Genomic DNA, 72089 nt, shown 5'->3' with positions numbered 1-72089 from the left:
ACTCTCATATCTCCCCCATTCCTCATCCTCTTTCTTAGGATTGTTTCAAGAAATTGAACATTTGTTTCAAATCTTATACTCGAGAAAACCACCGTTTGCGGCGGAGGTTCACAGAGAATTGGCCGGAGGCACATCGGCTTGGTGATGAAGTTGGTTGACATTATTCTTTGTTTGTACCTATGCACGTAGTACCTGAATCCAATTAATAATTGAAACATGTTCATTTTAAATTTTTTCTTACGAGAAAATAATATATTAAATTATTTTATATTTTTTTTTACAAAAATAACAAAAATAATTTCCGGATGGTCTAGTACAGCACAATAAAGTCCACTTAAGACCGTCAGAATCCCCTTGTTTAAGATTATGGGCGACATATTCCATGCAAGCCCATTTAATTATTAGGCTGACAATTCCATTTTCAGACCAAATTTAATTAGTCTGTCTTAACTCTTAATCCTTTTTAGGTCATTTAATATTATTGGGCTGACATAAAACCCATTTAAAAAGTTAACGAGTCAGGTCCAATTAAATAATGCTGGGCTGAAATATGATTCAGTTTAAACGGGATGACAATTCCATTTTAGGCCCATTTAATATAATTGAGTTTGAAATAAAATTCAATTTAAAATGTTGACATGCCTATAATTTTAGATGGGTGGTAGAAAGAAAATGACATTATATTAATTTATTGACTGAAAAAAGAAAAAAATAGTATAAGGAGGTAGATTAGAAAGAAATTTTTTATTATTTTTTCAGTAATTAAATTACATCCTTCTTTCTTCTAAATTTCCTACCCCAATCATATTACATGCCCATTTAAAAAATTAAAAAACTAAATCACTCCATAAAGTCCAATTGAAATGTTTACAGAACATATATTCTATAGGTGGCCCATTTAATTTATATTCTTTAGGCGGCCCATTTAATTACTATAATAGCCCATTCTAACCTAGACTAAAATTTAAAATATTCAAATTTAAAGTTCGAATACTTGCCCATTATCAGAAATTATTAGCTGAAAATTTAATTTGAAATTATTAACGGGCCTTTTGTAATTCACTTAATATTATTAATCATTTTTCTCAAAATATTTTTTTATTATAATCAAATATCCAATTTTCAAGAATACCATTTAGATAAATTAGGAACTTCTTGATTATAATATTTCTTCAATTCTTCAAGTGTCACCGAGTTAATTTTCATTTTCAATCAAGAAACCATACAAAACTTTAAAATATAAGAAGAATAAGCCTTGAACTTTACAAAATAACAAATTAACCCATGAACTTAACTGAAAAGAACTAATTAACCAAACATCAATTAACTTTTAAATTCATCAAAAATGTATATTTATTTGTCAAAAATCATAATTTTAAAAAGAATCTAGATATGATAATTCATAAAATAAATTTTATTTTCAAATATGAAATGAGACTATTGATTAGAACCACTAATAGCCATGCATTGTACTTACCATAGGTCAGCAAAACCCGGTTTGGCTGGTACCAAAGGAGTAATTTTTTTTTGATTGTATAGGATGGATAGATATAATTGTAATACCTTTATCAAATAAAATTGTTTTGTAATCGTTTTTTTTTATGATTTGAATAATGGTTAGATATTGAATATAAATTAAATTTATGTTGATTACGGTTTTAAAATATTTTATCAAATTATATAAAAAGAATTTCTATATAACATATATTTTAATATATTAAAAATTTATATTATTATACAAAAAATAAATAAATTAAAACTCTTATAAAATAATATTGATGATATATATTATATTTGTATCTATCTTATATTAGTTTATATTATTAAGACAAAGGGAAAATGTGATATTTATGATATTATTCTAAATTAGCAAAATTTTCATGTAATGCACACGGATAAAAATAAAAACAAAATAAATTAAAAAAATATAATAATATATATTCAATGTTTAAATTTTTTAATAAATCACGAATAATATATTAAAATAAAAAATATAACGTTATCATTTTACATTTTATTCACTTCGGTAAAACAACTTATTTTTTCACATATTTTTTTCCGAATGAATCTCTCATCTAGTGACGTTACACTTCAACTTTGTTAATCAAACATTTGATTCATATTTTTTAATAATTAGCATCATGACCTCACACTTTGGTCAATCAAATAATTGATTCATATTTGTTTAACCACTTTCAAATGATATCGGTCTATTATCCCTCAGCAAATCATATCTCAATCACACTTGGTAAAAGATTGTACTTGTTTTGTTAGGTTGCAAATTTTAAACATACAAATAACATTTTTAATTTTATTTTTAACCGTTTTAAGTTTATGGGCGGGTCAACCCACAATCTTATCCAAGTATCCATTTACCCTCACATATATATTCAAATTAACCACAGCTCTCGACCTAGTAATCCGGAAACTTTAAAAATTAAGCATCATTATATATATAGATTAGTTAGTTAAAAATTTGAACTTTTATTGTTAAAATGTCTCGCGTTCATCAAATTTGGTGTTGAATCTTAAATATAAAGTGTTAGGATCGGGATCGCCGATAGGGATCGGGGTCCAGCTAAGGGTGACCGCTTACACACAACACACATAACAATTGGAACTAATCCGGTTAAGGACTAGAACCGCTCTTAACACTACACAGATTGTCACAGACAGGGGCGGAGCCAAGTGCAAGCTGGCCCGGGCTACAGCCCGGGGAGCCTTATGTATTTTATCAATAACGACGGTAAATTACCATCGTTATTGGTTATTTTCTATCGCTAAAAGGTTATTTTTCGTCGCTAAAAGGCATTAGTGACAGCAAACTATAAAACTAGCCCGGATAGATTTTTTTAATAAAAAATTAGCCCGGGTAGTTTTCAAATCCTGGCTTCGCCCCTGGTCACAGACTCTTGAACCGAGTTAAAGTGCGGAAATCTCCGTTTACATCTGAAGCAACTCACCCAGTTCGGTTTGGAAGAAATTTAGAAGGAGTCAGTTAAAGTGGGGAGAGAAAGCCGGTTCGGTTTGAGTTAATGGTATTTCGGTTCGGTTATAGTAAGTAAGACGGAATGTAAAGTAAAGAACACAAGACATAATTTTTATGGATGTTCGGAGTTGAATCTCCTACGCCACCCCTTCTTCTCAAATAGTGAGAAAGATATTCACTAACTGAAATATTCCACAAACAAACACTCACTCCGATCGAGTCTTATTTATAGCTCGTCGATTACACCACTCACATAGTGATGCAATACTTTAACACACAAGGTAAAATACACAGATTTCTTTTACAACTTTGAATCAAAAGGCTATATGAACTCAGAATGTTTTCAGGCTTGAATGTATGAAAAGCTCAGTTGATTCTTGCTCGCGCGCGTTGTGTCTTTTTGAACTACTGTTCTTGGCTTCCTTTATATAAAGAATATGACAACGGTCATATTTCTCTCTCATCCATTGATTGGTTAGCCGAACCGGTCAGGTTCAGGTGGCGTGCACGCCTTGTCATTTTGGACATCTGGTAGACATGCATTAGCCGACCTCATGTTTCAGAAGATTGCTTGTGATCTTGGATAATTAATCATCATTGCTTTGTTGCATGCTTCTGACTCGGATCACGAACCCTTCTTAGGTTCATTTCCAAGAGATTCATTACGTCATCTTTCACAGATTTTATCAATTTGAATACTTTCCCGTTGGCCTTAGGATCTTCGATTTTTGAGCCAGCCAGAAAAATGCTTCATGCGATTTTTCATCTCAGTCGATCCGGTTGGGAGAGTAAAACTGTTTTTTTCTATTGTCCGGATCCTTTGAGACAATGTATCTTAACCGGTCCGGTGCGGTTACCTGCAAAAGGAATATTGAGACTAGTTAAGTTCTTTTGTCCGGTTAAAATTAACTTACTCAATTTGGTGTTGAATCTTAAATATAAAGTGTTGTTAGCCTAGTTGGTTACAAAGTTGTACTTGTTTTTGTTAGGTTGCAAGTTTGAAACATACAAATATAATTTGTAATTTTATTTTTAACCGTTTTAAGTTTATGGACGGGTCAACCCACAATCCGACCCAAATATTCATTTACTCTCACATATATATCTAAATTAACCACAACTCTCAACCCGATAATCCGGACACTTTAAAAATTAAGCAATATTATATATATATATATTATTGAAAAAGAATAATAAGTTGATAAATAAATAAAAAAACTTAAGCTAACCAAGTTTTTGCTTAACCTGAAAGTATAAAATAATTTTTTCCTTCATAGATCCCCAAAGCCTAATTTATAATTTTGTTTGATTGAACTAAATTATAAAATAATAATAATATCCATTTGTATGGTGCTTAGGCAAGAAAATTCATTAGCACGATCTAGGCACCACTGAGTCGGCCATATAAGACACGAGTATTTATAACTGAGCCAGAATGTGATTTATTTGTGCACAACTCTTTTCTTCTTACAAACCAATTTTTTTTTTTTAAATTCTTTTTACTTTTTATTATTCCAAATATATATAATGTGACTAAGTGTAGGAAGTAGAAAAAAAAAAGTTAGTATTCATAAGCCAGTAATGTATGAGTTTATGCGTTTCTTATTAAGGATCCCGATAATTATAAAGTGATCACCGATCAATTAAGTTTTATTTTGTAATTTTCATGTATTATGTATTGATTTAAATATTCAAAATATTATAATAGAGTAAAAAAAAGTTAGTTTTTTGAATTTTTTTTTGAGAAAAATTAAACCGACATAATATATATACATACAATTTAATAAAATTTATTTTTATTAAGAATTAGACGCCTAATAGAATAATATTATTATTTTAAATAGTTAGGGGATAATATTTTTTAGGCATATATATATATATAATTAATTAATTAAAAATTATATATATATTTATATATATTCACACAATCTCCGTTAAGATTATAGTAATATTTTTTTTTATATAACTTTTGCTTTATTAGTACGTAGTAAGAATAATAATTAAACATTTTGTAAAATAAAATATTAATTTTAAGTATTATTTTGAAAAATGATTTAATATTAGTTAAAAAAATATTAAATAATATGTAATTTTAATCATTAAAAGGAAATTAATTAAATTGAAACAATATAATAAATTTAAAAAATACAAGTAATTAATGTGATTTTTTTATATTGTGTAAAAAGATTAAAATAAAAAAATAGCAATAATAATATAATAAAGTGATAATATATATATATATATAAATTTATTTATTTATTTATCTATAGACATAGATATATCTATTTATACCGACTTAATTTAGAGTAATGGTATATTATTAATATTAAATTTAAAAAAAACATTAAGTATTTTTTAATATGTAATTTTAATCGTTTAAAAAGTAATTAAATTGAAATTAATATAATAAATAAAAAAAATAAGTAACTAATAAAGATATTTATTTTGAATAATATTAATAAATTAATTAATTTTTGTCTAGTATAATATTAAGATTAATATTAAATAATTGTTAGAAAAAATATATATTATATACATACTAGCTACTTATTTATTTATAAAAGGACATAGCCCAAAGAAATCCTCACACTGATTTTATCCTAATTATTCTTTTCTTTCATTCCTGCTTACTCAATTTTTAATTTTTAAAATTTTGCATGAGCGTTGAGAATAGTATAAACGAAGTTGCTAAAGAAGTTTATGTCAATGATATTCTATATAAATACTAAGAGTTTTGGTGTTGTGCCGGCTATCACCGTGCCCTCACCGCAGTATACAAGTACCACCTCCTCCTTCATGCTTTAATTATTATTCTCTATTATGCTTGTAATCTAAAAAATAAAAAAAAATAAAAAAAAGTGTAATTTATATGACATTTTTTTTTGTATTTCCTTTTATTCTCATGTTTGTTTTCTTTTAAGTCTTGCAAAGTTAACCAATAATGTTGTAAAAATAGTTTTATTTTGATGTATTGGATTGATCAATATAATTGTAATACCTTTAATGAAATAAAATTATATTAATTAAAATTTGTTCTTTTTAGTTAGATATTAGTTCTAAATTAAATTTATAATATTACTAATAAATTTCATAAGAAAACACAAAACACACATATATATATATATGATATATTCAATTTGATGAGGTATAAAATGATAATGGGATTTATGAAGGCCTTAAATTATGGGTTTCATGAATTTGGGCACAAATATACCTAGTTATTCTAAAATGATAAAATTATATAAAAATTTCAATATATTGAAAATTTAAATTATTATAAAGAAATAAATTTAAAACTATAAAATATGAAAAAATAAAATACTAGTTATATTATAAATTTAATCGTAACATAAAATTTTAGATTGAAAATTGCATAACAAATTATTTGCAAGAAAACTCTGAATTGAAAATATAAACAGATTTCTAACTATGTATAATTTAAGCATGGTTAAAGTTAACCCATTAACCAATAATAATGAGAAAAATGGAGTAAAAATACTCATTCTTTATCTTGAAATTACACTTTTAGGTTAGATGTTTTGTTTATTAGGCTTAGCCATTAAAATCATTCTAACTATACAAAAGTACAAAAGAAAAAGGGTTGATGTTTGTGATATTATTCTAAATATAGGGATAATGATAAATCAAAATGATTTTTTTTGTGAAAAAAAATAATAAGTTTATAAAAAAATAAATTAAGTTTCTATTTTTTATTTTATTTTATTGACCAGACAATATCAAAATTATTTATTTTGTTGATGAATCTAAAAAACATTAAGCTTATAATTTTTTAATTGACCTGAATTCCGAAAATAATAATAATCAATTTATATCGTGCCTAGGCAAGAAAAGTCTTCAGCACGAATGAGTCGAGCTTACAAGATCCGAAAAAAAAAATATCTAGCACGAATGTGGGAGATTCATCCAAATGTTCAGGTTTCTTTGACAATCTCTATTTACGCACTTACGCATACAAATGAAAATACAAGGAAAATGAAAATACAAGGAAAATGAAAATACAAGGAAAATGATATTTTTTAACCAAATATTGAGATTTACATATCTGTATTGAAGAATAACTAGAATTAGTAATATTAAATAATTAAGGTATTATCAATTACTCACTAAAGGTATAAACTTATCAAGGTAAAAATTCTATTTATTATTATGGGGATGTTGACCAATTGTGCAATAATATATTATAAACCAATATTCCTAAAGAATTACTAATTACATAATGCATCAACTGCTCTTTGTTGTATAATGTTGTGGAAGCAAATAAATATTTGTTATATGATAGACTTATTGTTAATCATTTCCATTCTCAAACATCATTTACTATAAAATTTTTTTTAGTAAAAAACCATGCATGACAGAAACTATAAGATGTTTTTTTAAATATTTAATCTTTTTGTGTTCAATGGTGCAATATCATTCTTACTATATGTGATTTATGTGATTGATCTGAAGTGTCTTTTTATAAGAATTGTCCATTAATTTACAACTTGAAAATTTTTAACCTAATAAAGAATAAAGTTCAAACATATATCAAATATATTTTGAAAGAGTAAAGAATAAACATATTAATGTTTCAAAATTTTAAGAAAATTTAATAATATTAATATTAATAAAATATTTAAAAATGTAATTGCCATCAAACAACATTCCTCTAAAATGGTAGATATAAAGATATTCTTTGATTGAGTATTGAATTATTTATTGCTTAATTGTGTAAACTCATTTCTTTAAATGATTCCAACTGATATTCACTCTTTTATTAGAATAAACATCTACCAACATGAAAAAGTTTAATCTAATTAAAAAAATCAATATAAAATAAATAAATTATGAAAGAATAAATACTAAACATATTTATAATTTAAAATAATAAAAAAAATTAACAACAAAAAAATTAAAAGTTATTTAAAATATAGTTATCTTTAAATCATAACGATCTAAAAGTAGGTTATCTTAATCTCAAACCTTTAGCATTTTAGTATATTTAAAATTCTCAAACCGACTAAATCATTAAAATTAAATTGAATATCAACAAAGATTAATTTATTTTATAATTTGAAAAATATATTTTTAATTTAAAATTAATGATTAAAAATGCATATATTTAAAAAGTTATTTAATAAATATTCAATTAAATTAGTAAATATTATATGGTCAAATAAATTAAGAAAATGAATAAAAAATTAATTATATAAATAATAAATAGGTAGAAAACATGTAAAAATTATATTAATTTTATTAAATACATTATAAATTTAATTATTTATATATTTAAATTATTATTTTTATATAATAATATAATAAATGTTATCATCAATTAATATTTTTACAAATATTACTCCATACTAATTAATTTAAAATATTTTAAAAATTATAATACAATAACTTAATAAAAAAGATTACAATTATCTTATTTTAAAATTCATTTATATCTCAATGAATACACAATTGATAACATCTCGTATTACTTTTTGGCTATACATAAAAAAAAATTATGTTTCCTCAAGTGACTCGACATTACCGACCTTATCATAAAAGAGAATTTTATACCGACTTGACATTATAGACCATCACCCATTCTTACTTTGAAAATTAAGCACAACCTACAAGTCATATCGAAAATCTCATATCCTATTTTGAATATTTTGTTTCATCTGCGACTCGTCATATTATCGACCACATTCTACTCTCACATTGTGCATTTTGCTATATCCAACTTGTCATTATCGACCAACAACTATCCTCACTTCGAACATAATGCACCAACCAACTCATAATTATCATAATTATCGATCACTTTAGACCCTCATTTTGAACATTTTGATCACATAATCAAATGTATATATTTTCCACCAGCCCAAGCTCATTGCATAATCATATATATTTTGATCACATAATCACCCTTATATATATATGGTGCTTGACTTCCCCCCAGCCCAAGATCATTGCATAATCAAATGTGAAAGAAAGTAAGTACATACAAAAATGTTGATTTAAGTCACTATAATATTTTCTCTTCAACCATTAATGACTTTGTTTTTTTAATCTTAAAATAAATAAAGATATAAATAATGAGAATATTATTTGTTTGGGTGAAGACTTTGAACCGAAGTTGTGATCTGTAGTTAATAAAAGCTTTGTTTTAGTTGAGATCTAGATATCCCATACATGGTTGTGAGTAAGAGAAAGATGTGAGAGAAGTATTTATAAAATAAAAATTATTCAATATTTTATATAAACTAAATATTGAAGTTAAGTTAATATTAATGTTGGATAATCGGATTTTAAGCTAGAAAAAATTAAGATGAATTTCCCTCATCCAAGCAAGCAAACAGGCTCGCAACAGATTCAAGTCACACAAAAATAAATAAATAAAAAGAAGTCAAACTGAATTTAAATGTCTCCATCTGCTTAATTAATCAGTTAAGTTGTCCATAATAAAGTTTTCTGTTTATTTGAGTGATGTTTAACATAATCATAAATAACAATATAATCAAACTAACGTCATGTTACTTTATGATAATAAATAACAGTATAATCAAACTAGGTCATGTTACTTTGTTTGTTTGGTAATTGTTTATATGGAGAAAAGGACATTACCAGTAAGATCCAAATGATATGTAAATATATGGGAGAAATAAATATATGGGAGAAAAGGACAAATACATAACCAGTGAAATCCATTTGTTTAGAACATGAAAATAAAATCAGCAAGATACATTAATGACAAGTGCAGAGAGATTATTCTATCTACCTTAAAATTTGTTTAGAAAAATAGATTAAACAAAATATATATATATATATACAAATAATTAAACAGACAAACTAGTATTCAATAAAAGTCTCCCATCATCTTTCATTCTTTTCTTTTTCATTTTTTTTTTGGAATTTGAAAGTAATAATTCCTTTTAAATTAGTTTAAAAAGATATTTTCATGGATCAAATAATTATGATATAAAATTTATTAAAAAAAAGTCAATACATATAATAGCATGTGTTACTATGAATCAAACATATTCAAATTAATAAATAAAACTAAATACATATTTACTCAAAAATATATTTTTAAAATCTAATTTGCCCATAATGCCCATTTTCTTATAATTATATATATATATATATATATATATATATATTAAAATATCTATGTATATTAAAAATGATAAAAAAATCGTCAATCAATTAGACCAATCATAATCATACTTAAATCTAATCATCGAAGACTAAAAACTATTCAACTCTTTTACAAATTTACAACACAATTTTGATAGATAAGTCTTATTAAAGGAAACAAGATCTTGAATATTTAGACCTCATTTATTTTTAAAACACAAAATATTATCCCAATTAACTAGATGACAAAATAATAAGTTATTTTTTTTTAAAATTTACATATTACTCTATCTATTTTTACTGTAACACTCTTGGAGAGAATGAATGACCACATCATATATGTGAGCATAGATAACAACACACTCTTAATGAGAATTAACCGACCCCATTTCGAGATTATTTCGATTTTCTATGTAAACCGCTTACATTCTATTTTAGTGATAATCGAGTCTCAAATGACATTGGATCGTAATTTAGCACCAATGACATACTAATGTAGGTTGACAAAAAACTGTCAATTCTGAACTCCAACACATTTATCAGCTTCATTATTCTTCTATTCGAGACATAATCTAAGAAAAAGATGTTTGACTTATTAAGATTAACTTAAATACTAGAACATGCACTGAATAACCATATAATATTTCAAAGGTGTTTAAAATTCATATAGGTAGCTTGAACAATGCAAAGTGTGTCATCAACAAAAAAATAAATGTGATATGTCAAAAAAGAGATTTTATTGACCCACAACTCACTCCACGAATGAGTCCCAAATTTCTGCGAAAACCATGATTTTTTAAAAGGCTTATATACCATGACGAACAAAAAAAGGAGAGTCAATCACCATGTCTGATCCCTCGGGAGCTCTCAAAAAATCCCCGAGAACTTCCATTAACAATGACAAAAAAATTAATCGCCGAGAAACAAAATTTAATCCGGCCAATCCCTAAGAACTCTCATTAACATTTATAAAATCTTAAATTATTTTTATAATTAATAATGCATTTTGACTTGTTAATATATATAAGTTAACTCACACATAAATTAATATGAAACCTATAACAAATGACATTTTAGCGATAATAAAATGAGTATTTAACGACGATGTTTATGAAATACATGATAAACTGACGATCTTTAACGACTATTTATTTAATATTGTTGAAGACAACAATAAACAATATAGCGTCATTTAAGACTATCTAATAAAATGTGAGATATGTAGCATTATAAATAAGTAACATGTGCGGACCTACACATTTTAGTATCCATTCGCAACACATCATTCTAAGGTAAAATTTAAGTTTTATGTCAATTTCATATTAGCAACTTCAGTTGAAGACTAATTTAAATGTAAGTAATTTAAAAAAAAAACTGTATTTAATTTTAGTCAAAGAGAAATGATTGGGGGAGGAAATTTAGGAGATTAAATTTTAGAGGGAATGACATGTCGCAATCTGATTGGTTGAAAAAATAACAAATTTTCTCTCTTCGACTTTTATCATTTTCCAGCTAGTGATGTGGTGACACATCATTCTCTCTCCCAAATTCTCTCCTCCTATCACTTCTCTTAGTCAAATTCACTTGAAGACTTCATCATTTATCCTTGGTTTTTATCTGTCCGATTCATATTTCTCATCAGCCTCCAATTATCTAAAGCATCCTAGACTTAACAATAGAAAAGAAAATGGGAATTCCTCTCCATTTGATTAACTTAATTTTGATGAAATTGATCGTTTATTATATTATTGCTTCTTCTAAATTCCCTTCAATTTTATCGCGGCGCTACGATGACATTATGTCATTTCAGACTATTTTCTCACATACATATAGTTACTACTTATAATTACTAGCGTCACGATCTCATAATTAAGAAAAACACATAAAAACTAACTAGCTAGGAAAGACTATTTATGAAGCAATATATCTAACTATGGTAATTAACATACTTTAAGAAGATAATTTGACGCTTACTTGGAGGTATGTTAACACATGTAAACCATACTTTAAGTATTATGCAAATAAAGTTTCTCTTGGGGTATATATATATACGTCAATTTTATGGAACAAATATTTCAGGAAGTCACATTTTTTATATATTGAAAACTGAGAGCTCCATTAGATTATGAATATGTTGAAGAATGTCCAAATTATATATGGGATTTCAAATTATGGGGTATAGAAGATAATATATAGTCATGAACTTTTGGTATTTTTTTTTTTTTTTGAAAAGAATCAGATAATTTTGTCAAATATGAAAGGTAAGTTATTATGTATAGGAGTAAAGTAGTTAATTTTGGCAAATACAAAAATATGGTAGACTATAATTATATTAAAGAGTTGTTCCAACTAAAATTATCCACGGCGGTATTCTAAATGATATCTTAGATAGTTAATGTCGTTTGTGTCTTCAGTAGGTGAAAAGGACGTAGTTTTCTTTGGAGCATTACTGGTATTTAATGAGTTATGTCTGGAATCATTATGCGTATTCGAAAACATGGTGAGGCCGCTATCATCTTGACATTAATGATGTTTGATTTTGGCTAATAGTTCATTGCCCTTTTGAAACTTTTTTACACAAATATTATGATTTATTAGTTGGGCTTAAATAAGTACTCATCTCATAATATCATTGCATCAATATTTTAAAATGAAAAAAATAGTTATATTAAAGAAATGAAGAAATGAATATTAATATGAAGAAGACTGACTTAGTACACGATACCAACCAAACAAGACCTTAAAATGCACATGTTGCCATGTTGGAGTCTATATAAATGAGAGGATCGGGAAGAATTGGAATTCACACCATTCTCATTCTATCATTACCATTAATCCAAATTTTCACTAATATTTGTCTCTTTCTCTCTTCATCATTTGCATTCAGCTGAGAGCCTGAGATTTATGGGTATTTATTTCTCTCTATTTAATTTAATATTGTTAATTATTTGAGGGTTAATATTAATTTATTAATTAATTAATTAATATACATTTTAGGTGAGGAGGAAATCAAGTGTGTGTCGGCACACCTTATTGATGGAGATGGTAATATCGACGAGAAAGGCTTGATTGAGTTCTCCGAGTTAACCAGCCTTAGTAAATCGGGACTCAATTATACCACTGTTGCTATTATGGGCCCACAAAGTAGCGGTTAGTACACTTTTTTTTTTTTTTTTTTAATTTAACAAATATAATCATTTTTAATTTTACACTTAAAATAAATGGTTTCAGGGAAAAGTACTCTACTGAATCATCTATTTAAATCCAATTTTATAATGATGGATGCCGAGAAGGGCAGGTAGCTAGATAGATTATTTATCACTTTAATTCTTTATTATAATTAATAATTAATTAATTAATTAATGGTGTACACATATCTTCACGGTAGAACTCAAACAACACATGGAATTTGGCTTGCAAAATCTCCTATAATTGATCGATGTACTATTATCATGGATTTGGAGGGTAACGACGGAAGAGAGCGTGGAGATGTACGATACAAAATCTCTTGTCTTATAAATAAATATATATTAATTATAATAACCTTTAATTAGTTAATTGATTATATTTAATTAATTAATTAATTTCAGGACCATAACTTCGAAATGAAGATTGCACTATTTTCCCTAGTTCTCTCCGACATACTTTTGATTAATATGTAAGCTTAATTAGTTATCTACCTCAATTTTCATTCAATATATATGTATGATCTCTTTTTCTTTTCATCAGTTTGTTTATTTGTTATATTAAATAGGTGGTTTCAAGATGTCGGACGTGATAAAGCGGCTAACAAACCATTATTAAGAATTATATTTCAGGTATCTCAATTAATTATTCATCATTTTATTTACATTATATATATATATATATATATATATATATATATATATAAAAAGCTCATTTTTCATTATTATTTAATAAATATTTTATAATTATATGCATACATATCTTCAGGCGATGTTGCGATTATTTACCCCACGGAAGACAACATTATTATTTGTTATTCGTGACATGGGAATGGTACTGAGTCAATTTATTTAACGAGGATATTTTGATTGATGCCTAAAATATTTTTCAAGATAATAATCATTTGTATATTTTTGTGCACATATGCATGTAGACCCCTCTCGTATTGCTTTCGGCTAGCCTATTGGAAGACACTTTGGAGGTATAATATTAATTTGGGCAAGTTAGATTATTAATATATATATATATATATATATATATATATATATATATATATATATATATATATATATATATATATATATATATATATATACTAAATTTGAAAAGGTGGATAAATTACTTAGATTTTTGGTTTTAAATATTAAAAATATGATTGCAGATCTGGAATAATATTCCCAAGCCAAAAGATAAACAGCACGCTTCATTTCACGATTACTTCGTTGTGAGCTTAATTAATTAATTATTATAAATAATTAATCATCCTCTAATTTTATTGATTCATCTATCCATCCATTTATATAACTAATTAACAATAATTAACAACAGCTTGATGTGGTGGGGTTATCTCACTATCAGCATGCCAAAGATAAATTCATAGAAGATGTGAGTAATTATTCATTCTTTCAAAAACAAATACGTTTAAATATATTTATGATATCCTAATATTAAATAATTTACACCACACTATTGATGATGAATGATATTTAAGGTGAACGAATTAAGGAAACGATTCTCTTCTCCGTCCGAGGCATCCTTACAGACTAAGCCTTTAGTTCCCGCCGTCGACTTTGTTAGGAGCACATCCGAGATATGGGATAGAGTTGTTAATGATAAAGCTCTCGACATTCCTTCTCACAAGGTCATTTTAATTAATTAATAAGCTATTATTTTATTGATCACATATAAATTCATTTTGTCAATAATTGTGTAATCAATTCATTTATTTATTATCCACATATATAATGTAGTATTATTGGTTGAAGGTGTTTGTTTAATTTATGTTTAAATTGATTTTATGACATGGTTAAAGAACAATTGTATGAATTAATTCTACAAAATGTTCCTTGCAATATATGGATTATTGAAAAGTTTATCAACTTAAAAAAACTAAACAAAACTATATATGTTTTCACGATTATGGTTATTTGTAGGTGATGATTGCTAAAGTTAGATGTGAACAAATTGACAATGATAAATTTGATGGGTTCATTGTTAATGAGGTATGAATATAATAATAGTTAATTAATGTTATATTATTGTTAGAATATTTTCTAATATATTAGGTAGAAATGTTATTAAATATAATAGTCTGATCAATTTATAATTTGAAGGAATGGTCTCAACTGAAAGTAGCCGTTAATAATCCTCCAGTGTCGTGTTTTGGAATAAAAGTTACTTCAATGGTTGACAAATGTTTAGCCGAGTAAGTCAATATTAAGCCTAATCTTTTTTAGTCGGTATATTTGTTTTCTATATAAAATATAATGCTATTATTATAATCCTTATAATGATTTCATATGCATTAATTAAGTTAATTAATCATTTCAGATACGAGGAAGAAGCCGAATTTTATGATGAAGTTGTTAAGGCGGATCATAGAGAAAAACTAAAACAACGTTTGTTGCAAGTAATTAACATCTCTCTTAGCTCTAAATATTTGAAATATATAATAAACTAATCTCGATTAAATAATAATATTGCATCCATGCATGTTAGGAAATCAAACCGATACTTGGGTCTTTAATGGACAACATATCTTCCCAAGCTCTAGAAGCCTTCAAATTTAATCTAGACCAAGATTTGAATGGAGGGAAAATTTTCCGTGAGGCTGCAGATTGGTCTAAGTTGCTGGTGAAATTTGATTCTGATTACAAAGGTATATATATATATATTAATTTGATAGCTACAATATTTATTCATCATGAATTAATATTCTCTCAATTATAATAATTAATTAACTGGTTATATATATATAGATTCAAAGATTGAACAATCCGAATGGACATCTACGAAAGTAAGAGATAAGTTGGTGTCTCAAATAAATAGTCACGTGGATTCCATTAGGTCAATGAAAAAAAATGAGCTGACAAATCATGTTAAGTTGAAAATAGAAAGTGGGTTGACTGAATCTATGGGAGCTATTCTGAACAAACCTGGAAATAGTATGTGGGTCAATCTTAGAGAACTCTTTCGACGCGAGACAGACTCAGCTTGCTCTGAGTTTAGGGTTGGCCTAGAGAAGTTGGGCACAAATGACACTGCTAAGGTAGAAGCAGATGAAATGCTCAAGGACTATGGAAGAGATATAATCGAGAAAAGTGTGAGAAAAGAAACTTATAAAATTTTACAGCTCTTGCAAGACAAGTAAGTAATTAATTAAATTATAAAGTTTTTACTTTTTTTTTTAAAATTAAGCTCATGTTTGATTTTCCAGCACTAATGATGATGATGCACAATCAATATTTAGGTTTTGTTATATCCTCTTGAATGAACCAGACTCTAGTATCCCACGATCTTGGAAAGGAAGTGACAAAATCCAGGTCATTGTTAAGACGGCTCGAGTTGAGGTATTATATATATATATATATATATACTTATTTTGTTATTTTTCTTATAATGAACTAAATCGATATAATATTATATAATTTCAGTGTGTAAATATTATGGCTGTTATGGCTATAATGCGTATGGACATTAATAAAGAAAGTGACGACATACAACAAATTCTCCATAATGCTTTACTAGAAGGAGGTGGAGAGGGTAGTCTATCATCTAATAATTGGAATGGGGTAATTATATATGTAAATTCTATTTCAATAATTTTAATGATATATAGATGAAGATGAATTATTGTATATAAAATTAATTAATTAAATTAATCAGGTGGAAGCATCGAAGACCTTGATGAGCCCAGCTGCTTGTGCAACTATTTGGGATCAATTTCTAAAATCCTCAGGCATTATCATTACTACTGTCAATCAAACTATTCAAGCAAGGGTGGGTATTTTATTTCTCCTTTTTTTTTTATCTCTCATTACTTATAACGTGTATATTGCATGGAAATAAACTGTATTATTTGTTATTTTACAGAATGATGCTGATAAAGTTGCTGCAGTTAATAATCAGGTTATTCTCAATTTTATATATAATTTTAATAGTACTATACAATTATACGCACTAGTTTGATTCAGCTTATAATTTTTGTGTTTAGCATTTACGTAATTATTTATCACAGTAATTTTCGGTATTGAGTTAACACAAAAATTATAATTAAACATAATTTTCTCCTTACCTTAAATAACAGAAACCGCAACACCAACCCAGTGTCTTTGAAATGGTTTTGCGAGCATTGTTTCCTGTCCCAGCAATCGCTATTGATTTAGTTGGCAAACTAATTTAGTACGGACACACAACATATATAGCAGCAGGTATATATTTATTTTAAAGCTTGATTAATTATTTTATATATATATATAGTGATCAAGATCTATTAATTAATTTGTATAATACAATTTCAAGATGATATGCACTAATCCTATAATTATTATGTCTATTTATATATTATTAAAGGAAAACACTGCATGCTTGGATGGTGGTGGACATAAAGGAGATATAGTTAATATGGAATTACCGAATGAATTAAGCTTCAACTTTTCAATAAATAACACTAATATATATTATTAGTGCAAATTGTGCTTTCCAGTTTATTTGATTTTGTGTAATAAATTAACAAGGGTCATTGTTGCCTTTGTGTTACAATATAATTTGTTTCTAATAAAAATGTATTGTTTTTCCTTTTGTTATAAGCTATATATTGATTTGTGTTGGATTTATCTTTAATAAAATTATTTTTCTTTTTAATTATTTAATTAACACCTCAAACATAGATTTTTACTTTTATTTTAGAAGACATGTTATTTCACTAAAACTTGTTTTTGTTTGAGTTATTAAAATATTTCAATTCAAAAAATAAATATCACTCTCACTTTTTTTCATCGATCGTATCGCCTAATTCAATTAATAAAATACTAATATTTTATTTTAAATTATTATTTTTTATTTTATCAATATATAATAATTAATACTCTTTAAGTTATTTTACCAAAAAAATCTTTACATCTTTAAAATCACCATTAATCATTACTTTTTAAATAAAAAATATTTTAGAGAATTCTAGTTATATATATATTATTTATTAATTAACTATTATTATATAATATTGGAAGAAATGAGTTCATGAGTAGGAAGATGTGAATTAAGGATTTTAAGAAGAATTGAAGCTCTTTAATGACGCAATCAAAATTAATAAAATTTTCAAAAATGTTGATATTTGTTTGAAAGTCTTTGTGCATGTCAAACATTTTTTTAGTAACACTTTGCACTCGAGTTTGAAATTTTCGGAGGTACAAAACTCCATACATGACACTACTAAAATGTGTTTTTTTCTAAAACTCCTCCGAAAATTCTGAAATATTTCGTGTAGGTCAAAAGAATTTTGTGGACTTGTAAATTTTTTGTAATTTTTCGAGTCATAAAACTTAATATATTAGCATTTCAAATTAGGCAATTTTCCATACGGGCCCTAAAAATTGTGAGAAATAAAATTATTCTTGTAGAAATTAATATTTTTGATCATTCATGAATTTTTAGAAATTTTAAAAATGATTTATAGGCTGCAATTGATTATATGAGATTGTTTGATATGAAAAATGAATTAAACAAGCCTTAATGAATTTAAAAAATGTTGAAATTGAAATTTTATAGTCAAATTGGACATATATAAAGATGGAGGGTCGAATTGGACGTGAACAAATAGTTTAAGGGTCGAAATATTTAGAATTATTGAAAATAATTCGAAATTGGAAGTTTGTGTTCAAATTGGGCTTCAATGTGTACATTGGCAGAAAGTTCAAGGGTTATATTATTTACGAATTAAATAAATTAATTTAGTAATTAAGTTTTCAGGTGGAATTTAAAAGAATTAGAAGTCGGAGGGTAAAAATCTAGGAAAAGTCTCTGACGAATGATCAATTTGTGAAGTAATGTGTTTAAATACCTCAAGTGATGGTACTTTTGGAATTATTTATCTAGGAAAACCGATAACTCAGTAAATGAGTTGAACCGCCTTACTCCTCCACTCAGTCAAGTTTTGGTTGAGTTCCTACTCGTAGGTAACCGATCATGCTACACATTGAGCTTTGAAACAAGTCAACTAGTCAAGTGTAGACCAAGTTAGAAATTTTAAAAGTTAGGCATTTTCTTGTCCCGATTTTTAGTTTCCTTGTTCAAAAGAGACTTCAAATGGCTATAACTTTTGACTTAGATCATCATTGAAAATGAACCAGAGTGCATTGGAAAGGTATTGAGGTTGACTAAAGGTTTAGTCTTTCCCATGGAGATCGAGACATGCCAGAGGTTCATGAAATTCACGATGGAACTGTTGAGAAAAACCCTGACAGAAACACAAAAGAAGAAAACAAAAGAAAGAACACTAACATAATTTGATAACAGAGTTCGGCCAAAATGTTGCATACGTCTCCTAGCACTAAGGCTATCAATTAATAAGGAATAAGAGATACAAATATTGGGTACAATAAACCAAAGTGGGGAGAGTTTCTTTTATACACTAAGAAACTTCCCCAACTCACATCATCTTCCGATGTGGGATTTATTCTACTTGTGAATATAGTTTCTTTTATATACTAAGAAACTTCTTTCACTCCCATCATCTTCCGACGTGGGATTCTAATTGTGCCAAAAATAACAAATCTCCACCTTGGCACAATTTCCAAATACTAATCTTCAATATTAAAAATAAACCTTAAGTGCTTCCAATTGGCGCTCTTCAGCGCCGACTCAAACGCGAAAGATGTTTACCAAATCTAAACAATTAGAATTGGTTTTCCCCATGACTTTCATCTCGAACTTTTTGCCCAATTGAGCCTTCAATTTGTCAACTTCATATTGGCTCTTTGATGCTATCAACATATCATCAATGTACAAGAGTAGATAGATGTAAGAATTATCTTGCAATTTGCGCAAATACACGCATGAACTGAATCTGCTTCTTGTGTACTTGTGCTCTATCATAAACTTGTCAAGTCGCTTGTACCATTGTCTCGACGATTGTTTCAACCTGCACAATGATCTGTTCAACTTGAAAACCTAATTTTCTTTATCAGCAACTTTGAATCCATCTGGTTGATAAATGTAGATTTCCTCGTTCAAATGACCGTGTATGTCTGCGGTCTTCACATCTGGTTGAGCTAGCTCCAAATTCATATGCGCTACCAATGCCAACAAAATTCTAATGGAAGAGTGTTTAACAACAGGAGAAAGTACCTCATTATAATCAACTCCTTCCTTTTGAGCGTAAGTTTTAGCTACCAATTTTGCCTTGTAGCGAACATCAAATTTTTCGGGAAATCATTCTTTCTTAGCAAAGATTTATTTACAACCAATAGCCTTCTTCCATCTTCGTAAATGCGTCAACTTGTATGTCTCATTCTTTTGAATAGATTGTATTTAATCTTCCATAACACCTCTCCTTTTTCCATTTTCAGTATTTCGACTGACATCTAAAAAAGTGGATGGAACATCATCTACGACTAGAAGTGCATAGGCCGCCATGTCAACAAACCGACCTGGTTTTTGAATAACTCGTCTTGGCCTATTCACAACAATTGATTCACGTTATTCTGAAGGTTCTTGGGTCGGAACCTCTTCCTCATTTAACTCTTCGTCTGTCGTCGGAGAGTCACTTATAACTGAGCTTACCTTTATCTGCTCAAACTCCACCTGTTGCGGAGTACAATCAATCTTGTCTGTTGTTACCTTATTCAACATTGAATAATCATCAAAAGTAACATCTCTACTGATAATGATTTTCTTTGCATCCAAACACAGATGCGATATTCTTTAACTCCCGTAGTAAATCCCATAAAAAGAGTCTTCTTTCCTCGTGGATCCAACTTTGATTCAACTAAATGATAATATACAGTAGAACCAAAAATATGAAAAAAATCATAATCACTTACAGATTTTCCAGACCATACCTCTAATGGAGTCTTGCCACCAAGTGCAGATGATGGTAGGCGATTTACCAAATGTTGAGCGTATGACACAGCTTCTGCCCAAAATTTCCTGTCTAACCTAGCTTAGACAACATACAACGAACTTTCTCCACCAATGTCATGTTCATATGTTCCGATACTCCATTCTGTTGTGGTGTTTTTCTGACTGTGAAGTGTCGAACTATGCCACACTCTTAGCAATAACTTATGGAATGGATCATTCTTGTATTCTCCACCGTTATCAGTCCAGAGTCCGGAGAATTTTGATCTTTCTTCCTATCTCGTCTTCAACATGAGTTTTCCATTTAAGAAAAATCTCAAACACTCCACCTTTATTCTTCATAGTAAACACCCAAAATCTTCTGGAAAATCATCAATAAAAGTAACAAAATAATGTCTACCTCCAAGAGAAGGAGTCTTGGCAGGTCCTTAGACATCTGAGTGCACATAGTCCAAAATACTCTTAGTATTATGGATATCAGTGCCAAATTTTACTCGTTTTTGTTTTCCCAAAATACAATGTTCACAAAAATCTAATTTACAAACTTTTTCACCTTTCAGCAATCCTTGCTTGACAAGAGTTTGCATAGATTTCTCACCAGCATGCCCAATCGCATATGCCATAGCTTTGTTGCCTCTAACTCCTTATTGCTCCCGGAAGTTGATACATCTGTTGTCCCATTAACTGTACTACCTTGATAATAATACAAATTATTACTTTTTCTGATAGTTTTCAACATCACTAGCGCTCCAGAGATTACCTTAAGAATTCTCTTTTCCAATTTCACATGTAGGCCTTTTGACTCCAAGGCCCCCAAAGAAATGAGATTCTTTTTCATATTCGGTATGTACCGAACATCTCTGATAATTCTGGTAGATCCGTCATCATTTCTCAGTTTGATTGAATCTATCCCTTTTATTTTACATGTACTAGCATCTCCCATGTAAACAACTCCACCATCCAGTTCCTTAAAGTCAAAGAACCACTTTAGAACTAGTGTCATATGATAAGTGTAGTTTGAGTCCAATATCCACGCATCAGGATGTGATGTTGTGTGTGACATCGATAAAGAGTATTCTGAATCTGCATCACCTTTGTTTTCTGCAACATTCGCATCTTCAGAATCTTTCTCTTTCTTCTTCAACTTTGGACAATTAATCTTCCAATGTCCTTTCTCACGACAGAAAACACATTCATCTTTGGCAACTCTACTTTCAGATCTTCTTCCTTTCCCTTTTGATTTACTTTGCTGACGGCCCCTGACCATCAATGTTTCATCTGTTGTACCTATTTTGCTTTTTCTTTTGTCATACTTTCTCAATTCATGACTATATAAAGTAGAACTTACAGCATCAAGAGAAATGTATTCCCTTCCCATGAAGTAACGTTGTTTCTAAGTGTTCAAATTCATCAAGAGGGACGATAGCAACATCAAAGCAAGATCTTCATCCTCAAACTTAACATCAAGGTTTAACAGATCTGCTACTAATTCATTAAACTTAGTAATATGTTCATTCATAGTAGTACCTGATTGGTAATTAAACCAGAACAATCTCTTCTTCATAAGGAGCTTATTTTGACCACTCTTCTTGAGAAATTTGTCCTCCAATGCTTGCCACAGTTTCTGTGCAGACGTTTCATTCTTCACGGCATACTTCTACTCTCTAGACAGGCACAATCGAATTGTTCCACACGCCAACCGATTAATGATACTCCACTCTTTTTCTTCTATACCATCTGTCTTTCCGACTTCAATAGTAACATCTAGACCCTGCTGAAAAAGACAATCTAGAACTTCACCTTGCCACATGCCAAAATGCCCAGTTCCATCAAAGATTTCCACCACAAACTTCAAATTCGACATCGGTGTCCTCATCTAGGATGAAGAAGGAGTTGACGCCCCTTTTGAAGACTCCACCATGCCAAGGACAAACCTTCGGCTTTAATACCACTTATTGGGAAAAACCCTGACAAAAACACAAGAAGAAAAACAAACAAAAGAACACTAACAGAATTTCATAACGGAGTTCGGCCAAAATGTTGTCTACGTCTCCGAGCACTAAGGCTATCAATTAATAAGGAAGAAGAGATACAAATATTGGGTGCAATAAACCAAAGAGGGGAGAGTTTATTTTATAAACTAAGAAACTTCCTCAACTCCCCTTATCTTCCGATGTGGTATTTATTCTAATTGTGAATATAGTTTCTTTTATGTACTGAGAAACTTTTTCACTCCCATCATCTTCCGATGTGGGATTCTAATTGTGCCAAAAACAACAGGAACGTCATTGACCCCGAAATGAACAGTCTAGCATATGGGTAACCTAACGTGGGATGTAGGTCGATCCACGAGTGCTTCTTGTTATCAATAAAAAGCTAACTAAAAGATCTTTCAAATGGTGCACCAGATGGTCAAGTGAGTCAAAATATACGAATTTTCAAATTCACGTCAAGGTTTAGTTCTCTCCATGATTGAAGTTAATACACTTGTATTAAGTTGTTGGGTTACATAGATCACCTTAGTCGTTGGAAGGAGACTCGAGACTGGTGTGATTATATGACTTTGTCTTAGCTTTCCAACCATAGATAAAAATCTAATTTTGAGGTCATATGGCTCAACTTATTAATTTATAACCATAAGCATGTTAGTTTGATACTATTTTGGTCGCAAAGTTTTGTACCGCTGATTTCTTAGGGTTAAGAGCTTCAAATCGAATTAGGATTCAAAGAGGCCTTCTATAGGACTCTTCAAGTTTTCAAACTTGTGGTTCGATCATCGATAATATTTCCATCAAGAATTTTTCACACTGGATAATCCCAAAGGTAGTTGATTTATATTCACTAGTAAACCTTTGCATCAAGTGGCAATGGGGAAATGGTGGTTATTTGTTTTTGGGTAGAGGAGAATCAGAGATAGTTGAGAAAAACTGTAGTCGGTCGGTGGAGGGATTAAGGAAATGGGGGACAAATGATGAATGAATTTGATAAAAAATAAATAAATTAGAATTATATAAAAGTTAATGATGTGTAAAATAACTATAATAAATAAATAATATGAAAATATTTTAACAAAATTTTACTTAAATTATTAGTGTTAACGAGGGAGTATTAAATATAACAAAATATTGTAAGTAGAGTTCTTACAATAACAAAAAATTAAGAGAGTCATAAATTTGACAAAATCTTTCTAGTAGAGTCCTAAATTTGTCATTTATCTCATTTCTAAAAGTTTTCCTGTTTTTTGTTCTCCCGGTCCAATAATCAAGTATGATCATTATACTAGACCGGACAAACTTATTTTAATTTTACGGTTTAAAAACAGGGTGTCTACAATTCTATAAATTAAAGTGGGTGCACAGAACAATTCGATTTAATTCGATAATTATCTAATAATTTTTCTCATGTTTTTTTTAAGTTATAGAACTTAAGTTATGCCCACAATAAGTTTAGTGAAATAGAGAAATAATCTCAAACGAGTCATAAAATTGAAATGATTTTTAGGATAATAAAAAAACATTTTTATAATTTTTTATTTTTTAAGAAATTTTTTAAATTGTTCAAGACATTTAATAAAGAAAGTGGTTAAGAAAAATTGAATAATAGGACAAACGACCTCAGCCAAGTTTAGGATTAGGCCTAGATGAAATATCAACGGTCTTAGTGGTTTGTGCTAAGTTCGAGATGTATCTAAAGCTTTAGGAGGCCTCGTATGCGGAATAGCCTTGGCATGGCCCGAAGGGTTTGACATGATCCCAAGTTGATTCCAAGCTAAGAAGGTAGATGACGCAGGTTTGAATCCCCAGCCTCATCGATTTCTTTTCTTCTTCCTCTAGATTTCTTGCGCGCGTTAAGGAGATGTTATCCTTCATCTAATCATCAACGTGGGTACTCAAATTCCCGACTAGCATCCTACTTGTAATTTATTTCTTCGGTTGTTCTTCATGAGAAAGCGTCAAACTCGTTCTTACCTTCCAGTAGTCAAAGCAAAGAAGACCAGAAATCTCAAAATTATACGTATGTGAGCGAAAGTTCCTTAAAATATTTAGAACTTGTCGACGACGACCATGTTGGAGAAACTGAATAAAAGCATTTGTTTAGCAATCTAAATAGACAAACTACAACAAAGGCCTACAATTTCTTTTCCCTTCTGTATAATCAAATGAGTATCTAATTCAATTGAGCAATCCAATTCAGGTAAAAACCATGGGACTCTTAGGCCACTTAAATTATCCATTATATCAATGAGTATACAAATATTGTCCAATACGAACCTAGAGTTAATCTAATAAGAAACATCAAATAACCTCATCCTAACTTGTCATTACAACATATATCATCATAATCATCAAAGATGGCTAGCCAAAAATAGAGGCAAAAGAAAACTGTGTGTGGCTTAAAGCCACTAATTAGAGAAGAACAAAAGAAGGGAGGATGTTCTCGCCTACACAAACTAACATGGTCGACTGGTCGGAGGCTAGTTGGAATCTTTCTAGAGAGAACATAGTGTGTACAGGGAAGAGAGAGCAGAGATCTGAGAGAAAGTAATTTTTTTGTGTTAATTAATGAAATTCCCTAATGAGCTTTATTTTTGGTAAAGCCCAAAATAATTTGAGTTAACCCCAACAAATCTCCCCCGTGAGCGCAACTTTGCGGGATCCAATAAACTCGCTCTCTCCCGATAATCTTCAAACTTGTTCTTAGACAAGGACTTTGTAAACATATCTTCTTTTACTTGTATGAAACTTCTCCAAGTTCAGCTCTTTTGCCTCAAGCACATCACGTATCTAATGATATCTCACATCGATGTGTTTGAATTTCGAATGAAAAACTGAATTCTTCAATAGATGAATGACACTTTGACTGTCGCAAAATAAAGGGAACTACTCTTGCTTTTGGCCCAACTCTTGTAGGAACTTCTTCATCCACAACACTTATTTACATGACTCGGTAGCTGCAATATACTCAACTTTCCTATTATATAAAACAACACACTTTTGTAATCTTGACTACCACGAATAAAACCGCCTACAGAGATAACCAAAAAACATGATACATATTTTCTTGAATCAACGTCACCTGCCATATCAGAGTCTGTAAAGCCTTCCAAAATAGTATCTCTTCTGAAGCATAAACATACTTTCGAAAGTCCTCGAAGATGTCTGAGAATCCACTTAACAACCAACTAATGTTCTTATCCCGAGTTGGAGAGATACCGACTAACAACATCAACTACGTGAGTTATGTACGTCTGATACATACCATGGCATACATAAGACTACCAATTACAGAGGCATAAGGTACATTCTTCATCTCATCTTTCTCATTTTCACTTGTAGGACATTGTTAGAACTCAACTTGAAATGACTTGCAAGTGGAACTGAAACCGGTTTTGCATTTTTCATTGCAAACCTCTCAAGTACTTTCTCAATGTACTTCTCCTACGATGGCCAAAGTGTTTTGTTCTTTCTGTCTTTTGTGATTTATATGTTTAGGATCTGCTTCACTAAACCCTAAACCTTCATCGCAATAGACTTGTTCATATCCCTTTTGAGCTTCTTAATTTTCGCAATATCTTATCCAACAATCAACATATCATCAACATAGAGTAGAAGAATAACATAATCATGAACGTCGTATCTCTTGATGAAAACACAATGATCAAAAGTAGTCTTACTATACCCATTTGCTTCCATCAAGGACTCAAATTTCATGTATCATTGTCTAGGCGCTTGGTTGAGCCCGTACAGACTTTTTCTCAACTTGCGGACAAGATCTTCTTTACCTTTAACTTTGAAACCCTTGGGTTGTTCCATATATATCTTTTCCAATAAGTCACCACGAACAAAATGCAGTCTTCACACCAAGTTGTTCAATTTCCAAATCTTGACTAGCAGTCAATGCTAACACAACTCTGATGGATGACCTCTTCACAATAAGTGAGAAAATATCTTTAAAATCAATCTTTTTTTCTGACCAAAACTCTTCAGAACTAGTCTTGCTTTGTATCGAGGTTGTGAGCTATTCTCTTGATGCTTCAACTTGAATAACCACTTTTTCTTCAAAGTTTTATTTCCTTTCAGAAGTTTCACCAAGTCATAAGTCTCGTTCTCTTGCAAGGAATTTATCTCTTCTTGTATTTCTACCGACCATTTATTCTTGTCTTCATGAAACTATACTTCTTAATATGTTTCTAGTTCTTCCCGCCAGTTAACATCACATACTCATTGGGAGGATACCTACTAAAAGGTTGTCGTTGCCTACTAGATCTTCTAATATACTGATCATCGGGTGGCTCTAAAGAACTATCATTATCTTATTCACCTTCTTCTATTGGCTCAACATCAACTAGAGGTAGGGGTGTTCAATATTTGGTCATAACCGAATATACAACCGAATTCGAATTCACCGAATTTGAATAAACTGAATTTGAATTACATTTTCGGTTTTCGAATCGAATTTTAAACCGATTCGAATTCAAATACGGTTTTCAGTTTGGTTTTCGAGTTTAGGTTTCAACTCGAAAACCAAACTGAAAACCGAATTCATTTTTATTCTTTATTTTATTATATATTATATAACTTATTACATATTATATAATAAATTATCATGGGCATCCTACTAGATCCCTACATTAAATTCATAATCCCTCATTCATTTTCTCCTTTCTCTAGTTGTACACACCTCTCAACCGCCATATATTTTCGCTATCGATATTGTTTTACTTTTGTCGTTCAATTGTCGAATATATCAATTGGCGTTAGTCACTAAGCTAAGTTTGCGTGATTTATATTTTTTTTATAATTTAAGTAGATAAGATCTCTTTAACAACTTATTTATTTTGTTAACTCTTTTAAAAAAATTATTTATTTTGTTAACTCTTAGCTTCAATATTTGGTCTAAACCGAATATCCGATCGAATTTGAACCGAATTCGAATAAATCGAATTCGAATTTATTCAAATCGGTTCGGTTTTCGAATTTGCTTAAAAAAAATAATAATTCGAAGAACCCAAATCAAAAACTCAAATAACCCGAAAACTGAACCGATGAACACCCCTAACTAGAGGAGTCTCATATACCTCAACTTGGACATTTTCTACATCAATGGGTTGTGATTGTGGTGTACGATTCCTACCATTATCGGAAAATTCCTTCTACATAGACTTTGGTAGCTAGTCTGATCTTAAAAGAATACAACATCTCTGCTTTTAATGAGTTTATTGTTAACCTGGTCCCAATATCGGTACCCAAATTTTCTCTGGCCATACCCAATAAAGATACATTGTCTTGTCTTTCTATCAAGCTTAGCTCTCTCATCTCGAGGAACATGAACAAACATTTTACAACCAAAAACTCTTAAGTGATCATAAGAGACGTCTTTACATCTCCAAAGTCTTTCTGGACGTTGCCATCTAAAGGAGTGGAGAGTGAAATGTTTATCAGATCAACCGCTGTCTTTATTGACTATCCCTAAAAGGATTTTGGCAACTTATCATGAGACAACATACAAAAGATTCTCTCATTGATAGACTTGTTCATCCTCTCCGCAACTCCATTCTGTTGAGGTATTTTTGGCACAGTCTTCAAAAGCTTGATCCCATGACTTCTACAGTATTCCACAAATGGCCCTCTATATTCACTATTATTGTCCTAACGAACAAATTTCAACTTCTTCCCAGTTTCTCTCTGCACTTTAGCGTGAAACAACATGAAGTAATCCAATGCTTGATCCTTAGTCTTCAAGCAATAATCCCACACCTTCCTTGAGCAATCATCAATAAAAGTGATGTAATAATGAGCATCACCTATAAAGTCAAGAAATCCATAACATATGTTTTTGTGAACCATATCTATGATATTTGGCTTCCTAGATGGAGAGAAACTCTTGAAGGAAACTCTATGTTGCTTACCAACTAAGAAATTTGTGCATGTCTTCAAATATGTGGACTTCAAGCACTAAAGATTGATTGTCTTGGAGAGAACTCGCATGTCATTCTGACTTAAGTGACCAAGTCACTTATACCAAAGATGTGTTGAACAATCATTCATTGTATTTGCTTCTCCCCGTAAGACTTAGCCTCTGTCACATAAAGAGAATCTACTTTCATTCCTTTAGCTATCACCAAAGACTTTAATAGCGGCCCTAAAGATTGTGGGGGCAATTAACCAAAAAAATAAATTTATTTTTATTTTTTAGTTTAGTATTTATATTTTATGTTTTATTAAATAAATATAATTATATTATTTTTAATACACTTAACATAATTTAGTTGGTTAAATGTTGTGTATCAACACTTATACAAATAACGGACAACCACTTATAAGGTTTTGTATCAATTATGATGATGCGCTAATTTCGTTGGAAACAATGAAGCATAACACATTTGCATATCTTCGTTGAGCCGGGATATTGTAAAATAACTTCTACTTTTTCGATCTCAAATGATTTGCGTACTAAAATACATGGAAATTACACTAACTTTTAATTTTATTTTATTGTGATAATCGATTAGTGATTCAAATGAACAAAAATCCGATCTTTCACCAATGGTCATATCAAACACTTGAACATAAACTATCAACTTAGAGTAATTCAAATGATATTATGGTGTGTTTGATGAGGATGGATTTGAAATTGGAATTGGAGGGGTCAATTCCAATTCAGGTGTTTGTTTGAAGAATTAAATTTAGGAATTGGATTTTGAATTTAAATTCTGATGGAATTACAAACCATGTATTTATTAGCTTTTGAATTCCGATCAAATTAGATAAGAATTGTAATTCCAACCAAACAGATTATACCAATTTCCTTTCACCTCTCTTTATCCTTCCCCATTTTCAGCCCGTAACATTTTTCTCATTTCCTTTCACCTTTCTCTCTCTTCTTCCCCATTTTCCCATTTTCCAATAACATTTTCCCCATTTTCCCGATCTATCTTCTTTCTCTTCTATTATGTAACCGGAGACGACGGGAGGCGACGGACGGCGACGGGCGACGATCTCTCACTGGCAGCGACGAGCGACGATTTCTCACTGGCAGAGACGGGCGACGATTCCTCACTGGCGGCAACGATCTCTCACTGCTTCAACATCAGGTACCTCCATATATCTCTTCAACACCCATGGAAACACTTTCTATTTTTTTTTTGTTTCTAGATCTGAATGCGATTAGATATTCTTTTCGTTGAGAATATTATCATTTCTGCAATACACAAATCATATGAAAAAGATATTTGATCTTAATGATAGGATCTTGGTATTTTGCAATAGAGTTTGAGTGATGTAATGTATTTGTGAATAGTAGTAGACCCTTTGTTTTTATATGTGATGCTTTATGATTATATTGTGGCTATTTAGGGGGCATATGATAAGATTAGATTATGTAGAATATGATAAGTGTTAGTTTGATAAATATGTTGGTTAATATCTAGTAAGATTATGACTATTAATTAGGATTTTGATTCCTAGGATTGATTATAAAATCATTTCTGATTTTTCTGCTTTAAAGTTTAAAATTATGTAATCTTAGTTTTTAAGTAAAATAGATTTAATAACTGAAGATTAGGATCATAAGATGAAATCAGGTTGAAATGAGAAATATTGAAATCTAAGTTGTGACAATTCAGGTTTGAGGCTAATAAGTTCATGTTGAATTTAGGATGAGTTAGTATTTTAATCTCAGATTGAGTAGTTTAATGTTGACACATACTAAATATCTTTTTGGTCGCCATATTGCAATAGTGGATTAGTCGCCATTAATTGCAATTGTGAATGAAGCATATGATACATATAAACCTTATTTAATTTTATTTATTTTGCAGAACGTGATATCTTATTAATGGATGATAACAGTTTAGTACAAGTAAAAAAAGAAGATTACTTCTTGATGTGATAACTCAAACCACTATTGCAATTGTGGATTGGTTACAAGAACAACCTATACCAAGAGTCCCACGATATGACACTGAGGAAAATAATGCATTAAGAAAAATATACTTAAAAAGATTATATGGAGAAAAAGACAAGACTTTTTTTGACTTATTACGATTTATAAAACACAGTTTCACTATGTTTTATGAATGGTTGCGTGAAAAGGGTTTACAAGATAATAGCAATGTGACGGTTGAAGAATCTGTAGCCATGTTCTTACTTGTACTAGGACATGGAGTAAAACTTCGGGTACTTGGAGGTATCTATATTCGTTCATTAGAGACAATTAGTAGGCGCTTTCATGAAGTACTACGCTTGGTTCTCAGTTTAAGTAAGGATTTTATAAGATTACCTAATCAAGTTGAGAATGTTGATGAGAATGATCATAAATGGAGATGGTTCAAGGTTAGTATCAAAATTAAGTTTGACATATATTTGTAGATTATTTTAGAAATTATATAGTTTAATTTTAATTTTTTTAGGATTGCCTTGGAGCTTTGGATGGAACACATGTTGAGATGATTATTCCACTTAAGGATCAAGGTAGATATCGAAATAGGAAACAACAGATAACAACTAATGTTTTGGGAGTATGTGATAGAAAGAGTTTGAAATTTCTTTATGTTCTTCCTGGATGGGAAGGTTCATCATCAGATTCAAAAGTTTTACGAAGTGCATTAGTGAGAGAAAGGGATCCATTTCTTGTGCCGACTGGTATTGTTTTTTAAATTTTATTTATATTAGTAGCATTAAGAAGACTAATAAATTTGAATTTTATTTAGGAAATTATTATCTAGTTGATGTTGGATATGCAAATACTCCCGGATTTTTTGCTCCTTATCGTTCTACTCGTTATCACCTAAATAAATGGTCAAGTCATGGTAATCGTCCTTCTAACTATAAGGAATTATTTAACCTGCGACACTCTTTAGCAAGAAATTCAGTAGAGAGAACATTTGGATTGCTGAAAAAACGATGGGCAGTACTTCGTCAACCATCATTTGTTGGTACTAATACACATGTGAATTTTTATAACATAATTATAAGAATTGGTCATATTATTTCCTTGACATAGATACACAAATATTTGTCTCAATAATTAACTTACTTGAATGACAGGTTCATATTATTAATGCTTGTTGTGTTCTTCATAACTACATTCGTAAAATTGCAAGTGAATTGGATTATCCATTGTTACATGAGGTTGATTGTGATTTGGCACAACAATCAAATGAAGTATTTGATGTGGACTATGAAGATGTCATAACAAATGTACAAGGTGGTAGTCAATGGACAAATTTTAGGGATGATATGGCAAGGGAGATGTATAGTCAATATCAAGTTAGGAGTGGTAGAACTTAATTACATGTTTTTAGTGATTTTAGTTTATGTTAAGCTAGTATAATTGTGGTGATGTGTATCTTCTTTTATCAATATAAAATCTTTGTTGGTGTCTTTTCTAATCAATCTTATATTTTCACTCTATATTTTGAAAAGATAAGGAGAATGAAGATTAAATCGTATCTCAAATGGACATCAATGATGGATAATGTGCTAACGAATGTATTGCTTGAGCAACATAATTTGGGAAATCATCCTCCTAACGGATGGAAATCTGTTGCATATGCTGATGCGGTTAGTGCATTACACAATCAATGTAATGTTAATGTTAGTTGGGAAAATATACAATCGCGACTTAAGACTTGGGATAAACATTATGCTGTTATAAGTGCTATGCTTGGTACGAATGGATTGGGATAGAAAAGTGGTGAAAGTGGATAGTGAAGAAGTTTGGACAACTTATGTTAAGGTATATTAGTTTATGTTGCTTGAATTCTTATTTTAAGATAATACTTTTATATATATTTTGTGACTTGTTTATAGGCACACCCAGATGCGAGTCATTATAGAAGTAAAATTGTTGAGAATTGGGAAGATTTGTCAATTATTTGTGGACAAGATAAAGCTAATGGAAGTGGAGCTGAAACGGCTGATGAAGGCGCAAGAGCTATGTTTGAAGATATAGAAGTTGTTCAAAATTAAGTAAAGAATCAACTAGTGTAGAACGACCTTCTAAAAGAACTCGTCATAATGATATGGCCACTGCAATATCCAAGATGGCTGACGTGGTTGGTAAGGCATACAATGTTGAAAAGACAAGTGCTCAACAAGTTTTTGATGAACTATCAAAAATTACAGACTTAGAGGAGACACAATTTCTACAAGTTGTTGATGTACTCACAATAAACGAGAGGAAGTACGAAGTGTTTCTAACAATCCCCGAGCGTATGAGGCGTGCATGGATTTTGTTACAAATAAAGAAGTGATCAGCAAGTTATGAGATTTCCAATTTCTTATTTTGTGGGCTTTTAACGTGTTTCTTTTGTTATTAAGAATGTTTTTATCTTATATATGGGTAGAAAGATACTTGAAACTTATTGCATACAAAATTATAAACTTTTCTATGTTACTTTGATCTTCTATCAAAATATTATTATAACTTGTTTGATGTTATGCTATTTTTTAGTAAAAAAATTGTCTTGCTAAAAATTGGTTTAAATAAGTTGTTTTTTTTGTTAGAATTTTTGTTTAAAATTATTGATATAAAGTTACTTTTAATTATTTGTCAAAATAATGTTCTCAAAATAATTTCTTCCAAACAAAAGAATTGTAATTGAATTACAATTCTATCATTTTCCCAAACATAGAAATTGAAATTGAATTACAATTTTATCATTTTCCCAAATATAGGAATTGAAATTGGAATTCAATGCCAATTCTCATGAAATTGGAATTAGAATTTCAATGCCAATTTCAATTCCCTTCATCAAACACACCCTTATAGTAATTCAAATGACATTATAGTAATTTAAAAAATAAAAATTCCAACAACCAATTTCTTTCCTTAAATAAAATTTAGATGCTTTTAGGATTATGGTTCGAATTTCGTCTCAAACTATTTAAAGTAATAAATAAAAACACTCGTATAATAACCAGAGATTGCATTTAACTATTACATTTAACTATAATATATATTAATTGGTTTCTGTCTTCTAGTCCTTTCTTAAATATATTTATGGTACTTGACTTCCCCCAGCCCAAGCTCATTGCTTAATCAAATATGTGAAAGTACGTACTTACATTAATGTTGATGTATTACTCATCATACTATATAAAATCAATAAATTGACTTTTGCTTAGTTTAGATCTAGATGTACATGATCGTGAGTAAGAGAGAGATGTGAGATAAGTATTTATAAAATAAATAAAGTATTTATAAAATAAATAAATAAATAAACTATTAAATATTTTGTATTAACTAAATATTAATGTTGGAAAATCGATTTTAAGCTAGAAAAAATTAAATCGAATTTATCTAATCCAAACAAGCAACCAGCCTGCAAAAAATACAAGATTGATACAAGTCGATTTTTTTGATTCATACTAGGATTTGATTACAAATCACACAAAAGAAGTCAAACTGATTTAATGTCTCCATCCGATTAATTAATCAATTAATTTGATCAGAATAAGTGATGTTTTACATAATCATAAATAATAATATTATCAAACTAGGCCATGTTACTTTGTTTGGTATGTATTTAGATGGGAGAAAAGGACAAATAGATAACCAGTAAAATCCAATATAAATAAATAAATGGGAGAAAAGGACAAATACATAACCAGTGAAATCCATTTGTTTAAAAGTTGAAAAGAAAAATAGCAAGATAAATTAATATTGACAAGTGCAGAGAGACAATATTATTCCAACTACCTTGCATTTTATCTGGTTGCATAATCAAGTTAATTAATTATATATTTATTTATTTCATTTTTATAAAAACAAAATATATATTTATTTTAGAAAAATATATTAACAAAATATATAAACAGACAGTTAGTATTGAATAAAAGTCTCCCACCATCTCTCTTTTCTTTTCCAGTTTTTCTTGGACTTTGAAAGTAATATTTTCTTTTAAATTAATTTTAAAAGACATATTTTCATAGATCAAATAATTATTAAAAAACAGTTAATACAAACAATAACACTATGAATTAAACATATTCAAATGAATAAAAAAGAACTAAATACATGTTAAGTCAAAAATATATTATTAAAATTTCATAATTTGGCAATCATTTTTCATTTATTATTATTTTAAATTGTCAAGTATATTATAAAGGATAAGAATCGTTTAAGCACGACCACAAAACATGACACGAAAAAAAAACGTTACTCAATAGGTTGTCGAACTCGTAAGTCTTCAAGAAGAACGATTAACTCCTCGACCGTCTCTACCGACTTTTTAGAACGAATATTAGAAAGCGTCATAATAATAACATTATGAATGATACGCATCAAATGACTACAATCATTGAAAGTTCACCGATTTCTCTCCAATCAGATAGTCCATAAAAAAATAATTGGAATGGTAACACAAATATGTAGAACTCTCATATTAGTCGCATCAATCCTTAATTCTCAGCAACTGTACAAAGACTAGAGTATCATCCAATGAATCACAATAATACTTCACAAAAAAATTTAGATACTAGTCACCCATCGACAAAAATAAGTAAGTTGTTGATTCAACATACTCGTGACACATACATAATTGACTAACCATAATACAACATTTTTAATGCACATATCATCAGTAAGTATTCCACCGTGAATAACGCTTCATCTAAAGAACGTGATCTTTGATGAAATTTTTTACTCCCAAAGTTTCTCCTAACAAAAATATATGGAATCAACTCAGAGAACAAATTATAACAATGTACCACATGAAAACAATTCATATATTGTCAACGCATAACGTTTTGTTCAGACGGGGACACCTGTTTGCGTCCTATCAAAAATAAAACTCTATTATGAGATAAACTCTCCATAATATTTAATATCTTTATATATCTAATTCGACTAGCAAAACCACTACACCAATGATCAAACATGTCCTTAATTGTGACATTTTTACATATAGCAATAGAAGTAATCTTAAAATACATTGTACCTACACTTTTGACAGAACATCAAATGTCGTCTTAAAAATTGATCAAAGAATCATCCTCGCAATGAATCTAGACTGTTCACGATTTTTTTTCCATATATAATAAATTCCCCTCTAAATGCTACACTCCATTGGAAAATTAAAAATTTTAGTGAATCAACCAGACCAATCATGACCATAATTACATTTGATCATCGATGCTCAAATATTATTTGGCTCCGTTGCAAATCTACTACACCATTTTAATATAAGAGTGTTATTAAAAGGAAACAAAATCTTGAATATCCAGACCTCCTTGATCTTTAAAATATTTAACATCATCCCAACTAACTAAATGACAAAACAATGAGTTAAATGATCCTATAAAAGTTTACACATTATTCTCTCTATTTTTACCGTCACTCTCTTAGAAAAAATGAATAAAGACATCATATATATGTGGGAAAAATGACAATAAACTCTTAATGAAGTTAGCCGACCCCCTTCCGAGATTATATTGTTTTTCCGTCTAGACAATTTATAATCCATTTTAATAATAATCGGGTCCCAAGAGACCTTGGATTGTAATTTAACACCTAATGACATACCAAGATAGGCTGACGGACGTCCACAAATTCTGAATCCTAACACATTCGTCAATCTCATCCTTCTTTTATTCAAAACAAAATCTGAAAAAAAAGATGTATAACTTATTAAGATTAACTCAAAGACCGAAACATGCACCAAATAACCATAAAATATTCCGAAGGTATTTAAAATTCTTGTAGGTAATCTGAACCATGTTGAGCGTGTCATCAACAAAAAGAAACTGTGATATGACAAAGAGAGATTTTCTTGACCCACAACTCACTTCACGGATGAGTGCCGAGTTTTTATTTATGAAAACCATAATTTTTTAGAGAATTTCCATAACAATGACAAACAAGAAAATAAAGAGTGGATCAACCTATCTGATTCATAGGGAGCTCTTGAAAAATACCTGAGAACTCCCATTAACAATGAAAAAGAAAATTTAATCGTCGAGAGTCAAAATCTATTCCAACAAATCTATGAGAACTCTCATTAACATTTATACAAACTTAATTTATTTTTATAATTAATAATCTTTTTTACTTGTTACTGATATAAAAGTTAATTCACACGCAAATTTAAGAGAAACCTACCACAAATGACATTTTAGCTTAATATAAATATTTAACGACAATGTTTATTTATCATTATTGAAAGTCATGATAAACGGATGATCTTTTTAACACTGTTGATGACAACGATAAACAAGATAGCATCATTTAAAACTATCTAATAAAACGGAGATATGTAGCAACACATTCCATGTAAAATTAAGTTTAATGTCATTTTCATTATTATTCTATTAAGTGTATTAGCAACTTCAATTAAAACTTTAAAATGTAAGTCATTTTAAAAAATATATAAATATAATTATCTAATTTCAGCCAAATTCACTCGAACTTCATTATTTATCCTTGATTTTTATCTGTCCTTCCGATTCATATTTCTCATCGGTCTCCAATTATCTTTAGCATCACCTACTAAATTTTTAGTATTGTTTCAAAACAAGTTCGAAACTTTGTAGACTTAACAATCAAAAAAGAAAATGGAGATCCCTCTCTGCATCTTAAGAATATAACTTTGATCAAATTTATCGCTTATTATATTATTTCTTCTTCTGAATCCTGTTCAAATTTAAGAAAACGCATAAAAACTAACTAGAAAAGACTATTTAAGAAATAATATATGTAACTATGGTAATTAATACTTTATGATAAGGTATGTTAACACATGTAAAATATTGTTAGGCAATGGAAGGAAGGTAATTTGACGCTTACTTTCTTTAATTTGATATTAATATCCAAGAAAGGGAGGAGGTTCTTCTTCGGTTTGAGTTATTTAAATAATTCAAATCCGAAAATATCATCTCTCCCTTTCTCATTCATCATATTAACTCAATTCATTGAGTTATGCTGTGAACTATTGGTGTGGGTTAGAAAACGTGGATTGAGAGGCTAGATTGATACCGAAAACAATGACTATTCATTTAATAATATCATTACATTAATCATTTAAAAATACTAAATGAGTACAATATACCAAACAAGACCTTAAAATGCACATGTTGGAGTCTCTATATAAAGGAGAAGATTGGGAAGAGTTGGAATTCACACCATTCTCATTCATTATCATTAATCCAAGTTTTCACTAATATTTTTCTCTTTCTCTCCATTTGCAGTCAGTTGAGATATATGGGTATTAATTTCTCTTTATTTTATTTAATATTATTTTGAGGGTTAATATTAATTAAATAATTAATATACATGTTAGGTGAGGAGGAAATCCAGTGTGTGTCGGCCCATCTTATTGATGGAGATGGTAAAATAGACGAGAATGGCTTGATTGAGTTCTCCGAGTTAACCAGCCTTAGTAAATCTGGACTCGATTATACCACTGTTGCTATTATGGGCCCACAAAGTAGCGGTTTGTACACTTCCTCTTTTTTTTTTTTTTTTTTTTTTTTTTTTTAATTTAACAAATATAATCAATATTCTAATTGTACACTTAAAAAAAAAATGGTTTCAGGGAAAAGTACTCTATTGAATCATCTATTTAAATCCAATTTTATAATGATGGATGCCGAGAAGGGCAGGTAACTAGATTGATTATATATCTCTTTATTTCTTTATTATAATAATATTAATTAAACTTTTAATAATTAATTAATTAATGGCGTACATATATCTTCTGCGGTAGAACCCAAACAACACATGGAATTTGGCTCGCAAAATCTCCTATAATTGATCGATGCACTATTATTATGGACTTAGAGGGTAACGATGGAAGAGAGCGTGGAGATGTAAGATACAAAATCTTTTTTCTTATAAATAAATGTATATTAATTATTATAAGCTTTTATTAGTTAATTGATTCTATTTAATTAATTAATTTCAGAATAATAACTTCGAAATGAAGATCGCACTATTTTCTCTAGTTCTCTCCGACACTCTCTTGATTAATATGTAAGCTTAGCTACCTCCCTTCGCATTCAATATATATATATATATATATATATATATATATATATATATATATATATATATATATATGATCGATCCATTTTTTTTTATTATGTTAAATAGGTGGTCTAAAGATGTTGGGCGTGATAAAGCTGCTAACAAACCATTATTAAAAATTATATTTCAGGTAGCTTAATTAATTATTCATCATTATATAATATATATATATATATATATATAAATATATGAATTCTTATATATAAGCTCTTTTTTAGTTATTATTTAATAAATATTCTAAAATTATATAATTATAATTATATATATATATATATAATATGTTCAGGCAATGTTGCGATTATTTGCCCCACGGAAGACAACATTATTATTTGTTATTCGTGACATGGAAAAGGTACTATCAATATATATTTTATTTATTGTAAATGAAGTAATTTTGATTATGACTAAAATTAATATTTTTCAAGATAATAATCATTAAATTTGCATATTTTTGTGCACATATGCATGTAGACCCCTCTCGTGTTGCTTTCGGATATCTTGTTGAAAGACACTTTGGAGGTATAGTATTAATTTGGGTTATTTATGTATACTAAATTAATTAGATTTTGGTTTTAAATATTATTAAAAATATGATTGCAGATATGGAATAATATTCCCAAGCCAAAAGATAAACATGACGCTTCATTTGACGATTACTTCGTTGTGAGCTTAATTAATTAATTATTATAAATAATTACTCATCCTCTTAATTATTTTAATATTGATTCATCCATCCATTTATATAACTATAACTAATTAATTTTAATTAACAACAGCTTGATGTGGTGGGGTTATCTCACTATGAGTACGCCAAAGAGAAATTCATAGAAGATGTGAGTAATTATTCATTCTTTCAAAAAAAAATTATGTTTAAATATAATTATGATATCCTAATATTAAATAATTTACACCACACTATTGATGATGAATAATATTTAAGGTGAACGAATTAAGGAAGCGATTCTCTTCTCCGTCTGAGGCATCTTTACAGATTAAGCCTTTAGTTCCCGCCGTCGACTTTGTAAGGAGCACATCCGAGATATGGGATAGAGTCGTTAACGATAAAGTTCTTGACATTCCTTCTCACAAGGTAAGTTTAATTCACTTACAAGTTAATCATATAAAGCCAATTTTGTGTGTTTATTTAATTTATGATTAAATTGATTTTATGATATATATGATTAATTAAGAACAATTGTATGAATCAATTCAACAAAATGTTCCATTCCATATATGGATTATTGAAAAGTTTATTAACTTAAAAAAACTATTATTGAAAAGTTTATTAACTTAAAAAAACTAAAATTAAAATTAAACAAAACTATATATGTTTTCACGATTATGGTTATTTGTAGGTGATGATTGCTAAAGTTAGATGTGAACAAATTGACAATGATAAATTTGATGGGTTCATTGTTAATGAGGTATGAATATAATAATAGTTAATTAAAGTTATATTATTGTTAGAATATTTTCTAATATATTAGATAGAAATGCTAGTAAATATATTATTTTGATCAACTTATAATTTGAAGGAATGGTCTCAACTGAAAGTAGCCGTTAATAGCCCTCCAGTGTCATGTTTTGGCACAAAAGTTACTTCAATGGTTGACAAATGTTTACTCGAGTAAGTCAATATTAAGCCTAACCATTTTTAGCTAGCATATAATTTGTTTTCTATATATATAAAATATAATGCTCTTATTATACTCCTTATAATGATTGTATATGCATTAATTGAGTTAATTAATCATTCAGATACGATGAAGAAGCCGAATTTTATGATGAAGTTGTTAAGGCGGACCATAGAGAAAAATTAAAACAACGTTTGTTGCAAGTAATTAACCTCTCTATTAGCTCTAAATATTTGAAATATATATAATAAACTAATCTCGATTAAATAATAATATTGCATCCATGCATGTTAGGAAATCAAACCGATACTTGGGTCCTTAATGGACAACATATCTTCCCAAGCTCTAGATGCCTTCAAATCTAACCTAGACAAAGATTTGATTGGAGGGAAAACTTTCCGTGAGGTTGCAGATTGGTCAAATATCCTGGTGAAATTTGATTCTGATTACGAAGGTATATATATTAATTAGTTTATTCATGCACTAATGCATAAAGCTAGCTAGCTAGCTACAATATTTATTCATCATAAATATATTCTCTCAATATATTGTGCTATAGATTCAAGGATTGATCAAGCAGAATGGACATCTACAAAAGTAAGAGATAAGTTGGTGGCTCAAATAAGTAGTCACGTGGATTCTATTAGGTCAATGAAACAAAATGAGTTGACAAATCAAGTTAAGTTGAAACTAGAAATTGGGCTGACTGAATCTATGGGATCTATTCTGAAAAAACCTGAAAAGAATATGTGGGTCAATCTTAGAGATCTCTTTGGACGCGAGACAGTGCCGACCTGCTCTGAGTTTAGGGTTGGCCTAGAGGACTTGGGAATAAATGACACTGCTAAGGTAGAAGCAGATGAAATGCTGAAAAAATATGGAAGAGATTTAATCGAGAAAAGTGTGAGAAAAGAAGCTGATAACATTCTACGGCTCATTCAAGAAAAGTAAATAATTAATTAAAGATTAATTTTACCTTTTTAATTAAGCTAGTTCATGCTTCATTTTTCCAACTAATGATGACGATGATGATGTGCACAATTTAGGTTTTGTTATATCCTCTTGAATGAACCAGACTCGAATATTCCACGATCTTGGAAATCAAGTGACAAAATCGAAGAAATTGTGAAAACAGCTCGAGCTGAGGTATTTATATATATATATATACTTATTTTGTTAATTTTCTTATAATGAACTAAATCTATATAATATTATATAATTTCAGTGTGTAAATATTATGTCTGTTATGGCTATAATGCGTTTGGACATTAATAAGGAGAGTGAAGACATTAAAAAAATTCTTTCAAATGCTTTGCTGGAAGGAGGTGATGAGGGTATTCTAACACATAGTAATTGGAATGGGGTAATTATTTATATATGTATTGTTTTCCAATAATTTTAATGATATATATTATTTAAAAAGGTAGGTGAAGATGAATTATTGTATATAAAATTAATCAGGTGGAAGCATCGAAGACATTGATGAGCCCAGCTGCTTGTGCAACTATTTGGGATCAATTTCTAAAATCCTCCGGCATGATCATTACTTCTGTCAATCAAACTATTCAAGCAAGGGTGGGCATTTAATTTATCCTTTTTTTATATTATTTTTTATCTCTTTTACTTATAACGTGTATAATGCATGCATGGAAATAAACTATAATATTATTTGTTATTTTACAGAATGATGCCGATAATAAACAGGTTAGTTTCTCAATTTCATAAATCGTAATTCTAGTACTATACAATTATACATGTTTACATTCCTTCATAAATATGCATAAATAACATAATTGTAAATATTATATTTTAAAAAAAACAGAGACCGCAACTACCCTTGTCGATCGCTATCTTGGATCTTATTTTGCGAGGAATATTTCATTGACACACAACATAGCAGCAGGTATGTATTTTAGAGCTGGATTAATTATTTTCATCACTTAAATTAAATATATATTGTTAGTGATCAAGATCCATTAATTAATTTGTATAATACAATTTCAAGATGATATGCACTAATTAATCCTATAATTATTATTAAAGGAAAACACTGCATGCGTGGATGGTGGACGTATTAATGGAGATATCCTTTGGAATATGGAATTAATTAAGTTTCAACCTCAATAAATAAATAAATAACACTAATATATATATATATATATATATATATATATATATATATATATATATATATATATATATATATATATATATATATATCATTTATATATGTATATATATAAAGCAATTTGTGCGTTTTTCAGTCTATTTGATTTTGTGTAATAAATTAACAAGTGTCATTGTTGCCTTGTGTTACAATATAATTTGTTCCTAATAAAAACGTATTGTATTCCTTTTGTTATAAGTTATATATTTATTGGTATTAGATTTACTTTTAATAAAATTGTTTTTTCTTTTTATTATTTAATTAACACCCAAACATATATTTTTACTTTTATTTTTGAAGACATGTTAAAGTAGTTTGGTTTGAATTATTTAAATAACTCAATTTTAAAAAATAATATATCATCTTTTATTTCTTCAATCATATCACTTAATTCATTAATTAAAATACATATTTTATTTTAAATTATTATTTTTTATTTTATTATTATATATTAATTAATACCCTTTAAATTAATTTATCATTACTTTTTAAATATTCTAAGTTAAAAAAACAATACTTTAAAAAATTCATAACAACTAGGATATTTATATATATTATATTACATGAAGAAAATAAGTTGATAGTTTTATTTATTTTAAAAAAAAATGTTTCATGCATAAAATGAAGAAGTGGTTGCACAAGTCATTAAAATTAGGAAATAAAAATACATAGAAAATAATAACTTGAAGTGAAATTAAAATAAATCATCAAACACAAAATATATTATTTTTTATTATCTTTTATTTATTTATTATAATATATTTATTTATTTAATTATCCCTTAATTTTAGGGTTTATTTAAAATATCAAAAATTTAATTAAATTAAAACCCGATTGATACGACATTGTTTTAAATTCAATTATTTATTTTTAATCTCTCGTATAAAAAATTTTAAAGTGTGAACTTAATGGGTCAAAATTATTTTATAATTATAAATCGGGGTAAAAAACAAGTTTCTACTACATGCGGAAAAGGTTTTGACGTTGTGACCCACACGTCTGTTCATGGACGGTCTCTACTACGAAACTATTCATTTTAGACATGACCACTTTTACATTATTTTATTAAAGAAATCTATCTTGAATATGCTTCAAAATAAAATACATTCCTAGCCTTATGGCTAATTCCATTCCTAATCATTTTCTTACATTTTATTATTGTACATGACTAAAAAGTATGATAGAAAATTGTACAGAGCATACATGTTAGTGAGAGATCTAAATGTGGCCAAAACTTAAAATCATCCTTGTAAGCTATTTTTTGGGTCATGCATAATCTCCTCTTTTTTATTCTTGGGAGAACAAATGTTTTTCTTTTCGCTGGTTCGTGTGTTTTCGTTTTTCAGAAGATGGAAAATGTGTTTCACATTTGAATATCTCGTCTTTAAGGACGATATGTGCGATCCGAAATTAGTTGGTTTTATGCTATACCTATTCGTTTGTGTGCTCCGCCTATGGAGTGGGACGCAACGAAAGATTTCGATGGTAGACGCAACCCGTGCACTTGTTTTATAAAAGAAGTACTTGGATTTCGATGGTAGACGCAACCCGTGCTCCTTGGGTCGTCGTTCTTGAGCTTAAGCCCAGAACTGACAGACCTATAAACAACCATTTTCAGAGAAAACAAACTCCAATATGTACCAGTTTCAGAACTAAAATACAAAATCCAATAAGAGTCCTAAATCTATTAATCAAACTAAAAATTGATGAAAAAATTAATTGAAAATAAGAACAAAAACTTTAAATTGAAAAAATATTAATATCCCAAATAGATTCTTATAGTGAGGCTGGGTCGATTTTGACGGCTTATAAAAAAAAGTCTCAAATAGCTAAGGGGTGTATTTTTTTGCTCTTTCTGTATTCTCCGTCCTTATTTTTGTCTTCGGTCCCTTCACTTCTTTTATTGGATAGTCGAGATTCTTCTTCGACGCTGTCTTCTCGACAAGCATCAGGGAGACTGGATCCGGACAAAGACTTGGATAGATTGTGGCATTGTGGCTTGAAAGGAAGTCTCCGTCAGATACGGGAACTAAGAGTTTCCCGATTCATCTGGGGCTACTTCATCATCGCATCAACGAAATCCAACAACAACGGTCGATATTTTCCAGGTCTTTAGATTTTTTTTAATGTTTGGGCATTGATACTTGGGTTCGTCGTCCAACAACTGTATGTATATATATATTAAATAAAATATTTTTCTCTCTTATATGTTTTTTAAGATATATTTTTTTTTTCTTTCTAAATGAGGTCTTATATGTTTTTTAAGATATATTTTTTTTTCTTTCTAAATGAGGTGGATGATATGCGAATGTGTCAAGGGTGCTGTATATATCATTACTGTTTCTAAAATATCTTAAAATAAAATAACATTAATAATTATAGTTTTGTCCTAATTATCAATTTATCATTTATTATTTGAAATTTTATTTTATTTTCTAATATTCAATATATTTACAAAATAAATAATATCGATAATAATATATCAGTTTTGTCAAACTCAATTATTATTTCAATAAATTTTGGCCAACTAATTTTATCTTTTCTAAAATAATATTAAATAAATAAATAAATAATAATAATAATAATTCCCTTAATATATTATTCATCATAATTATTTATTTGTAATACTTGAAATTTTTAATTTTTAATTAATTATTTTAGAATTCAATTGTATAAATATTTTTTTAGAAAAATATTTCTATAGGCTCGGGATTATTAAAAATAATAAATTTTGGGAAAAAAAATGAGTGTCTACACATAGCGCTATGTCATATGTGCCTATCCCGAATGATAGTCTCTACTCGAATATAGTTATCCATTTGTTTGTGAAGGTTCTTTACATGTTCCATTATATGAGTTCATAATTCTTTTTTTGAGTATATCCTAACCTTGTGTCTAATCTAAGGCATTGACCATATTCCTTCTTCAAAGATGACTTTAAACTTCAATTAGATTTAGACAAAGAATGATATTAAGCCACTAAAATTCTCTTGGTTATTATTATCGTGTCTTTAAGTCTATTTCAAAATATAACCTTATTCTTAGTTTAGAGATGACTATAAACTCTCATTAGTTTTTTTTTGGGAAACGGTTACAACCATTTCATTAAAATCCCAAAAGTGTGAGGGTCAGAAATCAAAATTAGACAAACTCTACCTATGATTAAGGATGACAATCAAAAGACTAAAAAAATAATTAGTAGCATTCATACCTTCTAAAAAAAATAGAGATTACAAACAGAAAAGACTGCATCAACATCAATTTGAATTCACTACATGTTTATTGGGAGTTTGCTTTCCGAGTTCAAAATGTGAATCTTTGTATGAAAGGAGTTCATGATTGTCGGAAGATGTGGATTAAGGATTCAAGAGGGATCATAGCCCCTTTATGACACAATCGAAATCAATAATTTTTCAAAAATATTGAAATATTTTAAAAGTCTTTGTGAATGTCAAACATATTTTTAAGAGCACTTTCCACTCGAGTTTGGAATTTTCGGAGGTACAATACTCTCGATACGACACTACTTAAATGAGTGTTTTTCTAAAACTGCACCAAAAATTCTGTAATATTTCATGGAAGTCAAATTAATTTTGTGGACCCATTGTAGAAATTTTGTAATTTTCTGAGTTGTAAAATTCAAGATATTAGCGTTTTAAATTAGGTCATTTTTAAAACGGCCTTAAAAATTATGGAAAAATATTATTTTTGTAAAATATAATATTTTTGACCATTCATGAATTTTTAGATTTTTTTTCTAAAATGATTTAGAGGCTTCAATTGATGGAATAAAGTTGTTTGGTGTGTAAAAAGAAACAAACAACCCTGGAGGAATTTTAAAAATGTTGAAATTGAAATTTTATAACTAAATTGGACAAATATTAAGTTGGAGAGTCGAATTTGACGTGAACAAATAGTTCAAGGGTCGAAATATTTTACAATTACTGAAAAATTTTTGAAATTAGAAGTTTGGGTTGAAATTGTACATTGAAAGAGTCTAGGATTCAAATTTTATATTGACAGAAAGGTCCAAGGCTAGATTAATTATAAATTAAATAAATTAATTTAGTAATTAAGTTTTATGTGGGATTTAAAAGAATTAGAAGTTTGAGGGCTGAAGTGAACCTGTCTTGGAACTTTAGGAATTTGGAAAGGCAAAAATTTGGGAAAAACCTCTAACGGACGTTCGTCGTTTTCCGGCTTGGCGTCTCCTTCTGATTCCTTCTGCCATCGCTGATTTCTGAGACGCCTGTTGTAGAGCGTCTTGTAATCTCCTCATTGTCGTCTTCTTGGATGCGGAAGAATCTTCATTGAAGAACATAGACTTCTTTTGTTTTCCAATCTAGATTTCGATTTTTTGATAACTACTTAACCTCGCATTGTCTTCGCCTCTAACGCTGGAGCTCATTGCTACAAGATCTCGTTGTGGTATTGAACATAGTCAATACGAGTCTAGGTTCACAAGAAAGGTAGGAAATGAGAAACAGAATAAAAATACCTGTTAAAGTTTGCTTGAATTCTGTTATTTTTCTTTATTTTTAGTAATTCAGTTTTAGTTAGTGGTTTAGTGGGTGGTTTCTAGGAGAGTTTCTAGTAGATCATGTCCATGTATTTCCCTACTTTTTAGTTCCACTATCTAGTCATTTAGTAGTATTTAAATGATTTCAGTTTAATTAAAATTATTAAGTTTTCCTTCCATCTCTTTTCTACTTTAAAATAACCAACAAATTATTAAGTTTTCCTTACATCTACGTATTTCTATGGATTCAGATATACTCTTTACATCATTAGAACCACTTGTGTTCAATGGTAACAATTACCATGTCTGGGCTGCTTGAATAGAGGCTCATCTGGAGGCAAATAATCTTTGGGAAGCTGTTGAAGAGTAGTATGTAGTGCCAGAATTACAAGCTAACCCAACACTGACACAGATGAAGAATCACAAGGAGAAGAAGACAAGGAAGTCAAAGACAATGGCTACTCTGTTTGTTGCTTTGTCATTTGAGATTTTCACCAAGATAATGACCATAAAGTCAACATTTAAGGTCTGGAATTTTCTCAAAGAAGAGTATGAAGGAAATGAAAAGATTAAGGGGATGCAAATCCTTAATTTAATTAGGGAATTCGAGATGGTGAAGATGAAGGATTCAAACACTATCAAAGAGTACTCTAACAGATTACTCACAATTGTCAACAAGGTAAGATTTTTTGGCACTGAATTTCCTGATTCCAGATTGATTCAAAAGGTGTTGGTAACTGTTCCTAAAAGGTTTGAGGCTACCATTTCCTCATTAAAGAACACTAAAGATTTGTCAAAAGTCAATCTTGCCCTTTCAGGCACAAGAACAAAGAAGATTGATGAGGAATGAAGGGTTTGTAGAAGGAGCATTTCCAGCAAAAGTGCAGTCAAGCCAAAGTGAAAAATGGAAGAAGAACTGGAAAAGCAAGAAGGAAAGTGCAGGTTCAAATTCTCCAAGCACAAGTAGAAGTTCTAAACCAGACTTTCCTCCTTGTAAGTACTGTGAGAAGAAAGGTCATGCACCTTTTAGATGTTGAAGGAGGCTAGATGTGTAGTGTGAGAGGTGTCATATGATGGGGCATCACCAGAAAATTTGCAAAAGTAATCTGCAGTTGAAGGATGTGACTCAAGTGAACCTTCAACAAAGAAATGTGGCTCAAGTTGCAGACCAGGAGGAGCAACTCTTTGTGGCAACTGGTTTTGCAGCAAATAGCTCAAGTAATAATTGACTTGTGGACAGTAGCTGCACCAACCACATGATATTTGATCATGGCCTCTTCAAAGAACTGGACACATCATTCAACTTCAAAGTCAAAATTGGCAATGGAGAGTACATTGCAGTCAAGGGAAAAGAGACTGTGGTAGTAGGCAGTTCCTCAAATATTAAGTTGATTAAAGATGTGTTATTTGTGCCCAACATCAATCAAAATTTATTAAGTGTTGGTCAGCTACTCAAAAGAGGTTTAAAGGTGATATTTGAGGGCAAGGAGTGCCTAATTAAAGATGCAGATGGGGTGAAAGTGTTTAAAGTGAGCATGAAAGGGAAAAGCTTTGAACTAGATCCACTAAAGGAGGAGAAATCAGCCTATTCAGCTACAATATCTCAAGCTAAGATTTGGCATAAAAGGCTGGGTCATTTACATCATAATGCAATACCGAATTTACAGAAGAAAGAGTTTGTAAAGGGGCTGCCTCAATTAGAAGCTAACTTGCCAGAATACAAGGCTTGTCAATTAGGGAAGCAATCAAGAATTCCTTTTCAAGCCAGTAACCTAGAGAGCAACTGAGAGGCTAAAATTGATCCACACAGACCTTGTTGAGCCTCACAGAACTCCTTCACTAAATGGGAGTAAGTACTACATAGTTTTCATTGATGACTATACAAAGATGTGTTAGATCTATTTTATCAAGTTCAAGTCTGAAGTTGCTGGTTTGTTTTTGAGATTTAAATAGTAGATAGAAGCTCAAAGTGGCTGCAAGATTCAGGCCTTAAGGTCTGATAATGGCAAGGAGTACACCTCAGGACAATTCAATTAGTTCTGTGAAGAAGTTATGATTCAACACCAACTGACAACCCCATACACTCCTCAGCAGAATGGAGTGAGTGAGAGGAAGAATCGCACTATCATGGAGATGGCAAGGTGTATGTTTCATGAGAGAGACTTGCCAAAGGAGTACTGGGCAGAGGCTGCAAACAATGCAGTCTTTCTACTCAACAGGCTACCAACTAAGGCTGTGGAAGGAAGGACACCATTTGAGGCATGGTATGGTTACAAAGGCTAAAGCTAAAGCTGGAATCTTTGTGGGGTACATCACAATTTCAAAGGCTTATCAAAATTTTCAGCCTCAAACTAGAAAGATTATGATAAGTCGAGATGTGCACTTTATGGAGAATGACAATTGGAATTGGGAAGAAGTAGAACCAACTCCATATCCTCAACTAAATGAAGAAGAGTTGGTGGATGATGAACTAGTGAGGGGCACAAGATTGCTCTCTGGTATCTACCAGAGTTGCAATGTTGCAGTGTTTGAGCCTGTAGATTATTGAGAAGCTGAAAGGGATCCAAAATGAAGAGCTGCAATGAAAGAGGAGATCACTATGATCGAGAAGAATCATACTTGGAAGCTTGTAAAGAGGCCAAGGGAAAGAAATGCGATAGGAGTGAAGTGGGTGTTCTGATCCAAACAGAATGCAAATGGCTCCATTAACAAACACAAAGCAAGGCTTGTTGTTAAAGGGTATGCTCAGATTTTTGGTGTTAATTTTTCTGAAACATTTGCTCCTATAGCTAGATTAGATACCATTAGATTGCTACTTTCTTTGGCTGTTCAAAAGGGATGGAAAGTGTATCAGTTGGATGTTAAATCTGCATTTATGAATGAAGTTCTTGAAGAGAAGATTTATGTTGAGCAACCTGAAGGGTTTGTTGTGAAAGGGCATGAAGATGAAGTCTACTTGCTCAAGAAAGCCTTGTATGGACTAAAACAGGCTCCAAGGGCCTGGTACAACAGAATTGATAAGTATTTGATGGAGTTGGGCTTCAGAAAAAAGCCTAAGTGAAGCAACTCTTTATGTTAAAGGTAAAGAAATCAATTTTGTTGTCCTTTCTTTATATGTTGATGACCTGTTAGTAACAGGAAGCAATGCTAAGCTTGTTGAAGAGTTTAAAAGAGATAAGCAAAGTTCTTTTGAGATGACAAATTTAAGAGAGATGGCATATTTCCTTGGGATGAAAATTATGCAGAAAATTGATGAGATCTTCATTTACTAGAAAAAGTATGCTAATGAGATCTTAAAGAAGTTTAAAATGGAGGATTGCAAAAGTATGCATACTCCTATGTGTCATAAGGAGAAACTGAGCAAGAATGATAAAATTGATAAAGTTGATGAGGCTCTCTATAGAAGGTTGATTGGCTGTCTCATTTACTTGACAGCAACCAGACTTGATATACTGCATGTTGTAAGTCTTTTGTCAAGATTTACTAACCGTGCAATTGAAACTCATTTTAGAGCTGCTAAGAGGGTTCTTAGATATGTTAGAAGAATACCAGACTTTGACATTAAGTTCATTACAGGTCTGAAGTGTTCTTTGCAGGGTTATTTAGACAATGATTGTGCTGGATCTATTGATGATATAAGTACTTCGTACTATTGTTTTAGTTTTAGTTCAGGAGTGTTATCATGGTGTTGTAAGAAGCAGGAGATAATTGCACAATCCACAACAAAAGCAGAGTTCATTGCTGCTACTGCTGCTGCAAATCAAGCTTTATGGCTGAGAAAAATGCTAATTGATCTGAGCTTGAGACAAGAAGATTGTACAGAGGTGTTTGTTGATTACCAGACTGCAATTTCTATCTCAAATAATCATGTTTTTCATGGGAAGACCAAACATTTCAACATCAAATTGTCCTTTCTTAGGGAAGTGCAAAAAGAAGGATTTGTTAAGCTGAAGTACTGCAAGACTGAACTTCAGTTAGCAGACATATTCACCAAGGCCTTACCGAGGAACAAGTTCGAGTTTCTAAGGGAGAAACTTGGCATCTACAGCAACTCAAGCAAAGGAGGAGTGTTGAAGTTTGCTTGAATTCTGTTATTTTCCCTTATTTTTAGTAATTCAGTTTTAGTTAGTGGTTTAGTGGGTAGTTTCTAGGAAAGTTTCTAGTAGATCATGTCCATGTATTTTTCTATTTTTTAGTTCCACTATCTATTCATTTGGTAGTATTTAAATGATTTCAGTTTAATGAAAATTATTAAGTTTTCCTTCCATCTCTTTTCTACTTTAAAATAACCAACGGTCCCTTGTGGATCAGGATTCCAACTTGCGATTTTCCATCTACGTATTTTCTTTTCGTCGCGACATATTCTCTATAGCCTTCGATGATGTCTTCCTCGCAACATCGAGCTTCAGAAGAGACTTCGCTACAACTTGGAATTGTTTCGAAATTCTCCTAGAGTACGACTCAGTAAGTTCTTCTCCGGTGACTAACTCTTGAATATTCTGGCGACGTAGATAAATGTTAGAGTCAAGGATAGTCTTTGACCTATCATCTTCATAATCTAGACTCAGTCAACTAACATGACTCTAGCAGCTAGGTTGTACCAATTCATCAGACAATTCAGAAATCAACAATTAATAACTTAATTAATTGGAATTGAACAAACTATAAATCAATTTAACGTCAATGTATGTATTCAACAATTCATGTGAAGAATATAAGTGATTAAACGTTAAAAGAAACATACTTGAAGAGCGGAAGAAGACACAGCCGTTGGATTGGAGTTCGCCGAAGAAATAGAATTCTCGTCGGAATCGCCTTGCAGGTGTTCTTGAATTACTATCTTAACTCTCAAGTCTTGTTTTATCTTTAAGTCTCTTATGAATTTAGAAAAATGGCAAAAGTTGCTCTATCGTACCTTCAATTCTTGAAGGAATGTGTTTAAATACCTCAAGTGAGTATTCCTCCACTTAATTGTTTCGAAAATCGATAACTCAGCAAATGAGTTGAACTGCCTTATTCCTCCACTCAGCCAAGTCTTGGTTAAGTTTTTACTTGTAGGTAACCAGTCATGCTACACATTAAGCTTTGAAACAAGTCAAATGGTCAAGTGTATTACAAATTTTAGAAGTTAAGCATTTTTTGTCCTAATTTTCAGCTACCTTGATCAAACCGAGATTTCAAATGATTATAAATTTTGACTCATATCATCATTAAGGTTGAATAAAGGTTTAATCTTACCCATAAAGTTCTAGACATGCCACAGGTTCATGCAATTCATGATGGAATATCACTGACGTCAAAATGAACTATTTGGCGTACGAGCGGCCTTACGCAGGCTGTAGGTCGAGCCATGATTGCTACTTGTTATCAATAAAAAATCAACTCAAAGATATTTCCAATGGTATCTCACTTGCACCAAATGGTCAAGTGAGTCAAAATATATGAATTTTCAAAGTCACACCAAGTTTTATTTTGCTCCATGATTGAATTTGATGTACTTGCATTAAGTTGTTGGGTTGCATAAATCACCTTAGCTATCAAAAGGAGACTCGGGACTGGTGCGATTCTATCGGACTATGTCTTAGTTTTCCAACCATAAATAGAAATCCAATTTTGAGGACATGTAGCTCAAGTTATGAAATTCTAACCGTAAGTATGTTCGGTTTGATCATATTCTAGTCACATCGCCTTGCACTACTGTAACCCCTGTCGTGGTCCCCTTGTAGCTTAACACGCGTTTGGATGATACGTGGCAATACGGGGGAAGACCCGAGGTGGCTCTCGGTTTGATGCGTTTCAACCTTAGATTGCGTGCCAAACATCTTTTTAAAAGAAAAAATTATTTTAAAATATTTTTGAAAATACCTTGGACCTTTATAAAATAATCAAATAAAAATAATTAATTTTATTCAAATTTTAATAATCCGTGGATCAAGTAATAATTTGATTAAAACCCGGTTTAGATTAATCAAACATAATAAATTTAAAACATCATCTATTTGAAAACAGAGTCGTCAAATTATTCTAGAAAAATTAATAAAAGGTACGTGTATAAAAGTACTTTATACTAGATTTTCTATAAGGGGTTTAATTTTTGGTTACGCTCGAGAAAGGACTTTCGCGTTATACCCTCTACGCCCGTCAAATGACGGTTTTATTTTTTTAAGTAAAAGTCTAGCTATTACAAAATTTATTTTTAACATTTATTTCCTTTAATTAGTAGTTTGAGGGTCCTAAACAAGGATATGTTTAAATTACATAAAAAATTGTAAAAAATTATTTAAAAAGACGTATTTACAATTGTGTTGATATAAGATTAAGTATTAACACCTAAAAATATTAGAAAAGTGTTTAGAAGTTAAAAATAAATTTCAAACGGGGCTTTAGCCAAAATATTTGTTTAGAAAATATACTTAAAATATTTAAATATCATTTTCTAACCTAGTTTTAGATTTTGAAAAGTGAAACGAAATAGACTAGGACCAAAGTCCTAGAGTTTGGGTTTGATTATACCGATTTAGGCTCGGACGGGCTCGGTCTAGAACGGGGTGGTCTTGATCAGGTCTTAGGAGCGTGGGTCCATGGATACAGAGGGCTCGGTCCTGGGTTCGGGAGGCTCGATCTCGAACTCGCACAGCTCGGTCCTAAGTCTGGGAGGCTCGGTCTCATATTAAGTTTACCGGTAGTTAATGGGTCCTCAGTCCTAGGCTAAAAGGGAACTTGGTCCTAGGTTAGAAAAGTTGGCCTTAGGCTAAAGGGAGTGCTCGTTCTTAGGTTAGAAAACTTGATCGGACTTCTCGATCCTAGGATAAGATCCTCGGTCCTCGGGTTCGGTCCTAACTCAAGAACATCGATCATTGCTCTAGGTCCTAACTCAAGAACACCAATCATTTGTCTCGGACCCATATTAGTTTTATCGGTCGGTTTTCTCGGTCCCGACTAAGATCATCGGTCCTCGTTCTCAGTCCCAAGCTAAGATCCTCGGTCCTTTGCCTTGGTCCAAGAGGACCGAGAGTTCTTGCATTGGTCAAAATTCGTAGGTGCCATATCTTTTATATACATATCATGAAAATATGATTTGTAAGTTGCAAATGACTCATATGATTGTGGGGATTAAAATCCTTAACCCTAATCTCGATCCATCGATCATTACAAGGATCAATTTCCTAAAACCATTTTTAAGGCAAAATTTGAATCTTTTGAAATGATGAACATAGTCGAACACAACCAAAACAAGAATATCATTCAAGCTCTGTAACAATTTTTAAAACTAAAATTCAAATCCATTTTTTTCAAAATTTCAGTTGATCAAACATGATAGGGTTGTGGATATTATGATTTGGAAATCATCTTAACAAAACATGTTAGACAACTAATTGAACCAAAATTCCAGCTTAATAGCTCAAGAACATCAAATTCAAGAAATCATGATTTTCAAAACAACTTTTTATTTTTATTTTTATTTGTTTTAGGTTGATTTGATCAAATCTCTTTCAACAGGAAGTTCATATATCATCTAGGGAGTGATTCTAAACAAAGAAAACACGAAATTGTGCCTTGGAAATGATCAACCCGATCAAACTTGAAAAAAAATCAATTTTAAATCACAATTTGAATTACAGTGGATCTGGAAGCTTACCAACAATTGGAGAACACTCCAATGGTGTGTGGGAAGCTTTCCCAAAGCCAGTATCAAATCTTTGATTGTTGGGGGATATTTTTACAAAAATCCAGTTTCGCCGAAATTCTTGATTCTTCGAATTAGACCGTAATATATGATTATTGTTTGATGGTTTGGAAGAAGAATGCCTAGAGAGTAATTATACTCATCTAGGTCGGTTGTCATAGCCTAATTCAATTTCGATTTCGCCATCGAAGTTCTATCCTTTCAATTTAATTTTGTCTTCGGCAGCCTAGCTAGGATGTAGGATTTGAATTCAAAGTATATGAGAATTGAAAGCGAGGATAAGATGTGCACGAGGGTGAAAAAATGGAAGGACAAGATCGAATGTAGGCGGAGATAAAGTTTCTAGAAGAAATGTCGACGTCGATCGCGTTTCCGGCGATCCCCTGCATCGACGAAGAAGATGGATAAAACGACGATGTTTCGTTTAACCGAAACGTGGCGTTTTGGCATTCCTTCCGTGTCTGGGCATTTTTAGCTAACGGGGTTGATGTCCCATTAGTTGATTCCGTGTGGATCGGGCGTGCACGTGCTTCCGCTACAGCGGGGTGCGTGGCGTCTTCCTAGGCGCTGGATGAAAATCCAGCGCTGATCTGATGGCCTAGAATCCTACTACAACAATTTAAAATAATTTCGACTACACATGATTACCAATTTTTAATAAAAGGGTTATTTGAAATCAATTATAACCCTTTCTCTCATTCCTCAACAAAAATTCCACAAGAAATATTTTTGGAAACATAATAAAAATTATGTTAATTATTTTTATTTTTAGGTATTTTTTAATTGTTTTAAGCCATAAATTATAGATAATTTATGTTTAAAATCATAATTATATCATTTCAACCCTTTCTTGGGTTTAATTTGGGTAAAATAAATACAATATTTTAAGATATACGAGCATTTCTACAATCAAGAGAGATTATCTCGCTTAAAGAGCCCGAGTTCATTTTTCTCCTATATTAAGATATAAATGATAAATTCAATCTCGTACAGACGATTATCCGAAATCTTAACTCGTGAGGAAGGTGACTGAGATATGGGGGTCTCATTCAGCTATATTTTTGATTGCTTTTAATGTGGGCCTCAATCCTTCGAAAGTTCGATTATTCATGGTATAGTTACAAAGAGAGCTTCAACTTTCTAGCTTCAGGAATTTTCTTTTTTTTTTCCTTTGGTTTGGCTTCTGGGGTGTATTTGGAGGAATCAATATGTTTCTCTCTTGTGATAGTCATCGGGACAATCGCGTGTATTTGGAGCATAAACGATGATTTCAACACCTCAACCTACACGGGAGTATTTATATATATTTTCCGGTTCCCGTGGTATACTTGGGGGAATCAATATATTTTTCTCTTGTGATAGTTATCGGGACATCCGCCCGAGTGAGCATAAATGATGATTTCATCTAAACCTATATGGGAAGTTTATTATACATATATGTATAGTTTTTTTTATTGAAGTCTTAAGTCTAGTTCTCCATGTTCTCTTATATAAAGGGGAATGAGACGTAATTTCTCAGATTGCGGCTTTGGCTTGGTTTTGGGGGTTTATTACAGTTCTTTTTTTAAAAGCCTTCCATATAAGGTCAATTTCTTGGATAATCAGGTAGCACGAAAACGAGTTTATTAAGGATATCCATTGATTGAAATTTTCTGGAAACTCGGGGTCATATTTGGGAGATAAATCACTATTAGATTAACAAAGCAACTCTTAACTATTGCCCCTACTTATTTCCTAAAATCCTTGTCACTGGTTGGTGGAAAGAATCGAGGCTTTTACTGTCTTTAGATTGTGACAGTAGATTTTGGAATTAAGAGCTTTGACTCGAATTAAGATTCAAAGAGGCCTTGTAGAAGACTCTTCAAGCTTTCCAAATAATCCAAGATTATCCAAAACCATCGAGTGTAGTAATCTTGGTGAATTTTTTAAGTTGAAGGTCCTTACTGATCTTCCTTCAGCCAAACAATGCCAAAATCAAGGTAATTGGACTTTTTTTCTAATAAGGCGTGCTCATGGCATTAACATAATGTAACCCAGTCATTTGAATAACCTTGAAAGTGTGGGAGCTCTTGTGTTGACTTTCGTTGACCCATCCTTGACCCGTTTGGTTTGACTTAGTTTTGATTATTTTTCCATTTTGAAAGTCATCTACACAAAATTACAAACATTAATATTATATTCAAAATTTACAACTTTTCGAACCGATTGATCTGAACATATCAAGTCTCCCGATTTCATGAAAATAGATGTTTGGGTGTGTAAGAACAAGCCTAAAAATAGGTGTTCTGCACATTTTGCCCAATTGCAATATTATACTCAAAGTTTATAATTTTCCAAACCGGTCAATCTGAAGGTGTTGGATCATCTAAAGTCTGAGTATTTTGAAAATTGGCATTTAGACCGCTATTCAAGGGTCATTATAAGTCATATATAAAAGTGTTCCTGATTTTTGTTCTCCCGGTCCAATAATCAAATATCATCTTCATAATTGACCGAGCAGACTTAATTATTTTAATTTTGGGATTTAAAAATGGGGTGTCTACAATTCTGAAAATTAAAGTAAGTGCATAGAAAAATTCAATTTAGTTCGATGATAATCTAAGAATTTTTCTCATATTTTTTGAAGCTATAGAACTTAAGTTATACCCATAAAAAGTTTAGTGAAATAGAGAAACGAGTCTTAAAATCGAAATAATTTGTAGAACTAGCAAAAAAAAAATTATAATCCTTTTCTGTTTTTAGAATTTTCTAAAATTGTTCAAGACATTTAATAAAGAAAATGGTTAAGAAAATTGAATAACATGGCAAATGGAACCTAAGCCAAGTTTAGGATTAGGTCTAGATGAAAGATCAACGGTGGTACGTAGAAAAGCCTTGGCATGGCACTAAGGGTTTGATATGATCCCAAGTTGATTCCAAGCGAAGAAGGTAGAGGGCGCGGGTTTGAATTCCCGACCTCGCCGATTTCATTTTTTCTTCCTTTGGATTTCTTGTGCACGTTAAGGAGATGTGTCCTTCGGTCACTCATCAACGTGGGTACTCAAGTTCTCGGTTGGCATTTTACTTGTAGTTTATTTCTTCGGTCCCATTCTTACCTTCTTGTAGTCAAACCAAAGGAAGACCAAAAATCTCAAATTCTATGTATGTGAACGGAAGTTCCTTAAGATATTTAGAACTAGTCGACGACGATCAGAAGTCACAATTCAATGTCAAGGACCATGGTCAGAGGTTGGTAACAAAATGAGATTTTGGTCGAAGGAAGTGAATTAATGGTTCAAAACTTTAAATTCAGTTCTAAGACCACACACATCTTCCTTATATCATTTAGAATACCTTGTTAGAAATAATGTCTTGAAATAACAGAATATATATATATAATGATGTTACAAATAAATTAAATAAATACAATATTACAAGAACGAAATCACCAGATAAAATGTTGATTAGAGGCATGTGTTAGACACATTTCCCTTAAAACAGTTCCATCGTCTCCCGTTTGTGCTGGAGCTTATCGTAGATGGCTGTCTCCCATGGTACAACGAATCCAGTAGTGATTCTGCACTGAAATCACTACTCGTCGAACTTGATCAGCGTACCTGAACTATCACCGAGTTTCAACGGAAAATATCGAGCGAAGAACTCGAAGAACACTCAAAAAATAAGAAGATTGCTTTTGGAATTCTAGAGTGAGAAAGAATGAAATGATGAAGTATTTGTAAAATGAATAATGAATGGGTTCATTTTGGCCATGGAACACGCGCCTGGTTCTGTGAGAGGGTCTAGAATTGAGCCGTGCAATTCTTTCGAAGCGGCCCCACTTCTCCCTCACATAGGTGATCTCTTTGCTCACAGAGAATCATTAAAAGCGATATACTTATCCTCGTCAAAATATTATTGTTTCGTTATAGGATTAATCCTCAACAATAACTTTCCAAGTCAGTACAATTAGGTTGTCCCATTGAACTTAGTTCTTGGGATCTCTAGTCTGCATAGGTTGGGTTTTCCTTCATACCAACTTATAGTAGGCTAATGTCTCAAAAGACTTCAAATTATCTCTCTATTCAATAATCTAATTAGTGGATCCACAATGTTATCTTTGACTTACATAGTCAAATTTGATAACTCCATTAGAGAGTATAGTCTAATGACATTATATCTAAGACGTGTATGTCTAGACTTGTCACTGACTCTAAGCTTGTCCAATTTCTAATTACTATCACAATAATTAGAAATTTATGTTGGTACATTCTTAGTTAACCTTGGAACATCTTCTAATAAGAAGCATAGTCATTCGTACATGCTTATCATTTAATTTTTTATGAAAATATTGTTTACTTGGCTAACTAGTAGACAAAATGTCTTTGAACTATTCTGCCTTCGTGTAAACGATTATATATTTTACATAAAAATATTTTATTTTTCGACATAAGTCAAAAATATAGATTATAACGTTTAATTTATCCATCAAAAGTTTCTTAGAAGATTTTCATACGTAGATTGCACTTCTAAGTGTAAACATATTCACTTTTAGACGTAAACTCTTTCATTTAATAATATCAACATATCATTTGATAACAACATAATATTTCGTTTAGTGCAATTCATATCCTTAATGAATTTTATCATTTTTATCGTAATTTTCAATGATAAAATATCGTACAAAAGACACGTAATGAAATAATTTTCATTGTCTTCATGATATATATAATTGTCACATCCACTTTTTAATAAAAGTATGATCAAATTTTCATATCATTATTATAAAATTTATTATAAGTCATATCAAGACTTTATAAATTTTTCTTTTCATTTATTTCTTAAAATGTTTTTGAAGACATTGATTCTTCAAAATTTTTATGAAAGTAATGTCAAAATATGACACGTTTCTTGATTTCAAAATCCTCAAATTTTAAATATCGATTTGAGCACCAACTCAGCAAATACAAATAAGACATTTTCTTGTTATTTTCTTTCTTTTTGTAAAGTTGCGCAACTTTATCTTTTATAGAGAACATATTTCTCTAACAATGAATTATCTTTTCATTTATCATAATATACACAATTATTTTTGTATTATAATCAATAAAAATATTTGCCCTCACATTCGTGTTGGTATCCTTTAAATCACACACATTTGTATGATTTAAATCAATGATTTTCTAATCAAGAAATTGTCACACAATTCTTTTACAAATTTCTTTTGTTATACTTATCATACATTGAATAAGATAACTATATTATAAATATTTAATTGAATAAATCATAATTTCTATACAAGAGATTAGAATGTTTATTCATTTATAAATCATTCTTCACATAATCTCTACATAAGAAATTAAAAATATTTAATTAATTAAAATATTTATTTCAACACTTAATTTCTATAAAAGAAATTAGAATATTTAATCAAATAAATATTCACCATATCACATGATTTCTACAAAAGAAATCATAATGTTTCAAGCACCTTTGACCGAAGTCGCTTAAACATTTATTTCCGGTTGCACGTTTGCATCCCGTAATATCGGCACGTTTGCCACATTATTCTCAAATCAAAGAAGACTTTGCTTGTAATTATTTGATTTCAAAATTATTAAATTAAGTAAGTCTTAATGATTTAATTGGACAATGTATATCAAGTATCTTATATTAAACCAAAATTAACATATCTATATATATATATGATATTATATATTATTGCTTCTTTTATTTTAGTCACCACGATGACAAAACAACTATAATATATATAGTCAATAAAATAGAAACGTAATCAGATAAATAATATGTCATATATATTATTAAACAAATATATATACAATTTCATTTATCATTAAAAATACGTTTAAAAAATATATGATAATTAATTAGAATATTAATTATTACACTTAATTAGAATGTTGATCATTTATCTTTAATCGAATATAAAACTAACTAATAAAAATAAATATTCATGTCATCAATTATTCGTTTCTTAATTAATTAGATGACCTTTAACATTCTTTAACAATTCTTTGTCAATAAAAGAACACAATTTGTGACAAATTTCAAAATTATCTATTAAAATAAAAATAGATAGAAAATAAATATATATATATATATATATATATATATATATATATAAATTTCTAGATAATCATACTTATTATGAATAACATGAATCATCATATTATTAGCTAATATGCATGATTTATAATAATAATCAATTAGCACATAATTAAATTAAATATAACTACAAATATATTTTATATCTTAATCGAAGCACATACATTGCCATGTTTTGAACAATAATCGACATGAAACGACTATGCATGCTCAAAATAAATCTGAGTATATTGTTCTCACCGAGACAATTTCGATTAACACAGTCGTGTCTCTTTAAATGCATGATTAGAATAAGTTTTACAACAAATAACTTATTTAATCTCATTATACATATGACCTTCATTTTCTGTCATTATGAATCACATAATTTCTATAAAAGAAATCATTAGGATACCCAATTCATTTCATAATTTCTAAATAAGAAATTATAATGATTTCAACCTTCATGATTAATGTCATTTAGACAAATCATATTATATATTTATATATATATTTTATAAAAATCATTATGAACACATTAATATCATAATTTTTACACAAGAAAATTATAATGATTTCCACATCAAGACTCAGGTCTGATTTCTACCAAGAAATCATTGACTACTCATTCATCTCATAATTTCTACACAAGAAATTAGAATGATTTCAACATCAATAACTTTAACAAGTCTGATTTCTACCAAGAAATCATTGACTACCCTACCCATTCATCTCATAATTTTTACACAAGAAATTGAAATGGTTTCAACATCATTGACAATCTCATTCATCTCATAATTTCTACACAAGAAATTGGAATGAATTTTAACATCAATGACCATAGTTATTTTAGTAAATCTGATTTCTGCAAAAGGAAATCAAATCATCTCATCAGTTGGATTCGAACAAAGGACCTCCCTTCCATCACGCACCATTGCGTCTAAACTTTGAACCACTACACCAATGCGCCATTTATTCTTGTACCGCTTTTATGATCTTTTGTCTTCTTTTTAGAGACAACTTATACATCATATTCAACTAAACTCTGTCAACAAATGAATATACATACATTTAAAACGATAACTTATTACCAGAATAAAATGTAATATATAAAACAATGTATAAATAAAGATATCATCTCTTTATTTATTAAATCATCCTACCATATTCTTATTAATTATATTGCTTAATTAAAAAGAAGGTATATATTATAATTAATTATTTTAAAACTGAAACCATATGTTTCAATTATAATTAATTTTAACACCATAAATTTTATAAAAATTGAAAGCTAACATATTAGTTACTTTCTTATTTTCATTCATTATTATTAATAATTTTAATAACCAAACAAATCTTTAAATTAGACTAGAACAAATTAAATTATTGTGTTCTAATTTATTTTCTATATAACATTTGTATAATGAATATACAAATTAATATTTCTTCAGAAAATTTTCATATCAAAATATATTAGCTTATAAAACTAAGCTTTAATAGCATAAAAACATATGTGTTAATAATCAAACATATTTATATGCAATAAATATTTATCTTTATTTGTAGATTCTTCTATTCCTTTAGATGAACAACTTTATCTTGTCGAAATAAGCCATCATCTGTTTTATAACATCATAACTCGTATTCCTGAAACATCAAAGACAAAAATTTCGATGGCACAAGCTACTAAATAACTTAGCACATGGAAACTATTTTAAGATTGTTAGAAATAATGTCTTGAAATAACAGAAAATATATATATAATGATGTTACAAATAAATTAAATAAATACAATATTACAAGAACGAAATCACCAGATAAAATGTTGATTCGAGGCATGTGTTAGACACATTTCCCTTAAAACAGTTCCATCGTCTCCCGTTTATGCTGAAGCTTATCGTAGATAGCTGTCTCCCAGGGTACAACGAATCAAGTAGTGATTCTGCACTGAAATCACTACTCGTCGAACTTGATCAGCGTACCTGAACTATCACCGGGTTTCAACGGAAAATATCGAGCGAAGAACTCGAAGAACACTCAAAAAAATAAGAAGATGGCTTTTGGAATTCTAGAGTGAGAAAGAATGAAATGATGAAGTATTTGTAAAATGAATAATGAATGAGTACATATTGCTGAGAATTAAACCTGTAAATAAAACCATCCAAACGTTTATTAGCAATTAATTAATCCATAACTAATTAACATCAGCCTATACGTTGATTTGCAGAAATGCAATGTTAGACATTCAATGAAGAGTCCATACGTTAGCCAATATGCCAATTAAAGCTAAATGTTTATCCTAACATTATGCTTTAATTTTCTAATTAGGCATTAAATATTAATTAAACAATTAATATTTAATTATAATTTGGATTAAATTCACCGTTAATTCACGTTTGAATTTGTGTGAATTTTATTTGATTTTATTTATTTACAATCTTATTTCCATTCATTAATGGAATTAGCTTAATTCCAACATACCTAACCCCTCATTCATCAAGATCATTCCTTTGTTTTTTAGAAAATTATTTTTGTGATTTTTTTCTTCTGTCTCAGAAATCCACCTAAACGTAATTACAATAGGTCAATTCTACTTCTAATCGATTCTAAATCATGTAAGAATCATCCTTAGATCGTCACCCTCATGCTTATGCACTAGTGCATGATCCCACTTTTTATTTATTTTGTTTGAATATGGAAAAAATGATACTATTAGAAATTAAAAAACAAGTGCCGAAAAAATTTATGTCATTAAAGATCAATGTGACAAATAAAATGAGTATGAAAGTGTTTATCATATCAAAAGAAATTATCTATTCTTTTTCTCTGACAACATCTAAAATATCTATATATTATGAATATTATTTAAAACTAATAACTATATTTATATGAGTTACAAAAATGGTGGGTTTAGGGCAGCCTAATGTTGTGGGCCGGCACTGAACACAGTGTATATCTTCGGTTGAGTCGGGATATCCTAAAATAACTTCTACGTCTTGAAAGCTCAAATGAAATCAAACAAACATCCTATCAAACACTTGGATTATCACCTTATAGAATTGTTTGAATAACATTACAGTAATTTAAAATTTAAAAATCCTTACAACCTATTTCTTTCTTTAAATAAAATTTTAGATATGAATTTAGGATATCATGAGTTCGAATTTCAACTTGAACTATTTAAAAATATAAATAAAAACTCTCATATAACCTTTAACCAAAAGATTGGATTTAACTATAACATATATTAGTTAGTTTATGTCTTCTAATTCTAATCATTTTTTAAATATATATATGGTACTTGACTTCCCCAAACCCAAGCTCATTGCTTAATCAAATTAATATGTGAAAGTACCTACTTACATTAATGTTGATGTATTACTCATTATATTATATAAAATCAATAAATTGACTTTTTCTTAGTTTAGATCTAGATGTACATGATCTCGAGTAAGAGAGAGATGTGAGATAAGTATTTATAAAATAAATAAATAAATAAATAAATAAAGTATTAAATATTTTGTATTAACTAAATATTAATGTTGGAAAATCGATTATAAGCTAGAAAAAATTAAATCGAATTTATCTAATCCAAACATGCAACCAGTCTCGCAAAAAATACAAGAGTGATACAAGTCAATTTTTTTTTGTTCAAACTAGGATTTGATTACAAATCACACAAAAGAAGTCAAACTGATTTAAAGTCTCCATCCGATTAATTAATCAATTAATTTGATCAGAATAAAGTTTTCTATTTTTTTAAGTGATGTTTTACATAATCATAAATAATAATATTATCAAACTAGGCCATGTTACTTTGTTTGGTATGTATTTATATGGGAGAAAAGGACAAATAGATAACCAGTAAAATCCAATATAAATAAATATATGGGAGAAAAGGACAAATACATAACCAGTGAAATCCATTTGTTTAAAAGTTGAAAAGAAAAATAGCAAGATAAATTAATATTGACAAGTGCAGAGAGACAATATTATTCTAACTACCTTACATTTTCTCTATTTGCATAATCAAGTTAATTAATTAATTATTTCATTTTTATAAAAACAAAATACACATTTGTTTTAGAAAAATAGATTAACAAAGTATATAAATGTTTTGTTAATAGATTAACAATATATATAATATATAATAACTAAACAGAAAGTTAGTATTGAATAAAAGTCTCCCACCATCTTTCTTTTCTTTTCCACTTTTTCTTGGATTTTGAAAGTAATAATTTCTTTTAAATTAATTTTAAAAGACATATTTTCATATATCAAATGATTATTACAAAACAGTTAATAAAATAATAGCATGTCCTACTATGAATTAAACATATTCAAATGAATAAAAAAAACTAACTACATGTTAACTCAAAAATATATTATTAAAATTTCATAATACATCAAAATATCATTTTGATATAAGAGTCTTATTAAAGAAAATAAAATCTCGAATATACAAACTTTATTGATCTTTAACGGCGATGTTTATTTATCGTTATTGAAAGTCGTGATAAATAAACGGTCTTTAACGACTTTAACACTGTTGAAGACAACGATTAACAGTATAGCATCATTTAATACTTTAATAAAACGTGAGATGTGTAGCATTATAAATAAGTAACATGTGCGGAATTACACATTAGCAACACATTCTAAGTAAAATTAATTTATTGTCGTTTTCATTATCAATCTAGGAAGTGTATTAGCAATCCAATTAAAACTTTATAATGTAAGTCATTTTAAAAAAATATAAAAATTTAATTATCTATTTTCATCCATATTTACTTGAAGACTTCATTATTTATCATTTATTTTTATCCGTCCGATTCATATATTTCTCACTAGTCTCCAATTATCTTTAGCATTACTTACTAAATTTCAGTATTGTTTCAAAACATGTTCTAAACTTAACAATAAAAAGGAAATTTGGGAAACCTCTCCGTGCATTTTAAAAATTTATCGCTTATTATATTATTTTTTCTTCTAAATTCTCCTCAAATTTATCTTGGCGCTATAATGGCATCAAGTCATTTCAGACTATTTTCATGGTTACTACTTATAACTAGCATCACAATTTCTTAATTAATAAAACACAGAAAAACTAACTAAGAAAGACTATTTAGGAAACAATATATGTAACTAGGGTAATTAACATACTTTAAGATAAGGTATGTTAACCCGTATAAAACAGTGTTAGACTAAGAATGAAGGTAATTTGACGCTTACTTTCTTTTTGAGGTTACTTTCCATTTGAGGTTAATATATAGGGATGGAACCCAATGAAATTGAATTATCCGTGAAGGTGTGTATGGTTGGATTATTTAAATAACTCAAATTCAAAAAATATCATCTCACTCTTTTCTTATTAATCACAACATTTAATTTATTGACTAAAATATTATTTATTTTAAATTTTTATTTTTTATTTTATCATTATATATTAATACATTTTAAGTTTTTTTACCAAAAAAAAATGTATACCTCCTTAAAATAATCACCAATCACTACTATGTTCGGGTGGAATGCGATCCACGATGCTATTCTAACTAATGATAGATGTATGCGTAAGGGTCTAATCTTAGTTAGTCGATGTCATTTGTGTCTCAAGGAGGTGGAGACGACATCTCATATTCTCTTAAATTGTAAGGGTGTCGATGGTATTTCGAGTCTTATTTGGAGCATTATAGCTATTCATTGAGTTATGTTGTGAACTATTGGACTTTGTTCTCTAAAGATTTTTATTTTAATCTTTATCAAATCAATTTTCCAATCAATTACTTCTCACCAATTACATCACTCATTTCATTAACCAAAATATTAAATTACACTCTAATTTAAATTATTATTTTATATTTTATTAATATATATCAATATTTTTTAAGTTTTTTTTTTATCAAAAATCACTCATCATACAATTTTTCTCTCTCTTGATTTTTAAAAAAACCCATAACCGAACAAGGGCTTGTTGTGTTGGAAAATGTGGATTGAGACGGTTAAATTGATGTTGAAACCATTTGTATATTTTTGTGCGTTGTGTTAAAACAATTATCTATTCCATAATCATTTAAAAATAGACTAATTGAGTACAATTAATGTACCAAACAAGACCTTAAAATGCACATGTTGGAGTCTCTATATAAGGGAGAGGATTGGTAAGAGTTGGAATTCACACCATTCTCATTCTATCATTACCATTAATCCGAAATTTGACTAATATTTTTCTCTCCATTTGCAGTCAGCTGAGATATATGGGTATTCATTTCTCTCTATTTAATTTAATATTGTTAATTATTTGAGGGTTAATATTAATTAATATACATTTTAGGTGAGGAGGAAATCAAGTGTGTGTCGGCCCACCTTATTCATGGAGATGGTAACATCGACGAGAATGCCTTGATTCGGTTCTCCGAGTTAACTCACCTTAGTAAATCTGGACTCAATTATACCACTGTTGCTATTATGGGCCCGCCATGTAGCGGTTTGTACACTCTCTCTTTTTTTCTTTTTCTTTTTTTAAATTTAACAAATTAATATAATCAATTTTAATTTCACACTTAAAAAATGGTTGCAGGGAAAAGGACTCTATTAAATCATCTATTCAAATCCAAATTTAGAATGATGGATGTCATTAATGAGAGGTAGTTAGATAGATTATATATCTCTTTATTTCTTTATTATAATAATATTAATTAAACATTTAATAATTAATTAATTAATGGTGTATATATCCTTCACGGTATAACCCAAACAAGAGATGGAATTTGGCTTGCAAAATCTCCTATAATTGATCGATGTACTATTATCATGGCCTTGGAGGGTAACATCGGAAGAGAGCATGGAAATGTACGATACAAAATCTCTTGTCTTATAAATAAATGTATATTTATTCTAATAAGCATCTATTAGTTAATTCATTCTATTTAACTAATTAATTTCAGGATCATAACTTCGAAATGAAGATGGCACTGTTTTCTCTAGTTCTCTCTGATATATTTTTGATTAATATGTAAGCATAACTAAATTATCTACCTCACTTTTTCATTCATTATATATACATGATCTCTTTTTCTTTTTATTAATTTGTTTGTTTATCATGTTAAATAGACGGTTTCAAGATGTTGGACGTGATAAAGCTGCTAACAAACCATTATTGAAAATTATATTTCAGGTATTAATTATTCATCATTTTATTTACATTATATATATATAGGTCATTTATTATTATAATTTAATAAATATTTTATAATTATATGCATATATATCTTCAGGCGAGGTTGCAATTATTTACCCCACGGAAGACAACATTATTATTTGTTCTTCGTGACATGGGATTGGTATTGAGTCAATCTATTTATTTATTGACGGAGATATTTTGATCGATGCCTAATATATTTGTCAAGATAATAATCATCGGTATTTTTTTTGTGCACATATGCATGCAGGCCCCTCTCAAGTTGCTTTCGGCTAGCTTATTGAAAGACAGTTTGGAGGTATAATATTAATTTGTGCTAGCTAGATTAATAATATATATACTAAATTTAAGAGGTTAAATAAATAAATTAGATTTTGGTTTTAAATATTAAAAATATGATTGCAGATATGGAATAATATTCCCAAGCCAAAAGATAAACAGGACGCTTCATTTGACGATTACTTCGTTGTGAGCTTAATTAATTATTATAAATAATTACTCATCCTCTAATTTATTGATTCATCTATCCATTTATATAAATCTATCTAATTAACAACAGCTTGATGTGGTGGGGTTATCTCACTATGAGTACGCCAAAGATGAATTCATAGAAGAGGTGAGTAATTATTCATTCTTTCAAAAATAAATACGTTTAAATGTATTTATGATATCTTAATATTAAATAATTTACACCACACTATTGATGATGAATGATATTTAAGGTGAACGAATTAAGGAAGCGATTCTCTTCTCCGTCTGAGGCATCCTTACAGACTAAACCTTTAGTTCCTGCCGTCGATTTTGTTAGGAGCACATCCGATATATGGGATAGAGTTGTTAACGATAAAGCTCTCGACATTCCTTCTCACAAGGTCATTTTAATTCATTAACAATCTATTATTTTATTAATCATATAAGTCCATTTTGTCAATAATTGTGTAATCAATTAATTTATTTATTATCCACGCATATATGATTAAATTGATTTTATGATATGATTAATGAACAATTGTATGAATCAAGTCAACAAAATGTTCCATGCGATATGTGGATTATTGAAAAGTTTATCAGCTTTAAAAAACTAAAATTAAACAAAATTATAAATGTTTTCATGATCATGGTTATTTGTAGGTGATGATTGCTAAAGTTAGATGTGAACAAATTGACAATGATAAATTTAATGGGTTCATTGCTAATGAGGTATGAATATAATAATAGTTAATTAATGTTATATTATTGTTAGAATATTTTCTAATATAATATATTAGATAGAAATGCTAGTAAATATATTAGTCTGATCAATTTATAATTTGAAGGAATGGTCTCAACTGAAAAGAGCCGTCAATAGTCTTCCAGTGCCATGTTTTGGCATAAAAGTTACTTCAATGGTTGACAAATGTTTAGCCGAGTAAGTCAATATTATGCCTAACCTTTTTTTAGCCGAATACAATGCTCTTATTATATTCCTTCTACTTCTACTTCTACTAATTGAATATGCATTAATTAAGTTAATTAATCATTCAGATACGACGAAGAAGTCGAATTTTATGATGAAGATGTTAAGGCGGACCATAGAGAAAAACTAAAACAACGTTTGTTGCAAGTAATTAACCTATCTCTTAGCTCTAAATATTTGAAATATATAATTAACTAATCTCAATTAAATAATATTGCATTCATGCATGTTAGGAAATCAAACCGATACTTGGATCCTTAATGGACAACATATCTTTCCAAGCTCTGGATGCCTTCAAATTTAACCTAGACAAAGATTTGAATGAAAGGAAAATTTTCCGTCAAATTGCAGATTGGTCTAAGATGCTGGTGAAATTTGATTCTGATTACAAAGGTATTTATATAAATTAGTTTATTATTATTAGAGTTATCATGCATTATTAATGCCTACAATATTTATTTATCATGAATATTCTCTCAATTATGGCTTATTAATAATAGTTAATTGGTTATACATATAGATTCAAAGATTGAACAATTGGAATGGACATCTACAAAAGTAGGAGATAAGTTGGTGTCTCAAATAAATTGTTATGTAGATTCCATTATGTCAATTAAACTAAATGAGCTGACAAATCAAATTAAGTTGAAACTAAAAAGTGGGTTGACTGAATCTATGGGAGCTATTCTGAAAAAACCTGGAAATAATATGTGGGTCAATCTTAGAGAACTCTTTCGACGCGAAACAGAGTCAGCTTGCTCTGAGTTTAGGGTTGGCATAGAGGACTTGGGCATAAATATTGACACTGCTAAGGTAGAAGCAGATGAAATGCTGAAGGACTATGGAAGATATATAATCAAGAAAAGCGTGAGAAAAGAAACTTATAAAATTTTACAGCTCATGCAAGACAAGTAAGTAATTAATCAATTAAACATTTTACCTTTTCGATTGATTTTTCAGCGCTAATGATAATGCACAATCAATATTTAGGTTTTGTTATGTCCTCCTGAATGAGCCAGACTCGAGTATTCCACGATCTTGGAAAGGAAGTGACAAGATTCAGGTCATTGTTAAGAGAGCTCGAGCTGAGGTATATATATATATATAATATATATACTCCTTTTATTATTATTATTAGTGTTATAATGAACTAAATCGATATAATATCTTGTATTTTCAGTGTGTAAATATTATGTCTGTTATGACTGTAATGCGTTTGGACAATAATAAAGAAAGTGACGACATTCAACAAATCCTATATAATGCTTTAGTAGAAGGAACAGAAGAGGGTAGTCTAACATCTAATAATTGGAATGGGGTAATTATATTGTAATTTTTTTTTTTCCAATAATTTTAGTATATATATATATATATATATATATATAAAGGTAGTTGAAGATGAATTATTGTATATAAAATTAATCAGGTGGAAGCATCAAAGACATTGATGAGCCCAGCTGCTTGTGCAACTATTTGGGATGAATTTCTAAAATCCACCGGCATTATCATTATTTCTGTCAATCAAATTATTCAAGCAAGGGTGGGTATTTTATCTCTCTTTTTTATTACCTTATTGATGGATATGGTAATAACGTATATATTATTTGTTATTTTGCAGATTGATGCTGATAATAATCAGGTTAGTACTATACATGTTTACGTTCCTAATTCACGATCATTTTTAATATATATATATATAATATTTATTATATATATATATATGCATAAATAACATAATTGTAAATATTATATTCTAAAAAAACAGCAACACTTCTTCACTGTCTTGGAAATTCTTTTGCGAGCATTATTTTCAGGACGCACAACATAGCAGCAGGTATGTGTTTTAGAGTTCAATTATTTTTATCACTTAAATTAAATATATATATATAATGTTAGTGATCAAGATCTATTAATTAATTTGTATAATACAATTTCAAGATATATGTACTAATCCTATAATTATTATTATTAAAGGAAAACACTGCATGTGCGTGGACGGTGGACGTAATGGAGATATCTTTTGGAATATGGAATTAATTAAGCTTCAACCTCAACAAATAAATAAATAAATAAATAATACTAATATATATATATATATATATATATATATATATATATATATATATATATATATATATATATATATATATATATATA

General features: G+C 29.6%; 2 protein-coding genes across 2 annotated transcripts; both read left to right on the top strand.

Moving 5' to 3' along the window:
- The first annotated feature begins 13398 nt into the window (after positions 1–13398).
- LOC124913764 (protein ROOT HAIR DEFECTIVE 3 homolog 1-like) lies at positions 13399–32454 on the top strand. The gene is made up of 18 exons (XM_047454183.1): positions 13399–13418; positions 13875–13938; positions 14241–14288; positions 14469–14531; positions 14636–14692; positions 14799–14948; positions 15241–15309; positions 15421–15512; positions 15638–15716; positions 15806–15965; positions 16066–16453; positions 16557–16656; positions 16741–16878; positions 16973–17086; positions 17180–17215; positions 31258–31497; positions 31575–31811; positions 32212–32454. The coding sequence occupies exons 1-18, from the start codon at positions 13399–13401 to the stop codon at positions 32452–32454; spliced, it is 2298 nt and encodes a 765-aa protein (XP_047310139.1).
- Positions 32455–39533: 7079 nt separating this feature from the next.
- On the top strand, positions 39534–47235 carry LOC124913755 (protein ROOT HAIR DEFECTIVE 3 homolog 1-like). The gene is made up of 15 exons (XM_047454172.1): positions 39534–39542; positions 39662–39709; positions 39791–39853; positions 39967–40023; positions 40131–40280; positions 40546–40614; positions 40726–40817; positions 40949–41027; positions 41119–41278; positions 41384–41771; positions 41871–41970; positions 42050–42187; positions 42286–42399; positions 42508–42528; positions 47134–47235. The coding sequence occupies exons 1-15, from the start codon at positions 39534–39536 to the stop codon at positions 47233–47235; spliced, it is 1590 nt and encodes a 529-aa protein (XP_047310128.1).
- Positions 47236–72089: the final 24854 nt, after the last annotated feature.

The sequence above is a fragment of the Impatiens glandulifera genome, chromosome 1 (assembly GCF_907164915.1).
Source record: "Impatiens glandulifera chromosome 1, dImpGla2.1, whole genome shotgun sequence".
NCBI lineage: Eukaryota > Viridiplantae > Streptophyta > Magnoliopsida > Ericales > Balsaminaceae > Impatiens > Impatiens glandulifera.
Note: the sequence above shows the minus strand (reverse complement) of the source record. Positions and strands in the feature narration are given on the sequence as shown.

What these genes read in the sequence shown, in the direction of transcription:
- LOC124913755 (XM_047454172.1), top strand. An exon ending in AAGAGAAATTCATAGAAGAT is followed by an intron (nt 40,024 to 40,130) that starts GTGAGTAATTAT and finishes ATAATATTTAAG; the next exon opens with GTGAACGAATTAAGGAAGCG. An exon ending in ATTTGATTCTGATTACGAAG is followed by an intron (nt 41,279 to 41,383) that starts GTATATATATTA and finishes ATTGTGCTATAG; the next exon opens with ATTCAAGGATTGATCAAGCA.
- LOC124913764 (XM_047454183.1), top strand. Translation starts at nt 13,399, where the DNA reads ATGGATGCCGAGAAGGGCAG. An exon ending in TATTGGAAGACACTTTGGAG is followed by an intron (nt 14,289 to 14,468) that starts GTATAATATTAA and finishes ATATGATTGCAG; the next exon opens with ATCTGGAATAATATTCCCAA. An exon ending in AAGATAAATTCATAGAAGAT is followed by an intron (nt 14,693 to 14,798) that starts GTGAGTAATTAT and finishes ATGATATTTAAG; the next exon opens with GTGAACGAATTAAGGAAACG.